At 46.4% G+C, this 72,089-nt stretch overlaps 2 protein-coding genes across 3 annotated transcripts; one reads left to right on the forward strand and one right to left on the reverse strand.

The window, feature by feature from the left end:
* Positions 1-2,517: 2,517 nt before the first annotated feature.
* Positions 2,518-26,669, reverse strand: SAMD4B (sterile alpha motif domain containing 4B). 2 transcript variants are annotated; one of them, XM_069943681.1, is made up of 13 exons: positions 26,563-26,669; positions 21,531-21,869; positions 14,911-15,366; positions 13,785-14,024; positions 11,496-11,605; positions 10,806-10,892; positions 10,308-10,605; positions 10,141-10,226; positions 9,944-10,044; positions 6,828-7,026; positions 6,622-6,745; positions 4,028-4,111; positions 2,518-3,661 (listed from the first exon to the last, which is right to left on the reverse strand). In XM_069943681.1, the coding sequence occupies exons 2-13, from the start codon at positions 21,724-21,726 to the stop codon at positions 3,633-3,635; spliced, it is 2,010 nt and encodes a 669-aa protein (XP_069799782.1). In that variant the 5' UTR covers positions 21,727-21,869; positions 26,563-26,669; the 3' UTR covers positions 2,518-3,632. The 2 variants fall into 2 exon arrangements, with proteins under 2 accessions (XP_069799782.1, XP_069799781.1); XM_069943680.1 differs by having other exon boundaries at positions 9,920-10,044.
* A 4,980-nt stretch (positions 26,670-31,649) lies between these two features.
* Positions 31,650-54,684, forward strand: GMFG (glia maturation factor gamma). Its single transcript, XM_069942618.1, has 7 exons — positions 31,650-31,750; positions 41,902-41,998; positions 42,095-42,144; positions 42,481-42,530; positions 43,060-43,142; positions 52,675-52,748; positions 54,550-54,684. The coding sequence occupies exons 1-7, from the start codon at positions 31,748-31,750 to the stop codon at positions 54,619-54,621; spliced, it is 429 nt and encodes a 142-aa protein (XP_069798719.1). The 5' UTR covers positions 31,650-31,747; the 3' UTR covers positions 54,622-54,684.
* The last annotated feature ends 17,405 nt before the right edge of the window (positions 54,685-72,089 follow it).

Genomic DNA, 72,089 nt, shown 5'->3' on the forward strand with positions numbered 1-72,089 from the left:
TCTCGTAAATCGTATTCGTGTTTGTCAGGTTCTCACTTTCCAGCCAGGAAAGCGCTCTGCAGTAAATGTACAGCGAGACAGAGCCAGGAATTGCAGATCATTCTGCATCATGCTGTAACACTATCACAAATGACATTGCTCTGGTATAAGTGTATACACAAAGATGCTAATGGGATGGAAGACTCACAGTCTCTAAAAGTAGGACACAAGATCTGCCGCTCTCTCCACTTTGTGCAGCCATGGAGTTCTAATCTGATCCTCAGTGACAAAGGTGAACGATGGAGCGTAGCGGAGCACCGCCATCATGACAACTCTGCTGCGACAGGTGCTGCGTCCCCCTTCACTGCACCGTCACGCTTTTGATCTGTCACCGTGCTCCTGGGTCTGATGTCTATGGAGCGTTAAACAAGACACCACTGCTAATGACTTGTCTAACGATTTTTGATCTTCTAACAATACAAAAGCTAAACCTAGGCTGATGTGAGGACAATGGGAGTACAGCTTGATTTTGTAACTACTGAATCTCGCTATATATATATATATATATATATATATATATACACACATATATATAATATATATATATACACACATACATACACACACATACATACATACTCATGAGTACAGATTAAGCACCCTGCACTGACATCACTTTGGCACTGATCACTGCAAAGGGTCTGTTGAATGGGCTGGAGGGGAGGATCTGTGCACTGAAGGGGGTAGTCCCAGAAAAATGTGACAAACACCTCATTTGCATATTAAATAAAGTGAAGATTTACCAAAAACAGCGCCGAGGCTAAAGGTAAGAAAATGACCTTCACACTATGTTCTGTCAGGGCCGTGGATGCTGACAACAGAGTCTTCTAACCTGCAGTTAGTTTCCCTTTAATGTGACTAAAGATCAATATAGAACAAACATATACATATATTTAGATGCTATAATTCTCATGTGAGTAAATGGCCGAGATATTATATATAGATACATATACACACACACTAATATATATATATATACACATATATACATACACTAATATATATATATATACACACTAATATATATATATATATATATATATATATATATTAGTGTGTGTATATATCTATATATAAATAAATTATATATATATATATATATATATATATATATATATATATATATATATATAATATACACACACACACACTTTTTTTTTTTTTTTTTTAAGGGAAGCACAGACTGATATATAAATAGGTACCAAGCATCTTCTAAGGCCCTGTAATATACCACCCATGCACAGACTGTATACTACGGACCAGGCCTCAGAATTCCTGGCATTATCATTCATGATGCAGATGTACCACTTACGCTATTTATAATTTTGGTTAGTGTTGGTGCAGAGATCCCAGTGGCATGGTCAATTTTACAAATAGTTGCCAGATTCCCACTATCAGCTCAGTTTTTTTCATATGAAAATAGGGCCGCTCTATGCACTGGAGACGAGCCTGATGCACAGATGTCCCCTCCCCTTAGTGGTGCAGCCAGACTTGATTCTGAAGGAGGCGTATCACCAAGGGGAGGGGATATCTGTGCACTGGGGGTGGCAAGGCCTGCCTCAAGTGCACAGAGTAGCCCTATCTGCCCTATGAAGAAACTGGCACAAATGGTGGGAACCGCACAAAAAAATTAAAAAAAAATGGACCGCGTCACTGGCAACTCTGTGTCAGCGTTTGACCAGGTGATATAAAAATAAAAATTTCATAAGCATAAGCGGTACATCCGCTTTAAAAGTGTTGTTCAGCGAAAATCTTTTTCTTTCAAATCAACTGGTGTCAGAAAGTTATATAGATTTGTAATTTACTTCTATAAAAAAATCTCAAGTCTTCCCATACTTATTAGCTGCTGTATGTCATGCAAGAAATGTTGGTTTATTTTCAGTCTGGCACAGTGCTCTCTGCTGCCATCTCTGGCCGAGAAAGGAACTCTTGTCTGTTTTCTACGAATCCCCATAGAAAACCTCTCCTGCTCTGGAGAGTTCCTGTCTCGGCCAGAGGTGGCAGCAGAGAGCACTGTGTCAGACTGAAAATAAACCAACATTTCTTGCATGACATACAGCAGCTAATAAGTATGGAAAGACTTGAGATCTTTAATAGAAGTAAATTACAAATCTATACAAACCTATCTAACTTTCTGACACCAGCTGATTTGAAGGAAAAAGATTTTCGCTGGACAACCCCTTCAAACTTCTTTCTTCTGTACTGACACAGCTGTGCCTAACAGCGTCAGCAGTTAGGAACCAGAATTGCCACCAGCAAATTCAATCAAAGATGGACGACAAAAGAGAACGCACATCAGTGACTCCCAAGCTGTGGCCCTCTAGCTGGTGTATAACTCATGCTGGAGAACCACAGGTTAGACATCACCGATATAAAATACCACGGGCAGTCTGGCTCCACATAGGACATTCAGCAGAATAGAAGAGAAGCCGCACACACCACAAACAAACAGGCCATGGCGATATTTTTAGATTTTCTTTTAATAATTTGTACTCATGGTTACCAGCCATAGTCATAACAAAAGTTATTCATAATAAAATGTATCTAAAATAACAATTTTGTCTTCTATCAGAAAAGGAGCCGTGTTTCTATGTTAGAAATAAATAGTTAGCGCTATTCTGAAAATACTTTGGAGAAGGTGGCCACAGGCAGTCTTGGCAGCGTTGCCCAGCTCTTTACCTCCACGCTCCGCGTGTGGCACGGGGGCAGCTTCAAAGTCCACCGCTGCAAGAGGAGGGAGGCAATGTGTATCGCATGAGACAGTCGCTCACAAGGATTACTCGTAAAAGTGCGGGCTGTGGACCCAAGGAGATAACAGTAGGCTGTGTCATGTATTAAAGGGTAGCACCGCCACACTCGCTCTCGGCAGATTGGCAGCATCTATTATGTCACGCTGCTCTGCCGTCTGTAATGGGTTCTATCCTTGCATGCATTAGGAGTAGTGCTGCACTATAAACACTGGGAGCATCTCACTTCCTTGCGCCAAATCATCTAGGACTGCTCTGATCTTGAATACGTCCCTCCTGCTCGATAGACAAGTGACTGCACAGAGCAGCGTCCTGTCTGACAGGTGCCAGTCCTTGTAGTGGGAACAGTCCCTGTTCCTTAGCTTAGTGTGTCTGTCTTGCAGAGGTGCCATCCCTGGAGCTCCTGGCTCCACAGCCGATAAGCAAACCTCGCCTGCCCAGCTTCTGCATGTCTTGGCAAAGTTATGCTCCTTCCTGCCGACCACAACCAGGCTCTCTGCCACTGTGACCCTTCCAAGTGCATGGTGGGTGTAAGTGTGTGCACCAGAAAAGACTCTTCATTAAGCTCCCCACATGTTACCACGTCATGGTAAACATGTATAGACAAGAAAAAAAAAAAAAGCTCCTTCCTCAACATGAACGCTTAGCGGTGCCGTGTGTATTTGGATATTAAACCAAAGTTAAAAAGTTATGATAGCTGAAACGAGTATTAGAACGCAGTGGGTGGATGATGTAGTGATGGCCTCAGGGGGTATCGTGGGAAAGCTCTGTCACTTCCCTGGCCGAGGTCACGGGAAGGTATGGAATCTGCAGTCTCTTGTAGAGAAGGGTTCAATGGGTGCGTTGTCAGATTGTCGATGTCTTGTCTGTACCCTCTGTCGGAAAAGAAAAAGCATATTTAAAATGAGTTAGGAAAAGCAATGTACAACGGCATCTCTAAGAAGCTCTAAATGCACCCAACTACCATCCCCGGGAGCCATCTTAGACACGGTGCTGAACCCCAAAGGGTCACCAGATGAGACTTCCTAAAAAGTTTAAACCAGCGGGCTCCAAACTGTAGTTCAAAACTACAACATCAGCTGCAGATTGTCAGGTCATGCTGGGGGTTGTAGTTATGATGGAAAGGTGAGAGATTACTACTTTATATCATGGAAGCTTGAAGAGCCTCAATGCTTGGGTTGAAAAATAGGGCCCACTGTAATGATACAACAAATGTGTCGTCAGGGCAAAGGTGGCCTTACCCTCGAGCGCATGCTCCGTCATACTCAGACATAAGGACTCCAGCCGGGGATTAATCTCCAGATCCGCCCCAGGAACCTGGCAATCTACAAAAAAAGGAGAAATTGAAAAATTAGAGCACAAAGACAAGATTACACTGTAAGTCCCTTTAATAACCAGCAGGTGGCGCAGGTCTCAAGTCTGCTGCTTTGTCTTTTCTATGGGTTATCAGACACCTAAACTTTGTATATGTTGCTGCCCTTATACAAAACATCTTCTTACCTTTCCGCGCTCCCCTGGTGTTCTCCTGCGGCATCTCTTGGTCCCCCAATTACCACAGCCACCCCCACTTCAGAGACGGACTGCTCTCAGCAGTGACAGCCCGCTCAGCCAATCTCGCCAGCCACGGCACTGTCCTCTCTCAGTCAGCAACAACATAATATAAAGAGTTTTTAAAGTGTCACTGTCATGTTTTTTTTTGCAGAAATAGTACAGGCAATTTGAAGAAAGTTTTTAATTGGGTTTATTAGGCAAATATGCCATTATCTGCATTCAAAAAGACTTTTCCCAGGCCCCCCCCCTCCCTCCTCTCGATCATCCACTGCTCATTATCAGGAAATCTCGACTCTTTTACATCAGTCGAGCCTTGTGTAACCTATGGAGAGGGGAGGGGGGGGGGGGAGGGAGATTAGTCACCCGCAGAGAGGATTACACAGTGGAAGCTGCATGAAAGACACTATTCAGAGGTCAGAGCTCACTTTCAGAGGAGATCGCCCGGTGATGTAGCTGTAAAATAACTCTTTGTTGTCTTGTTTTTGTGCCTCATCTCCCTCCACCCCTCCCCTCTCCATAAAAAATCATGAAGACAGGGGGGAGAGCTTCAAACTGCTTTTTCATGATAAAAATGCATTTTTCGGCTAATAAACCCAAATTACAAAGTTTCTTAAAATCACCTGTACTATTGTTTTCTGCAAAAAAATTAAATAAAAAAAAAAAATTAAACAGTGACACTTTAACCCCTTAAGGTCAAAGCCTATTTTCGTTTTTGCGCTTTTGCTTATTCCATTTTAAGTTTAAAAGTCCATAGCGCTTGCATTTTTTCACCTAGAGACTTATATGAGCGCTTATTTTTTGCGAAACCAATTGTACTTTGCAATGACAGGCATTGTTTTTCCATAACATATGCTGCGAAACCGGAAAAAAATCATTTGCGCTGTCAAATTGAAAAAAAAAAAGAATTTGTTTTGATTTCGGGGAGTTTTGCATTTACGCCGTCTGTCCTATGGTAAAACTGACTTGTTATGCATGTTCCTCAAGTCGTTACGATTACTATGATATATAACATGTATAACTTATATTGTATCGGATGGCCTGTAAAAAATTCAAACCATTGTTAACAAATATACGTTCCTTAAAATCGCTCCATTCCAAGGCTTATAGCGCTTTTATCCTTTGGTCTATGGGGCTGTGTGAGGTGTCAGTTTTTGCGCCATGATGTGTTCTTTCTATCGGTACCTTGATTGCGCATATATGACTTTTTGATCGTTTTTTATTACATTTTTTCTGGATTTGATGCGACCAAAAATGCGCAATTTTGCACATTGAAATTTTTTTGCGCTGACGCCGTTTACCGTGCGAGATCAGGAATGTGATTAATTAATAGTTCGGGCGATTACGCGCGCGGCGATACTAAATATGTTTATTTATTTATTAATTTATATTTATAAAATGGGAAAAGGGGGGTGATTTGGACTTTTATTAGGGGAGGGGATTTTTTATTAATAAAAACACTTTTTTACTTTTTTTTTTACTGTAACTAGAAGCCCCCCTGGGGGACTTGTATATAGACAGCACTGATCTCTCATAGAGATCAATGCTGTGTATATACACAGCAAAGATCGATTAGATTGGTCATTGATTACTATGGCCTGCTGCAGGCCATAGCAATCTATTGCCGAGCCGGGATCAGCGTCATTCCGACGCTGAGGCCCGGCACGGGCAGAAGAACGGATCTCCCCCCCGCGATCGCATCGCGGGGGGAGATCCGTCCCACTAGACACCAGGGACGTGAGGTCTGAAGCCTCTAAGTGCAGCTGTCAGGTTTGACAGCTGCACTTAGAGGCTTAATTAGCCGGCGCGGCAACGGGACCCGCGCCGGCTAATAGAGGCACTGCCCGGCTGCACGTGTCAGCCGGGATCAGCGCCGTTCAGAGCGGGGTCCCGGCGGGACCCCGCTCTGAACACCCTGAGCGGCACCATGACGTATCAGATACGTCATGGGTCGCTAAGGGGTTAAGTGGCGGATAACCCCTTTAATATCACTGCCCTAAAGCTTCTGTAATCCAGTGAGAGTAGGTCTTGGCTGGAAGCAAGGGACTGAGTTACCAGATAGTGAAAAGGAGCAGTGGCCATGTGGCTGCCTCTAATAGATCCAGTGATCAGAGGCGCCATGATCAGCAAGACAGGGCTAAATATATCAAGAGTGCCGATTCTTACTGCAGCGCCTTTTGTATTACCGGTATATAAAAATGTCAGTCTTACGGAACTATTAGATCAGCGCTCACTTACATAGCCTATTACAAAGTGTCCTAAGTTTGCATCCATTGCAATGACTTACCTGGAGGAAATTTGAGGATGCTCTGTGGAGAAGTGTGCACAGGTAAGGAGTGGGTGCGCTGCACGGAGCTGTGGCTCTGGCATGGCATACTGTTACTTCCTCCAGGATTGGCAAACCACAGGCTCTACAAAAAGAACACAAATCTGCATGATATCTTCTAATACTGAACAACTGGCCGTTGTGTTAAAAAAATTACAGCAACTCACTTGTCGACCCTGGCTCCCAGTGCTTTGGCTGGTAAGTGCATGTCGGGGAGAGACACCTCCAATTGACCCAGGACTCAGAACACCAATCCGGGTAGGTGGTACAGCCCTTGGGGTCATCTGAAATGGGCGCTGCCCTCTTCGTGCCAAGGATGGCCCCACAGATCCAGCTATGGGGAGGGAATTTGAAGCAAACGCCCAGCTATAAAGATAGGAACATGGGTGATTAGATGACATGTTAGAATTGTGGCGACCACACAGGAGGCTACACTATTCTGCAACTCCAAAGAAATAGTACACCCGAGTATCTGGCAAATCTCTGCCCCACAAAAACCTATGGGGAGTATAGGTCTTTGGTGTAGATATGCAAGTGCAGGTTATATATGATGTGAAGAAAGCCTGAAGTACAATGTTGGTTTGCGTCTTCAAACTTAATTTGTGCTCAGCTGCTCTATATCGCTATAGTAAAAGTTGTAATGAAGATGTTTAGAATTGGTATATATCTATATCTATATATAAATATATATATTTTTTTGTTTCTCATCTTGCCCCCAAATCGCTATAAACCCCTTTTAAAGCTGTCCTGTCCTACCTTAGAAAACCTGTGCTGCCACCTAGTGTTTAATGGCTAGTATAAACATCTTGCAAAGCATCACGTGCATGACTGCAGACTGTGTAATGATTTTAATGTCATACTTATAGTTGCCACTAGGTGGTGCTATACACACACGCACACATCCACCACATTTATCTATTGAATTATATACTGTCAGTCGCTTTCTGCTTTATAAAGAGGTTATCCAGCATTAGAAAAACATGGCCACTTTCTTCCAGAGACAGCCCCACTCTTGTCTCCAGTTCAGGTATTGTTTGCAATTAAGCTCCATTCACTTCAATAGAGCAGAGTTGCAAAGCCTGCGCCCAACCTGGAGACAAGAGCGGTGCTGTCTCTGGAAGAAAGTGGCCATATTTTTTTTAGTGTCTTTACATTTGTGTGGTTATTCTGTGGTATTTTTTATATGTATTATATTCCTAAATTGTGTAAAGTTTCATGGGGGGGGGGGGGGGGGGGGGGTGCGCTCCAGGCAGATACCTGCTGCTGGCTCACACTATCCATATGGAGTGAGTGTTAGTTTACAGATTACAGCCCTGAGCTGCTAGTAGGTTATGTTCACACAGAGACGCAGATATAGTGCAGATTTTTCAACGAGAATTTGTGGGATTTGGAAAAATATTGTCTGCACAATGTATAATAAATTCTCACACGATATGTGCAAAAACTGAAATGCAGGGAGGATTTTAAGTCCGCAGCATGTCAATCTTTGGCCCTGAAAACGCTACAGAATTTACTTCACCAATGAAGTCAAAATCCATGAATAAATCTGCAGATATTACGGATATTAGCGCAGGAGACTGTCTGAACCTGTGGAATCACTGGCGGAACTACCGCCGTAGCGGCTGCTACGGGGCCCCGCCGCATCAGGGGGCCCGTGACGCGGGCCCCTGGAGCTTACATATCCTGCAGCACCCGGCACAGGTCTGATGCGCGGCTGCCGTCTGATGTCGCGTCCTAGCCCCGGCAGCGCGCGTATCATAGAGTTCTGTGTGGGCTCGTGCTGCGGCCGCGGCCACAGGCCCACGCAGAACTCTATGATATGCGCGCTGCCGGGGCTAGGACGCGGCATCAGACGGCAGCCGCGCATCAGACGGGGTGACAGGAAAAAGGCTCGACGGGGAAGCGTGTTAGGTGAGTTTTTTTTCTTTTTTTTAAACTTGCTTTCCTCGGACCGGGGGGGGGGGGGGGGGGGGGGGGAAGAGAAGGGAGCATCTATAAGGAAGGGGGGCATCTATAAGGAAGGGGGTGGGAGAAGAGAAGGGGGCATCTATAAGAAGGGGGTGGGAGAAGAGAAGGGGGCATCTATAAGAAGGGGGTGGGAGAAGAGAAGGGGGCATCTATAAGGAAGGGGGGCATCTATAAGGAAGGGGGTGGGAGAAGAGAAGGGGGCATCTATAAGGAAGGGGGGGGGGGGGAAGAGAAGGGGGCATCTATAAGGAAGGGGGGGGGGGGAGAGGGGGACCATCTATAAGGAAGGGGGGCGGGGAGGGGGACACCATAGGGGGAGAGCAGGCCATCTATAAGGGGAGAACATAGGGGGGAGAGGGGGACAACATAGGGGGGAGAGGGGGACAACATAGGGGGAGAGGGGGATATAAACGTACAACATTGGGGGAGAGGGGAACATCTATAAGGGGACAATAAAGGGGGAAAGGAGGCCATCTATAAGGGGACAATATAGGGGAAGAGGGGGCCATCTATAGGGGGGGCAACATAGGGGACCATCTATAAGGGGGACAGCGGGGGGGGGGGGGGCAACATAAGGAAGCTATCTATAAGGAGGGGCGACAGAGAGGAGGGCCATATACTAAAATGGGATCACATAGAGTCAGCCTACCCACTAAATGTGGGTGTAAAGGGGCCAATACAGATGTGCAGTTGGTAGAGATGAGGATGGTGACAGAGTGTGGAGCCTAATATGTCTGTCTGGCAGATTCTGTGGATTCGTGGCTCGGAGAAGTTCTCATAACGGCCCTGGGCAGATGGAAAAGAAAATGAAAAGGGAAGAACTCCGATCAGAGAAGACGTCTCCTGTAAGTCACCTGATGTAACTGTACTGTAATTTATATGGTGTACAGAACCTGTGTAGAGCCGAGTGTGTTGATGGCATAGTGGTCGATCGAGAGGGGGCGGGGCGGGGGGGGGGGGGGGCCCAATCAAAAGTTTGCTATGGGGCCCAGCCATTTCTAGTTACGCCCCTGTGTGGAATCTATACTTTTTTTTTTCCTTCTACATCACAAGTGTCAAACTCGCAGCCCTCCAGCCCCTGTGAAACTACAATTGCCATCATGCCAGGACAGCCAAAGATTTGGAGGGCAACATTTGACGCCTTTGTTTTACGACAATGTGTTCTACACAGAAATCTGCCTATTTTGGTGTGCACAATGCAGAGCGCATCTGCCCAGTGGGAACATACCCGCCGTCTTCTTTATTATTCCAACCCCTTTCCTGCACCCTACGACTCCCATATACAGCCCACCTGCACCCCTTCTGTTGTCTGTACCCCTGCATTTCCAGCAATGCCTTGCGGGGAAATGTTCTGAGCAGCTTCAGGACCTGCTGTTTCCAGGACAGGATTCTTTTCTTCTGTGTCTCGGTAAATGCCTGTGTGGAAACAGACCAAGGGAATGATGGGTAAATAAGATGTATACTGGCATAGAGTCAGATAGCCACATACATGACGTTATCAGCTCTCTTTACCTCATGTGTCAGGCACTTCTCTAGTAGTTGCAGGTAACAAGTTATATTCTCCTCATCCGGCCGAGAAACCAACAGCTGTGTGCAGACTGATCAAAGAGAGAAGTGTCAGATCACATACAGGCTGTGCAGGATAACATACACAGCAATGGCCTGACAATGACACTCACCTTTACCCAGTACTCGGGTAAGTTGTCCGGGGATGTCGCCATCTGCTATAGGTGGCACAGATGTCTCTAGGTCACCAGATGGGGCACTCTGTTGCTGGAAGCCATCAGCTGTCAGACTTGAGGGCGGCTCGTTCTCATCGGAGCCCTTGCTGGCAGCATCCTGGTTGGGTCTGTGTTGGGAAGTCTGGTCGCTGCTTACCGATTCTGTCTGATTGGGGCGGTAGTATTTGATCGGCGTAATGATGATCTGCTGAAGCTCCTGAAGTGCGTTGCGTACGTTTCCTCCCTCTAGAATATCCTGTTAAAAAGAAGTCGGGGGAGGGGGGGGGGGGGTTAGCGGATTCGAGATGTCACTCAATTTTGTATTTGAAAGACTTCCAGAATCTAGCGTCTGTCTCTGGAGATCACACATGTTAGCAAGAACTTTCAGCACTGTGAGAAACAGCCAAAACTTGGTATGAATACATAATGCCAAAAACATGCATGGAGGCCACTTACCTTCTCTAGGGAACGGAGCACACTCTGCCTCTCGCGTAACTTCTGTATGCTCAGAGCAATTTTATGCCGTGCCCCTTTAGTAACATTCTGGGAGAAAGAAGGAGGAAACACACAGTGTCACAATGGATGTAGCCTGGACATCAGAAATCACCATGATGAAGGACTTTTACTTACACATGCCCTACATACATGCCATATGTTGCTGTGATGTGTACAGCAGCTAGGCCGACTGGAATAAACAGCACTAGGCTGCACTACCAGAAAAAGGCACAAATAAATATAATGGTAGGCCCGCGCAGCCACTCAGCGGCATGTCTTCTGTAATAATGGGTCTGTCATGTTGGAGGGGGCATCATAGACCAACTTAGAAACCACAAGGTGAAGAGCTAGGGACCATATGTCATCCATGGTGCTCATATGTCATGGACCCATCACTCACATCAGTCCTTGCCCACAATGGGGCAGACAACTGATCATTTCAGATACAAACAGGACAAATTTTCCAAGTCGTAAATAGACTTATCAGTATGTTATTGGAGTGTGGGAAGAGAACCCAAGTACCAGGAGGAAAGTGATGCAAAAACAAGAAAACTTTCCCTATCGGAGAGACATTTGTACAGTGGGTACAGCACATTATACTGCTCTGTACAGTATAGATACGTATGAATAAAGGACGTTTTGTCTACTTACTTGTGATTCAAGGTGCTGCTCGGTCAGCATCATCATCTCCTCGTAGCTCATCTGAGAGAACAGCGATGCATATTTGTGCAGACGTAAACTTTTTAGCCAGGTGGGAACGTCTGCAGAAAGCAAAAGTACAAATATAAAAAAAACTAAAAACTGAATAGGCTTGAAGGACTGGGGGATACAACTGTGGTAGACTAGGGTCATCAATGTAATATATGGAGGGTATATCTCCGAACTGCTGCCATGTAACATGTATCCAGCCTCAGCGGGAGAAGTGATCAGCTGTAAGATAATCCCTTTAATGGGCTACCAAGCATAGAAAATGCACAAAAAAAAAAATCCTCCAAGCTCTACCCTAAAGACTGCTCTTCCTGTCAAATCTAATTAAAAAATATGAATATATAAAAAAATGTGTCCCTTCCCTTGATAATTCTGTGACTGGCTGCAGCAGGGACCTTCCCCCTTTCTTCAATAGGACCAAGTCTGTTACAGGGGTTATTCAGCTTTGTGTAATCCATGGGAAAAAAACAGCATCATACCTGTCCTCAGATTGTATGTGGTATTAGGCTGCATTCACACGTTTGCAAATTTTGCCGCCCTACAGACAGTGAATGGCTGGCCTGGATAATTTCCCTGCCAGCGTGATGTATAAACATCATGCCCGCATCGGGGAAAGTGAATCTCAGTGGCACTGTCTCTACAGTTGATACATCACGCCAGGCGGGTTAAAAATCCAGGCCAGCCATTCACTGTCTGTAGGTCGGCAAAACTTGCAGCCTTACTATTAAGCGCCATTCGCTTTAATGGAACACAGCTACAGAACCCACACCAAAATACAAAAGTGGTGCAGTTCCTAGAAGTGGCCATGTTTTTGAAAGCCTGGATAACCCCTTTATATTATATGGGCACTGTTACAAATAAAAAAATAAAAAAATGATGTCAGACAAGCATCAAAAGTTTCGATCTGTCGGGGTATCAGTGTTTAGACAGGAGAAGAGAGGGAAGTTTGTGGGCAATATATTTCCTCCTGGTTTCGTTTTCTGTCCCATGGCCTAGATGGACTTTCAGCGTAAGTCTATGGGGTCCATCTAAGAGGTAGACACAGAGCAGGGAGAGAAGTGCAAGGCAGTGAGGTTGCCTCCCCCCTCGTTCTACTGATTGGTCAGGGTCTCAACACACAGACCCTAACCAATAAAGTTTGATGAGTATCTCTGATGTATCAAAGTTTTTATTAGTAGCAGGTACTCTTTAAAAATACCTTTCTTAGGGCCCTATTCCACCGGACGATTATCGTTAGCATAATCGTTAACGAGTAACGATCTCAAACGACCGCTATTGCGAAAGACCTGAAAACGTTCACTCATTTCCATGGAACGATAATCGTTACTTATGATCGGAATTGCGATCGTTTCTTCTTCCGTATTTCTTCGCTATTGCTTTCGTATCTATTGCGAACGACCAAACGATGTCTTATTCAATGCAAACGATTTGCGAACGTTTTGCGAACGAGCAACGATAAAAATAGGTCCAGGTCTTATAAAGCGATCAACGATTTCTCGTTCGGTCGTTAATCGTTACTGCATTTCAACCGAACGATCGTTTAGATTCGAACGATTTAACGATAATCTGAACGATAATCGTCCGGTGGAATAGGGCCCTTAGGGTCCATTTACACAGAAAGATTATCTGACAGATCTGCCAAAAAGATTTGAAGCCAAAGCCAGGAACAGACTAAACAGAGATCATGTCATAAATAAAAGCCTGAGATTTCTCCTTTTTTCAAATCCATTCCTGGCTTTGGCTTCAAATCTTTGGCATATAATCTGTCAGATAATCTTTCTGTGTAAATGGACCCTTACAGGGGAAGTCTGAAACCTGAAAGACCCCAACATTCACATTCGGGGTGTAAAAAAAAAAAAAAAAAAGGGTGCTACCATTTCTATGGCTCTCTAGCTGTAGCAAAACTACAACTTTCAGCATGGCCAGACATAGAAGTTGTAGCTTTGAAGAAGCTGGACACACACAGGTTGGGGAACACTGCCATAGAGTAAGCCCCAGTGCATGTGTTACGTCTCTTTTCTCTCCCTCCTACTATCCATCATCCAGTTCAGTGTGAAAGAGGTTAAAGCTGCGGTACATTATGGGTCCCTTCTGTAACAGGCCGCTAGTAATCACATAAGTAGTTCTCTTCATCACCACCACTTAGGTAGACGGCTGCTCAGAAACCGGTTATTAAATCAAAGCTGTAAATTAGAGAGAGTCAGCGGTGATGTCAATTCTTGGGTTTCCTACCTTTCATCCCACTCCCGTCCTCTTGAAATGTATTGCGTCCAGAGCTGGACTCCTCTGTCTGCTCACTGCCCGAAGAGGCCACGCTGCTCTGTGGGGAGAGGGGGGCATGGTCTGGGGTGAGGAACACAGAGCGCCCTGCAGCCTCCTCAGACCCTCCCCATTCGTTAGACGTCTGCTGAGAAGTGGGAATCAAGGACATGGAGCGTTTCAAGGGACTTGGGTGCATTTGGCAGGAGAGCACTGCAAAACAGAATAGAATATGTCAGGACTGGTACTGGGTGTAAGCAGTCAGACCGTGTCATTAGTGGTTTTAGCTTAACCAACGGACTGCATGAAGCGGCCAACCAGTCTCACTGACTTCTCTGGACTTAAAGGGAATCTATCAGCAGGTGAGGGCATCACATCTTCATTACCATCACAACAGAAGGGAGGCCTCTGTATCGAAGGCTCGGCCTAATAGACTGCCCGTCATTTTACCTTGCTTTGTTATTCCTTCATTCCTGCGCTCTTGAAAGAGTTAATAAACATTAATATATGTACTCAATAATAAAATTATGCAAAAAAAATGTAGATCCTGGAATGTGACGAAAAACCAATGTTTGGTGGTTAAGGGGTTAAAGGGGTACGCAGGCAAAAATCTTTTTCTTTCAAATCAACTGGTGTCAGAAAGTGATATAGATTTGTTATTTACTTCTATTTAAAATCTCAAGTCTTCCCGTACTTATCATCTCCTCTATGTCCTGCAGGAAGTGGTGTTTTCTTTGCAATCTGACACCGTGCTCTCTGCTGCCACCCCTGTCTGAGACAAGAACTGTTCAGAGCTGGAGATGTTTTCTATGGGGATTTGCTGCTGCTCTGAACAGTTCCTGACATGGACAGAGTTGGCAGCAGAGAGCACTGTGTCAGACCAGAGACAATACACCACTTCCTGCAGGACATGCAGCAGCTGATAAGTACTGGAAGGACTTGTCATTTTTAAATAGAAGTAAATTACAAACCTATAAAACTTTCTGAAACCAGTTGATTTGAAAGAATTTTTTTCCCGCCGGAATACCCCTTTAACACTAACATAAGTTATATACATTTTGCCTAATATCCTCACAGAGTACCCCCAAATAACTCCTACCTGTGCTACCACCCACATTCTGGATGGCAGAGGGCACTGAACTGGAAGAAGGGAAGGGCATAAGTCCATTTTCTCTCATTGGCTTTTCATGCCAGCTGTGCACAGACTCTCCCATGCTGGGTTCCCCTGGGGCCTGCCACTCGTCAGAACCCTGTCGCATGTGTGTGCCATGCCGGCTGTAGCCTGTTGACAGTCGCTCTTCCAGATGGTTAAGCCACAGTGCAAGAGAGTTGCGATCGTCCAGCGTGGTGGCCGGATGGATGAGTGCATAGGACAGGAGCTGTCGGCTCTCCTCGATGTACAGGTTGCTCTCGGTGGTGTAGGCTAGAACTTTTTGCAGCAGTTTCATGTACTCGCATTTTGCCTCTGTATTCCGGGGCTGCAGCAGCGGCAGATGGGACAACAGCAGGGAGATCACCTTCTCTTTAGACTCCTGGTGCCACTGACTTATCACAGCTACAGACAAGGAGAAGAAGCAAGAAGATCACTCATCAAGCTAAAGACATTTCTGAAACATTAAACGCCCGAATAAAACAACTACATTTCCTATCATATATGATATCAGCTCAGTGACATGGAGCAAACAGTACGCCTCTCAACCTGGTTAAAAATTTATAGCGGAAATTTAAAAAAAAAGAAAAAAACTTGCCCGCAACAAAGTTCCATCCTGCAAAGCTGATCTGTCATACTCTTTCTGCGTGATGTAAATCACTGTCATTAAGGTAGATATTTTTTGGTTGATTTAAAAAAATTTTTTATAATGGAAATCACTATAAAAATGGATCAAAATGTATGCACACAAATGTATCAGTTTTTTGCAAAAACGTATGAAATAGATGGATTCCAAAAGCATAGTGTGAACCCAGCCTAATGCCCCTATTCCACGAGTCGTTTGGAGGAGCAAACGAGCGCTATTAGCGCTCGTTTGCTCCTCGTTCCCCGCTCGCTGCCGCCGCTATTCAACGCGGCGTCAGCGAGCGGGTGAGTGCGGGAGGGGCGGCGGGGAGCTGCTGGGGGGGCTGCCCGGGGGATCGCTGATCGTCCGGGCAGCCCATAGGATACAGCAGCGCCTGCTGCCGATGCTCCTATTCAACGGAGCGACGGCAGCAGATCGCTGCTATATCAGTCGCTTGTTTTTCAACATGTTGAAAAACAAGCGACTGCAACGATCAGCCGACATGAACGATGTCGGCTGATCGTTGCACTCTATTCCACGGGACGAATATCGTTCGTAGCGGTCGATATCGGCCGAATACAAACGATATTGCTCCTCTAAACGACCCGTGGAATAGGGCCTTAAAGGAAAGGTTGGGGCAAACATTGTTTAGTGTCAGCTGTTACTTCTAGATGTAACATCCCCTGAAGGTGGAGATGCCAGAACTTTTGCCAGAGGATGTATAAACTCAATGGACAGACACAAACTACAGAAAAAAAAAAATGGTAGAAATCCAGCAAGTCTTGCGAAACTCTCCTGGACAAGTGTAATGTGAAGCGCCACTTCCCCGCTCACATCTCCCGTCCCCCCCGCTGTTCCTGTTTGTGCAGTCACAGAGGAGCAGCCACTGGCAGGAGCACTCTGCTTTCATTTTCTATACAGTACAGAGAGAATGGGCCCGCCTATTACAGCTCACTTATTACACTACAGTGTAGGGGACATAGTACTGTCTATGGGGAACATAAAGGGGCAATTACTGAGGAATAAATGAAACCAAGACTCCACGGTGCAGCATGTAGACATGGGGGATCTGACATGTAAAACAGGTGTGACCTAAAATAATGGTTTATTAATCATGATTTTGAGAGAATATATATAATTATTATTATATATATATATTATATATATACACACACATACACACACACACACACACCTTACTATCGCGTTTCCCCAAAAATAAGACAGTGCCTTAAAGCGAACCAATCATGCCGAAAATGCCCTTATGGTAATTAGCTGTAAGTAGTCATGGTCCTGGACGTAGCTAGGCAGAGTCCTGGGCGGTTGTGAGCGCTGTAATCACGCCCAGAGAGGCGTAATTGAAGACCAGTGTTCCTCTGACATTACCCAGGGCCTGCGTTCCACATCGGCGGCATGGCAACGTCTTTAGCACGCTCCGCAAGCACAGTACGTCAGCGTCTTCTCCTGCCGCACTTCGCATGCGCAGTGTGCTAAAGATGTCACCACGCCACCGACATGGAACGCAGGCCTCTGGGTGTGATTACAGCGCTCACAACCGCCCAGCACTCTGCCGTGACTACATACACCCACTGTGACTACTTACAGCTAAATACCATACAGCGTGGGACTTCAGAAATGTAAGATTGCGGCGTAAACAAGGAGGGCACAGAGGGTACAGGGGTATGTTTGGGAAACGTGCTGGGTGATGTACCAGCACGTTTCCTTATCATTAGAGGCATATTAGGCGTGATTGGTTCCCTTTAATTTTTTTTTTACCCCCACAAAAACAGGCACTGTGGGGGGAGATTTATCAAAGGGTGTAAAATTTAGACTGGTGCAAACTGCCCACAGAGCTGATAGCTGAGCTGTGATTGGTTGCTGTGGCCAGTCTGCACCAGTCTAAATTTTACACCCTTTGATAAATCTCCCCCTATGTCTTATTTTCGGGGGATGTCTTATTTCACTCGCCCTGGCCAGGGGGAGAGAAATAAGACATTCTCCCCTGACCTGCCCAGAATACTCACCCCGGGATGTGGGTCAGGCATGCGGCGGGACGTGCATAAAGCATGCACCAGGTTGTGCGCAGGATGTAGGGGCCATGGACCAGACTGCCTGCGGCACTGGCTTTGGAGGTCCACAAGGGGATTAGGAGAGTCCTGGGTGGCGGCGGTGGGTGGGGCCTTATTTTCAGGGGGGATGCTTTACTTTAGGCTAGAGGGTAGAGTAGTTGGGGTGTCTTATTTTAGGAGGGTGTTTTATTTTTGGGAAAACACAGTAGTAAAATACAATGATAACCCACACTATGTATTAGGAGGAGATAATAAAGTTTCACTTTTAGCCTCTAAGTGTTGAGCCACTGAAGTTTATATGACACAGAGGTCCAGCTTCCCTACAAATAGCCAGTTAAATGGTATCATGGCTAAAAATGTTAGCTAAAAATTAGCTGTCTTCTGTATGTATATGATATGAGGAGCAGGACTATATCTGCCCATTCTATCAAGTTTATGCCATTTTCCCCAAGGTTACCAACCTGCAAACTCCATCTCTGTGTCTGCTTTCCCTTTGCTCAGCTGCAGTGTGGATGCAGACTAGCCTCTGTGATGGCTCCTATACACTATATAGTCACTAAAGACAACTATCCTACTACCTCACTGTAGCAAACCGTCACAAACTCCCAGACCAGCACTGAGCAGTCTAATGTGAATCCAGCGTTTTCTCTGGCCACAAAGTCTGCACATTGCACAGGCTTTTTCTCTCCTCTTTCTGCTCACTCATCCCCTTTGGACCCTTGCCCCTCAGTAGACTAATGTGCAGCGCAAACCCATCTTATCTCTGCTTCCCTCTGCTGCAGAAGGCTCTCCCTGAAAGGCCTTTTACACGGGCCGATTAGTCTGATGGGAAACCTTTAAATTGGTTAAAGACCTAAATAACATTTAAAAGGGAAGTGTTAAACTTACATCAATGGTGGTTATTGAATATCTTGGATTAGAAAGTCATAGAAAAGTATAAAAACCACATTTATAAGGGTGAAGAATCTTCAAGACAGTGTGATAATATAAATCTTGTATCATCAAAGCTGCATCATTTAAAGGAGAAGTCTGGCGAAAATTTTTATTAAAGTGTTGTATTGCCCCCCAAAGTTATACAAATCCCCAATATTCACTTATTACAGGAAATGCTTATAAAGTGTTTTTCCCCTGCACTTACTACTGCATCAAGGCTTCACTTCCTGGATAACATGGTGATGTCACTTCCTGGATAACATGGTGATGTCACTTCCTGACTCCCAGAGCTGTACTGGCTGTGGCTGCTGGAGAGGATGATGGGAGGGGGGATGCTCAGTGTCCCTCCAGTGCCCTGTGTCCCTCAGTGTCCCCTGCCATCATCCTCTCCAGCAGCCACAGCCCGCACAGCTCTGGGAGTCGGGTCGTGACATCACCATGTTATCCAGGAAGTGACATCACCATGTTTATCCAGGAAGTGACATCACCATTATATCCAGGAAGTGAAGCCTTGATGCAGTAGTAAGTGTGGGGAAAAAAGTACTTTCCGTAATAAGTGTACATTGGGGATTTGTATAACTTTTGGGGGGGCAATACAATATTTTAATAAAAAATGTTGTCCTACTTCTTCTTTAAAGTTGACAGATTTCCTTTGATATAAACACACACCATGAAACGCTTTGTGACAAAAGGATAAGAAGGTTTCCATTCAGCAAAGCAGAAACATTCAAATCGCTGAGTGAATGGAACGACAAGTATTTTAGGAAGTTGCAAAACTTTTTCTTTATACAGAGAGATTCCTCTACTGCAGCATCAGGTCAGATTGTCACATGTTTCCTGCACAGAACAGCATTACCATGAGGAATTTCACAGGACCAGGGAACTGAGCGCATACAAACTTCTGTCATTGTACAACTATGTATCTCCACGGTACTAAACTAATAATGAGCAAACTAATGCTGCAGGTATGTTTCTAAGTGCCACCTATGTTAAAGAGGACCTGTCACCCCCCCGCGCCGGGGTGACAGGCTCCCGACCCCCAGATAGATCCCCTTATACTTACCTCATGTCGCCGAGTCCCGCTGCCGGAGCCGGTCCGCGGACGGAGATATCCCGGTGAGAAGCCGGCACGCACGCTGTGGAGATGGGTCCGGCGTCCATAGAAAATGAATGGAGCTGGACTTATCTCTGCTGCGTGCACACGGCTCCATTCATTCTCTATGGACGCCGGACCCATCTCCACAGCACGCGCGCCGGCTTCCCACCGGGATATCTCCGTCCCCGGACCGGCTCCGGCAGCGGGTCTCGGCGACATGAGGCAAGTATAAGGGGATCTATCTGGTGGTCGGGAGCCTGTCACCTCGGCACGGGGGGTTGACAGGTCTCCTTTAAAGGGGTATTCCATGGACTTTTGCCTTATCTCAATCCGCCACCAATTGGATAAAGGCCCTATTACACAAAGGGACTATCTGCCAAATACCTCCCCGTAAAAGGGTGTGTGCTCACTAAGGGTGCGTTTACACTAAGGAATCCGCACAATCCCGAGTCAATCTCCGCCCATCCAATAGACTCCATTCTACGATCAGGCAGATTCCGCCATCCGCTAAAAGAATGGACACGTCAATTCTTTGGGTGGATGGCGGAATCTGCCCGAGCATAGAATGGAGTCTATGGCACGGATGGAGAGTGAAGCGGTAGGGCGTGGGGACGAGTGGTGGAATCCGTGACAAGTTATCCACGAGAATTCCTTTGTGTACACATACCCTAAGGCTTGGTTCACACTATGTTTTTGCTATCCGTTGTTTTGCAAAAAAAACGGATGAAAAACGGATTCATGTGTGTGCATTTGATTTAATCCGTTTTTCCATTGAATTCCATTGTAAAAAACAAACAAACAAAAAAAAAAAAAACACGGATCAAAATGGAACAGTTTTCTTTAACGGACACACAAAAAAAAAAGGTTGACTACATTTTTATTATAAAGGAGTTAAATAGAAAAAAGGATCAAAACGGATACACACATGCATCTGTTTTTTGGAAAAAAGAACCAAAAAACAGATTGCCAAAACGTAGTGTGAACCCAGACAGGCAGGGATCAGCTTAAATCATACCTGTCATGATGTATGCTCAGCATGTGTCCTGAAAAACATGTTTTTGTTTCCTTGTATCCTTGCAGCCCTAGGGCGACATCTAGCTTCTCCAGCTGAGGGCAGCATTCATGTTTAGGGAGCGTTGCCGAACAGTTTGACACATCAGCTGGCCCAATCAGCATGAAATCCATTCTGGCATCGGACATTTAGATATCTATGCTCTGAACAAGGATGGCACGAAGCACTACCCTGGTGTGGTTGTATCCATGGATGCTCAAAGTTCCGACGCCAGAATGGATTTCACACCAGTTGGGTCAGCGTACGTCATGACAGGTGCACTTGTAAGAGCAAGCAAACACTTGTTTGTTGGCTCATCACGCAAGTAGATAATGTGCTGGCGACCTCAGACATAAGGGACGCGAAGAGGGTCAGTTTATTTTTTTTTCTATTTAACTGTGCCCTGACAACAGTTAGATAGAGAAAGAAAAATATGCAAAACACCCATCTAGTTAGGCTGGGTTCACACTACGTTTTTGCAATCCGTTTTGATCCTCTTTTTTATAATGGAAGTCAATGGAAAAATGAATGCACACAGTTGCATCCGTTTTCCATCTGTTTTTGCAAAAAACTGATTGCAACAACGTAGTGTGGACACAGCCACAGATGGAATAGAGTATGACAACAGGATCAGACTACAGAAAGCTTCTCTGTTACCGAGATACATAGAGACTGCAGAATTGGCACAGCCTTTCAGGTTTCAGAATTGACTTCCCAGCTCCTGTAACCTGTCCATCCCTGCTGTAAATGAAATCATGCCTCTCCTGTCACAGATAGCAGATGGGCGTCACTCACCAGCGCTGTTGGCCTCTGTTTCGAGTATGTGTATCTCAGAGCAGTCTGAAAGCGAGTGCTCCAAGCATAGCTGCAGGAATCGTGCCTGGGTCCTGGTAATCCTCTTCAGGAGAGAGAGAAGGGCCACCGTCTGCTCGCACTCGTTCCAGCCCTTGAACCACTCGGATAGCGTGCTCACCTGGTCTCGGAATTTCATTGTGCAGGTGAGAAAGTCAACAACCAAGGGGGGTGATGGCGCTCCTATGACATGGCGTACAGTCCTCCGTACAGGGGTGGCCCAGCCACGAGATGACGCATGGAGAATACAAGGTTCGCTGTGCGATAGGCAAGCCAAAACACCTGAAAAAGAAGAATGCAAAAGGTTAAAGCATCATCTAGTATGTGGCATTCAGACACAGTAAAATCTTTATGTATCCATGGTTCCCATTAAGTAACCAATATTCTAGGGCAGGGATGGGGAACCTTCAGCGTTAGCTTTGGCTGTCTAGGCATGATGGGAATTGTAGTTTTGCAACAGTTAGAGGGCGGAAAGTTCCCAATCCCTGACCTAAGGGATAAGCAGCGGATCTGATCACTAGGACTCCCCACTGGTCCCAAGAACAAAGGTCAGTTTCTCCACAAATGAATAGATGCTCAGAAACCTGCAAGTGCAAAGAAGAATTGAATACAACAGGGGTGACAAACCTGTGGCCCTCCAGCTATTGCAAGACTACAATTCCCATCATGCCTGGACACATTTTGGCTCTCTAGACACGACGGGAATGGTAGTTTTGCAACAGCTGGAGGGCCGTAAGTTTGACACCCCTGCCCTATGGAATGAATACAGCACTGGTCACACATGCACGTTGTCACTCGGTTAAGGGGACAATTGAGACCTGTTCTCTGGACCCCCACCCATCAGCTGGTCATCCCATATCCCAGGAATAGGCAGATTCCACTTTGAATAGTTCTGTTTGCTGCCCCTGTACTCCTCACACAGCTGCGGGGCCTGTGACAGGTGACAACCTTCATCTATAGAACCAGCTCCGCAGCACATGATCAGGACAAGATGCTGACGTTGGCTCCTCACAGAAAGAAAAAAGGTCACTTTAGGTTTTTCATTTTTGTAAAAACTGCAGAAAAAAAAAAAAAACTGTGTGTGGAGACTGAATTTATGTTCATGCATTTTAAGGCTCGGATTAGTGTCATTTCCAAACCTTTGTTGCATTTTGGAACATTGTCATGCACCACAGAAAGTCTTTTGGAATCTTTTTTGCTGTTCTATACAAATCTGGTCTTTTCTTACAATTTCCGAGTGCTTTAAAACATTTAAAAGGGAACCAATCACACTAAAATTGGGTATAAAGGTAAGGAAACGTGCTGGTACATCAGCCAGCACGCTTCCTAACCATCCCCCTGTCCCCCCCCCCGTCCCATGAACATTCAGCCCGCAAAGTTAGTTTAATCGTGTCCCGCACACTATGCAAATTACCATACAAGTAGTCACGGTGGGCGGGACGGCTGTTCGAGGAGTCACGGTGGGCGGGGTCTTCGTCAAGTAGTCACTGGGTCCCGGGCCGGCTCCTGCGCTGTAATCACGCCCCTCCGGGCATGTTGTAAAGCGGTGCCTGGTGCATGCGCAGTACAGTGGGTGAAGCCGCTGCTGTACTACGCCGCGCAAGCGCAGTACAGCAGCGTCTTCTCAGGCTGCGCATACGCAGCTTAGTAAAGACGTCGGCGTGGCCGACGTGCAATGCCGCCCCCCCCCCCCCCGAGTGACGTCACCAGGCGCCGCTTTACACGTCGGCCGTGCAATGCCGCCCCCCCGAGTGATGTCACCAGGCGCCGCTTTACAACACGTCCGGAGGGGCGTGATTACAGCGCAGGAGCTGGCCCAGGACCCAGTGACTACTTGACGAAGACCCCGCCCACCGTGACTACTCGAACAGCCGTCCCGCCCACCGTGACTTGTATGGTAATTTGCATAGAGCACGGGACACGATTAAACTAACTTTGCGGGCTGAATGTTAATGGGACAGGGGGGACAGGGGGATGGTTAGGAAGCGTGCTGGATGATGTACCAGCACGTTTCCTTACCTTTATGCCCAATTTTAGTGTGATTGGTTCCCTTTAAACTCAAAAGTGTACCTGTCATGACGCCTGCTGCCTGATCAGCGGCAAGTACCTGTGGTAAACCGGACGTCTGGGTCACCTTATACACCAACACGCAACAATCTAATGGGGGTCGCTGGCATTACACTCTCATTGCGTGTTGGTATTTAAAGGGACCTGAACTTCCAGCTTAAGGGTGGGTTCACACTGAGGAACTCTCGAGGAAAGTTTTCTGCTTGAAATTCTTCGCCTATTCAGCTCTGGCAGAATAGGAGAAGAATTTGAGCTGAATTTCAAGCAGAATTAAAGCCCCATTGACTCATATAGGATTCCGGTTCAGGGAAGAAAAAGAGCGCTGCAAACAGCAGACTTGTGCTGTTTGGGGGAGGCTTTCTCCGCCGGTGGTGCTGGCTGGGAGTTTTTTGGGGGGCATTTTGGGTCTGGTCATGTGGCATGGGGGTTGCATGACCTCCCTTCCCTGACTGTGCACGCCTGCGGGGGTGGTGGTCACTAACTGGCACAGTGTGGACTTAGTGTAGGGACCCATGTGTATCAGATACCTGCACACGGTACATGGGGCAGTGTGGCTTGATCAATTCATACACAAAATACTGATGATTTTTATGCAGCCGAGAGGTACTAGTATCAGCCATAGGTGTGAGGTGCAGCGCTCTTTTTCTTCCCTGATCCGTATCATATAGGATTCCTCTAGCGGAATCCGCCCAAAGAATTGACATGTCAATTCTTCAGGCGGAAAGTAGATCCGCGGCGGAATTTTCAGCGTGGATATTCTGCTGTGTGAACAAATAAGAGGAAAGCCCATTAAAGCCAATGTGCATTCACAATGTTCATTCTTTACGGGTGGAATTCTGTGCAGATTCCGCACACATTTTGACGCGGAATCCGCCTGAAAATCCACGAGAATTCCTCAGTGTGAACCCACCCTAAGGGTGCACTCACACGTACAGGATCTGCAGCAGATTTGATGGCGCAGGTTTAAAGTTGCAGATTCAATGCAAAGTAACTCTGTGCCATCAAATCTGCGCCATTAAATCTGCTGCAGATCCTGTAGGTTTGAACACACCCTAAGGGTACGTTCACACTTACCGGATCCACAGCAGATTTTATTTTAAGTGACTGTACCACCAGGCCCAGGCAGAGGCACTGGAGGCGGGCGGACCCACCCTTAGTGGGAAGAAACCCCAGCCCCTCCATGACGTCACTCCATTAGAATCAATGGAACCCTATCATAGAGGGTCACCGGTTTCCTCCCACTAAGGGTGGGTCGGCCCGCCCCCAGTGCTTCAGCCTGGGCCTGGTGGTACAGTCACTTTAAATAACTGAACACAGCATCAAATCTGCTGCGGATCCGCAGGAGGTCCGCAGCAGGTTTCATTTAAATAACTGAACACAGCATCAAATCTGCTGCGGATCCTGTAGGTGTGAACGCACCCTAAGGGTACGTTCACACTTACTGTATCCGCAGCTGATTTTCTGCTGCGGATCCACAGCAGGTTTCATTTAAATAACTGAAGACAGCATCAAATCTGCTGCGGATCCTGTAGGTGTGAACGCACCCTAAGGGCCCTATTCCACCGGACGATTATCGTTCAGATTATCGTTAAATCGTTCGAATCTAAACGATAATCGTTCGGTTGAAATGCAGTAACGATTAACGACCGAACGAGAAATCGTTGATCGCTTTATAAGACCTGGACCTATTTTTATCGTTGCTCGTTCGCAAAACGTTCGCATTGAATAAGACATCGTTCGGTCGTTCGCAATAGATACGAACGCAATAGCGAAGAAATACGGAAGAAGAAACGATCGCAAATACGATCATAAGTAACGATTATCGTTCCATGGAAATGAGTGAACGTTTTCAGGTCTTTCGCAATAGCGGTCGTTTGAGATCGTTAATCGTTAACGATTATGCTAACGATAATCGTCCGGTGGAATAGGGCCCTAACAGAGGAATTCATAGCTGATCCGACAAACAGGTACCATGCACTTAGTTTTACAGCTAGTATAATTGCAGCCATACAAATAAACTGTGTGAGAATTGTCAGGTGTCATCCCAGTGCAACACCCAATGGAAAACAAAAAGTGAAAAAAAAAAAAGGTAAAAAATTACTGTGTAATAATGTGTTACTATAGACACAAACAAGATTAAGTATTACTGCATGGTAATTTACACAATGCACAGGGTTTCTCTGGATACCCCAGGATAAACCATCAGTATGCGATTTGGTGGGGGGGTCCATCACTTTGCATTGCCTCAATCTGGTGCTTCAAAATCGCTTAAGCGTTCGATTGGGCGAATTATCGCTGCGTGTAAAGGCAGCATTAGCCCCCCTCCCCCCACATATGCATTAGGTGACAGCTGTCAGTCCCTGTCACTAGTCCCACCGCTGTACTATGGTAGTGTGAAGCTAACCAGAGAGGATAGCCTTCACCAGCTGATCAGACATGGCATATCTATAGAGAATAAATAAATAAAGCCGCTGCCAGATACCTCATGTCTGTGCCAGCTGAGACTTAGAGAACAGTAAGATGAATGGCTGGAATAGGATACTATAGATATAGGTGCTTATAAATACCTATACATGAGTATACAGACATGTGCAAACTACAATTCCCAGCATGCCCAGACAGCCGAAGGCTGTCTGGGCATGCTGGGAGTTGTAGTTTGCAACAGCTGCTTGGGAACCACATAGACTATATAGGTGCTATGTATGGTAGGGGTAGAACACATACACACAGCCTCGCTTCCCCATGTATGCCCCCCACCCAATAAACAGCCCCAGCCCGTTGCTATGGAGATGAGTAAGGGATAAGGGAGGGGGGCAACTACAAACGCCTCCTCCTCCTCCTCCTCTCCTTCTTCTTCGTCTCCTCCATAACCTTAGCCCTTCCACCCTCCTCCGAACCCCTCACTCACCGCCCGCTCAGGCCTCCGCACTCCCCCGGGGAGCCACACAGGCAAACCACCACCGCCGCCGCCGCAGCCGCCAGCACGTCGCACGTTACGTTCTGCGTGGCCGCTGACGTCACCGCGCACGCAGTGGAGCGCCGCAGAGAATCCGCCCGCGCGCCGCGATTGGCTCGCCGACCCGCGAGACACGCCCCTTCAACCACCTGATTGGTCGGAGGCGTTTTTGAATGACGGGAGAAGAACAATGCGAGGGGGCGTGGCCTGAGAGTGACTGAGAGGGAGAGAAATGTCAGGGAGCGGAGATGTGCGGTGTGTGTGATGGATGGGGCTGACACATATACCTCTGCCCTGTCATGCTGAGACATTTATCTGTATACAAAACTGGTGACAGAGAGTGACAGAGATTTATGATTCTATTTAAAAAATCTCAAATCTTCCAGCACTTATCAGCTGCTGTATGTCCTGCAGAAAGTGGTGTATTCTTTCCAGTCTGGAGAGCAGGAGAGGTTTTCCATGGGAATTTTTCTGACATGGACAGAGGTGGCAGCAGAGAGCACTGTGTCAGACTGGAAAGAATACACCACTTCCTGCAGGACATACAGCAGCTGATAAGTACTGGGAGACTTAAGATTTTTTAATAGTTAATTTGAAAGAAAAAAAAAAATTGGTGAACAAATTCTTTAATCGGTTCTGGAGACTTAGACGCCTACAAATACATATTGATGAATCAGAACGGGTTCGAGGAACGGCGACGAAAACGGTTTTAAGATCTTAAAGGGATGTTCCAAACTCTTATAGGTGGTATTACACGGGACGATTATCGTTCGAAAAATCGCTAAATCGTTTGGATTTCAACGATAATCGTTTTGTGTAATAGCAGGCAACGATTAAACGTCTAACGAGAAATCGTTGGTCGTTTAATGGAATTCGGATCTATTTTTATCATTTAATCGTTCGCAAATCGTTCGGTGTAATAAGAAGTCATAGCTGTTTATAAATGGGGGGCCGGCCGCACTTCCAGTACTTATCAGCTGCTGCATGTCCTGCAGGAAGTGGTGTTTTCTTTCCTGTCTGACACAGTGCTCTCTGCTGTCAGGATCTAACCACGGACATGCTGCTGTGGCTTTCTAGGTGTTTAAATGGCTGGTATCAGAGTTATCTCTGAAGTTGATGGTGACGGTGGGTGACGGCTGCAATAAGCCCAGTTTATACTCCTTGACGGGACATTTGACATAAATGTACATCACATGTTGGGAAGGCAATACCAGACACAGCCTGCAGACAAGAGGGGTGCTGTTTATTATAAGCTATTCACTGCAGGCTGACAAGTGATAAGGCTCATGGCGACCAGAACTGTGTGCTCTGCTGACATCTAGTGGCCAACATGAAGATTGCAATATAGTTCTTCCAGACTGCCATGAGAATGCCTGTCATTGCACCCGGTCACTGCTGTGTTCTCTATAATAGTTATGTATCCTGCCTGTGACTGCACCTGGTCACTGCTGTGTTCTCTTCTATAATAGTTATGTATCCTGCCTGTGACTGCACCCGGTCACTGCTATATTCTCTCTATAATAGTTATGTATCCTGCCTGTGACTGCACCCGGTCACTGCTGTGTTCTCTCTATAATAGTTATGTATCCTGCCTGTGACTGCACCCGGTCACTGCTATATTCTCTCTATAATAGTTATGTATCCTGCCTGTGACTGCCCCCCGGTCACTGCTGTGTTCTCTATAATAGTTATGTATCCTGCCTGTGACTGCACCCGGTCACTGCTGTGTTCTCTCCTATAATAGTTATGTATCCTGCCTGTGACTGCACCCGATCACTGCTGTGTTCTCCTCTATAATAGTTATGTATCCTGCCTGTGACTGCACCCGGTCACTGCTGTGTCCTCTATAATAGTTATGTATCCTGCCTGTGACTGCCCCCCGGTCACTGCTATATTCTCTTCTATAATAGTTATGTATCCTGCCTGTGACTGCACCCGGTCACTGCTGTGTTCTCTATAATAGTTATGTATCCTGCCTGTGACTGCACCCGGTCACTGCTGTGTTCTCTCCTATAATAGTTATGTATCCTGCCTGTGACTGCACCCGGTCACTGCTGTATTCTCCTCTATAATAGTTATGTATCCTGCCTGTGACTGCACCCGGTCACTGCTGTGTTCTCTCTATAATAGTTATGTATCCTGCCTGTGACTGCACCCGGTCACTGCTATATTCTCTTCTATAATAGTTATGTATCCTGCCTGTGACTGCACCCGGTCACTGCTGTGTTCTCTCTATAATAGTTATGTATCCTGCCTGTGACTGCACCCGGTCACTGCTGTGTTCTCTATAATAGTTATGTATCCTGCCTGTGACTGCACCCGGTCACTGCTGTGTTCTCTCTATAATAGTTATGTATCCTGCCTGTGACTGCACCCGGTCACTGCTGTGTTCTCTATAATAGTTATGTATCCTGCCTGTGACTGCACCCGGTCACTGCTGTGTTCTCCTCTATAATAGTTATGTATCCTGCCTGTGACTGCCCCCGGTCACTGCTGTGTTCTCCTCTATAATAGTTATGTATCCTGCCTGTGACTGCACCCGGTCACTGCTGTGTTCTCTCTATAATAGTTATGTATCCTGCCTGTGACTGCACCCGGTCACTGCTATATTCTCTCTATAATAGTTATGTATCCTGCCTGTGACTGCACCCGGTCACTGCTGTGTTCTCTATAATAGTTATGTATCCTGCCTGTGACTGCACCCGGTCACTGCTGTGTTCTCCTCTATAATAGTTATGTATCCTGCCTGTGACTGCACCCGGTCACTGCTGTGTTCTCCTCTATAATAGTTATGTATCCTGCCTGTGACTGCACCCGGTCACTGCTATATTCTCTCTATAATAGTTATGTATCCTGCCTGTGACTGCACCTGGTCACTGCTGTGTTCTCTATAATAGTTATGTATCCTGCCTGTGACTGCACCCGGTCACTGCTGTGTTCTCTATAATAGTTATGTATCCTCCTGCCTGTGACTGCACCCGGTCACTGCTGTGTTCTCCTCTATAATAGTTATGTATCCTGCCTGTGACTGCACCCGGTCACTGCTGTGTTCTCCTCTATAATAGTTATGTATCCTGCCTGTGACTGCCCCCGGTCACTGCTGTGTTCTGTATAATAGTTATGTATCCTGCCTGTGACTGCCCCCGGTCACTGCTGTGTTCTCTATAATAGTTATGTATCCTGCCTGTGACTGCACCCGGTCACTGCTGTGTTCTCTATAATAGTTATGTATCCTGCCTGTGACTGCCCCCGGTCACTGCTGTGTTCTCTCTATAACAGTTATGTATCCTGCCTGTGACTGCCCCCGGTCACTGCTGTGTTCTTTTCTATAGTGTACTGGGAGATTTCACTATAACCAGTCTTTACCCCCAATCACAGGCTCCTGACCTCTGGGCACCACATGTTGGAGACATAACCCACTGTCACCTTGGCCATATGACCCCCCACAGAAGCTGAGCAGTGCCCCAGTCTCCGAACAACCAGTATACAACACTACAGAGTAATTTATTCCCCAGACAACCCCCAGTCTAGCCACCATGGCAAAATTACTAAAGATACCAAAAAGACTACACCAACTTTATTAAAGGGAATGTGCCACCTACTTTTACTGATTAGCGTCAGATTTTATTCTAATCTGATCCTATTTTCTGACTGGGGGCGGCCATCTTGCTTGAGCTGTTCTCAAAACATTTAGTGAGATGCTTTACAGCAAGACTTATGGACATAGAGGACAACAGACAGACTCTGTCCCCTTTTGATTAAAGTAAAACTTCATTGAGCGTGCTCTGTGACCTTTGTAGAGGTCATTCCACAGGGAGCTGCTATTGTCTCCTCTATCTACCGGTGTCACATGACGCTGCAATACTGTACAGATCACTTTACAGCAGCCTCCTCTTATCAGCACAGACAGAGCGGGAAGTCTCAGCTTAGTTTTATCCCCAGTGCGGAGAATGAAAACCGCAGGATCTCAGGATTATTTTATAATATAGATAGAAAAATGGAAAATGATTCATTGAACATGTTACCTTGATTACGATTATTAAACAATTTATTATACCACTCCCCCTTTATAAGCCACACCTCTTTTGTAAGCCACCCCAGTCCTCGCTCAGGATTACACCCATCACCCACGCACACCGCCATGCCCCCACCCCAGACCTCGCTCAGGATTACACCCATCACCCACGCAGACCGCCATGCCCCCACCCCAGACCTCGCTCAGGATTACACCCATCACCCACGCACACCGCCATGCCCCCACCCCAGACCTCACTCAGGATTACACCCATCACCCACGCACACCGCCATGCCACCACCCCAGACCTCGCTCAGGATTACACCCATCACCCACGCACACTGCCATGCCCCCACCCCAGACCTCGCTCAGCTGAGCACCCATCACCCACCCAGACCGACCACCAGACCTCACCCAGTTGAGCACTCATCACCTGCCCAGAATGCCACCCCTCCCGGACCTCACTCAGCTGAGCACCCATCACCCGCCCAGTCCGCACCCCTTCCCCCCCCCCTCGCCTAGCAGGGCCTGTACATGATCTCTCCAGCAGGTGTGGTGATATGACGTCACACCCCCTCTATACCTCAGGGACCCATAGTGGCTACTACGGCTCCTGTTACACCCATGGGCACTCCTCATTCAAGTATATAGCTGTTTTCCAAATGTAATTGGTTGCCCTTGGTAACAGACAGCAGTTTATCCCTTGCCTGTTGTCAGACATGTGACCTAAACAGCTAGGCTCTGCCATCAAAGCTCCCATAATGCCTGGTAACAGGAAACCAGCATTAGCTTTGGGTGTGAACAGAGAAGAAAACAACTGAAGAAAAATAAAGCAAAGTTATTTAAATATTTTGCGTAACCGTTTTAATTATTTTTTTTTTTTAAGAAAAGTTTTCCTTCAAGTCTTTTTTTCCCCCCACGTTAGCAAAAACTACAAAGCTTATGTCCTGAGTGATAACAGGATGTGGTGAGGGAAGATGTGCTGTGTGCAGAGCTGAGAGAGTGCTGCACTGTGCAACCCCCCAGCCCTCCTCCGCCTGCCCCCCACATCCTGCTGTCATCCAGGTCAGGGGGACAAAACCAGCAGACAGGAACCAGGCCACAGGGGAGACGCCCAGCAGGATGGTAAGATGCCTCTCTAGCTGCTCTGCTGCCTGACAGGGTACTCTGTGTGACATAGTGCAGCCCCTTATAGAGACCCTGTGTACTATGCAGTGTTGTGTCTGCTGTCACTGACATCCCCTGTGCCTGCCATGCAGGCTGTAGTGTACCTGTCAGCGTCTTCCGTAATACATCTTGGGGAATTGTTATTAAAGCAAAAGTCTAATCTACTTTGCATAGCCGGAGATAGTTTCCTAATAATCTAATGGTGTGTAGTAAGTGCGGCTATGAAAGAGTCCTGTGTGATACTATAGGTCCATATATGTATATACTGAGCAGTGATATGAGTGATCCCTATAGTATATGTATATACTGAGCAGTGATATGAGTGATCCCTATAGTATATGTATATACTGAGCAGTGATATGAGTGATCCCTATAGTATATGTATATACTGAACAGTGATATGAGTGATCCCTATAGTATATGTATATACTGAGCAGTGATATGAGTGATCCCTATAGTATATGTATATACTGAACAGTGATATGGGTGATCCCTATAGTATATGTATATACTGAGCAGTGATATGAGTGATCCCTATAGTATATGTATATACTGAACAGTGATATGAGTGATCCCTATAGTATATGTATATACTGAGCAGTGATATGAGTGATCCCTATAGTATATGTATATACTGAGCAGTGATATAGGTGATCCCTATAGTATATGTATAAACTGAGCAGTGATATGAGTGATCCCTATAGTATATGTATATACTGAGCAGTGATATGAGTGATCCCTATAGTATATGTATATACTGAACAGTGATATGAGTGATCCCTATAGTATATGTATATACTGAACAGTGATATGAGTGATCCCTATAGTATATGTATATACTGAGCAGTGATATGAGTGATCCCTAAAGTATATGTATATACTGAACAGTGATATGAGTGATCCCTATAGTATATGTATATACTGAGCAGTGATATAGGTGATCCCTATAGTATATGTATAAACTGAGCAGTGATATGGGTGATCCCTATAGTATATGTATATACTGAGCAGTGATATGGGTGATCCCTATAGTATATCTATATACTGAGCAGTGATATGAGTGATCCCTATAGTATATGTATATACTGAACAGTGATATGAGTGATCCCTATAGTATATGTATATACTGAGCAGTGATATGGGTGATCCCTATAGTATATGTATATACTGAGCAGTGATATGAGTGATCCCTATAGTATATGTATATACTGAACAGTGATATGAGTGATCCCTATAGTATATGTATATACTGAGCAGTGATATGAGTGATCCCTATAGTATATGTATATACTGAGCAGTGATATAGGTGATCCCTATAGTATATGTATATACTGAGCAGTGATATGAGTGATCCCTATAGTATATGTATATACTGAGCAGTGATATGAGTGATCCCTATAGTATATGTATATACTGAACAGTGATATGAGTGATCCCTATAGTATATGTATATACTGAGCAGTGATATGAGTGATCCCTATAGTATATGTATATACTGAAGTTCAGTATATACATATACTATAGGGATCACTCATATCACTGCTCAGTATATACATATACTATAGGGATCACTCATATCACTGTTCAGTAACTGAACAGTGATATGAGTGATCCCTATAGTATATGTATATACTGAGCAGTGATATGAGTGATCCCTATAGTATATGTATATACTGAACAGTGATATGAGTGATCCCTATAGTATATGTATATACTGAGCAGTGATATGAGTGATCCCTATAGTATATGTATATACTGAGCAGTGATATGGGTGATCCCTATAATATATGTATATACTGAGCAGTGATATGGGTGATCCCTATAGTATATGTATATACTGAGCAGTTATGTGAATGATCCCGATCTCATATGTAATATTTAAAGGAGAAGTTCGGCGAAAATTTTATTATAGTATTGTATTGCCCCCCCCCCCCCAAAAGTTATACAAATCACCAATATACACTTTTTACGGGAAATGCTCATAAAGGGCTTTTTTCCCTGCACTTACTACTGCATCAAGGCTTCATTCCTGGATAACATGGTGATGTCACTTCCTGGATAACATGGTGATGTCACTTCCTAGATAACATGGTGATGTCACGACCCGACTCCTAGGGCTGTGCGGGTTGTGGCTGCTGGAGAGGATGATGGCAGGGGGACACTGAGGGACACAGGGCACTGGAGAGACACAGAGCATCCCTCTGCCATCATCCTCTCCAGCAGCCACAGCCCACACAGCTCTGGGAGTCGGGTTGTGACATCCCCATGTTATCCAGGAAGTGACATCACCATGTTATCCAGGAAGTGACATCACCATTTTATCCAGGAAGTGAAGCCTTGATGCAGTAGTAAGTGCAGGGGAAAAAAGCACTTTACAAGCATTTCCCGTAATAAGTGCATGTTGGGGATTTGTTCAACTTTTGGGGGGCAATACAATACTTTAACAAAAATTTTCACCAGACTTCTCCTTTAAAGGGGAACTCCAGGTAGAGGTTAAAAAGATGAAACTTCTGCAGAAGCATAGCACATTACTTACCTAACTATTCCAGTTTTGAAACTACCAAAAATCCATTTGTTGGGGGGGGGGGGGGGGGGGGGGGGGTTGTTCTGTATTGTGTTTCTGTACTTCCTAGTTGAGCAATTCCCAGAATGCAGTACTGGTTCCAGAATGCAATGCTTTCCCTTAGCTGTTCCTCACAGTGGCAGAGAAGTTGCAGCAGCTGCTTCTGGCTGGTCAGAGATGGTGAATCACTCAGGGGATTGGGGGATCCAGCCAAGCCTCCTGTGACATCACGCCCTGCCCTCTGTCTGCATCATCAGCCTGTGCTCAGCAAACACACACAATGTGAGGCAGAGCCATGGAAGATTTGTCTCCTAAGGGGGATAGCAGAAGAAGCAGGAGACAATGTGGATTTGGTACAGAGGCCATTTTTGTTCACTTCCTGGATTTCTATCAGCTACCAGTGTGGCAGAACCGTACAGATACAGTAATACATTATATAGACACACACATATATATATATATATATATATATATATATATATATATATATATATATATAACTTTTAATGTACTTTTAATAGAAAACTATTTTTCCTTATGTGGAGTTCCCCTTTATAGCACAGACACATTAGTGACTGCCCAAGTTTTCATGCTGTCAGCCATAATACCTTCCTCAGTGACCATGTGTCTCCCATACTGGCCTGTGACCATTCATGGCTGTGATTGGTGAGCTGCATGTATGTACCTGTACAGTATGTTATTGCTGTCAACCTTTAAGCAAAAAAAAAAAAAAAGAAAAACCACTCAGGCTGTCTCTGTTTATGATCAGTGCTGGGTTGGTGGGGGGATAGGAGTGCTGTTATTTTCTATATAGAAACCTTCACACTAAGAGCAAGTACGCTGGAGATGCTCCGTAGTGGGATTGTGTGTATGAAATTTGTAGCATATAACAGTACCAGCCAAGTAGACAGTATACCTCTATACCGTATACCTGTCAGTAATGGTCATACAGTCACCAAATAGCATCAAGCATGCTTAACAAAGACAATGGGTCGAGATGTTGCTGTGATTTCCTTGGATATGGAATAAATTTGAAGATTTTTTATTGAATTTTTGGTCATTTAGACTCCTCTACTATTTATGTTGCATTGGTCAGTACTTGGATAACTGATATCCTCACCGCTAACAGTCAATTTCTGGACCTGGTTCCACGGTGCTGTTTGATTCCAGAAAAGTTTTGTCTGATGACATGTCAAAAGTTATAAAACATGAACAGAGTAGTTACTCCCTAATAGTGCCCCCTACAGTAGTTACTCCTTGATATTGTCCCCCCACAGTAGTTACTCCCTAATAGTGCCCCCTACAGTAGTTACTCCCTGATATTGTCCCCCCCCAGTAGTTACTCCCTAATAGTGCCCCCTACAGTAGTTACTCCTTGATAGTGTCCCTATACAGTAGTTACTCCCTGATATTGTCCCCCACAGTAGTTACTCCCTGATATTGTCCCCTCACAGTAGTTACTCCCTGATAGTGTCCCCATACAGTAGTTACTTTCTTATATTGTCCCCTCACAGTAGTTACTCCCTGATAGTGCCCCCACACAGTAGTTTCTGCCTGATAGTATCCCCATACAGTTGTTATTCCCTGACAGTGCCTCCACACAGTAGTTACTCTATGATAGTGCCCTACACAGTAGGTACTGCCTGATAGTGTCCCTATACAGTTGTCATTCCCTGACAGTGCCTCCACACAGTAGCTACTCTATGATAGTGCCCTACACAGTAGTTACTCTGTGATAGTGTCCCCATACAGTTTTCATTCCCTAACAGTGCCTCCACACAATAGTTACTCTGTGATAATGGTTTACACAGTAGTTACTCCGTGATAGTGTTTTCATACAGTTGTCATTCCCTGACAGTGCCCCTACACAGTAGTTACTCTATGATGGTTCCCTACACAGTAGTTACTCCCTGATAGTGTCCCCATACAGTTGTTATTTCCTGACAGTGCCCCCACACAGTAGTTACTCCCTAATAGTGTCCCCATACAGTTGTTATTCCCTGACAGTGCCTCCACACAGTAGTTACTCCCTAATAGTGCCCCCAACAGTAGTTACTCCCTAATAGTGTCCCCATACAGTTATTATTCCCTGACAGTGCCTCCACACAGTAGTTACTCTATGATAGTGCCTTACACAGTAGTTACTCCTTGACAGGGCACAGGCAGCATGATCATACTACAGGATGCGCCACTTGCATCCCTAGATTCCTGGAGCAGGGGCTGCTGCAGAATACTGGTGGGCCCTGGACAGCCACACTAAATGCCCATATCACAACCCGTCACTAGAACATTGAGATGAATGATCCCTATGTTATATTTTGCTGATTAATTATATCATATATCTGTATTTATCTCTGTTTTTCTGATTGGATGAACTAGGGAGAAAATTGCAAATGGATTCATACAACTTGTATTGGACTGTAACTACAGGAGACTTTATGAGCAAAAACACTAAAAAAAAACCTTAACGGGCAAAGGATCTGACTTCCTGTAGTGCAAAGTGATGTAATCTTTTCTATTTCTAATGTGTGGTTGTGGATTGCACATCGGGCTAATGCAACCTGTTGTCCTGCTAGTTTATGGGCCAGTAATCCTTACAGGACGATGCAGGAGAGGTTTTCTATGGGGATTTTCTGCTGCTCTGGACAGAGGTGGCAGCAGAGAGCACTGTGTCAGACTGGAAAGAATACAACACTTCCTGCAGGACATACAGCAGCTGATAAGTACTGGAAGATTTGAGATTATTAAATAGAAGTAAATTGCAAATTTATTTACCCTGTCTGAAACCAGTTGATTTGAAAGAAAAAAGTTTCGACTTTAAATGTAAAAAAAGGAATTTTTGGCGATATCCTTTCTGATTTTCCCCTTTACTATTTATATTTTAAAATAATCCAGAATTCTTGCAGAAGGAAACTTTTCAGCAGTCTCCTTATTGTCACAGACAGTGAAAGCTGACACCAGTATATAGATAACAAGGGATCAGACTCTTCAGAATAGGTGATAATCACAGCTCCTCACCCTCTCTGCACAGGTCATTGAGCGTGCCTAGAAAACTCTTCTATAGAAGTGGATAACTAATGTCTCCTTATCATCACAGACAGGATTACACTAAAAGCTGATACCAGTATGAAGATAACAAGAGATCAGGCCCTTCACAACATGTGATAGTGACAGCTCCTCCCCTTCTCTGCACAGGTCACAGAGTGTGCCTAGAGAACTCTCCTATAGAAGAGAATGACTAATGTCTCCCATGCCTATGCGGCTGATGTAAAGCATACTTCTAATTGCTGTTAACAGACTAGTGCAGAAGTATGGCTGCCCCTAATAATCTACAAAATAAATAAAAAACAGAAAATAGAAAGCGATAAGAAAAAACATGTTTCCGTATCTGGCTTTGATCACTAACTAAAAAAATCTAGGTGACACCTTCCCTTTAATGTGACATGGATCCTTTAAGGCTTATAGTGAAAGACATATGGCTAGATTCTAGCACTTTGATAGAGTGGAGCTGGTGCTAATTTGCAAACGGGAAGCAATGTTCCCCCAGCCGCATCTAAGCGATACGTCTCACTGTTGGCTTGTAATTCGATAATGATATCTAGGACGCCTGGCGGTTTAGAATACAGACTGAGAATCTGCCAGGCCTAACGTTATAATTACTGTAAGCACTTAGTACATAAACAGATACAAATTATCACAACTGATTGGAATATGGTAATGAGGCCCGGGCACCAGGTATGGCGCCGCATACTAAGTGCCGCACACATCTATACTTATTATCCTGGACATGATGTATGGCTCCGGATAGCACTGCCTTTTGGCCAAGTCACCATGATCTGCATTGGCATGATTATGTATTGCTTTTGCAAATGTCTCCAATGTATTATAGTCACAGTGGTGCATGATGGGTAAAGCTGCGGCTTCAAAACAACATATAGACAAGTGCGCAGTCATAACGCATTAATAAAGCATGAAAGAGAATCTGGAGAATGCATGAAATTTAATGGCTCGTTCTCCTCGCTCATTTCCGCTGTGCGATTCCCCCCTCTTATTGCAGCCATTGTCAGAATTGAGCAATGCTGCCACCTAGTGGAGTTATACTAGAACAACACCTTGTTTCCTGCATTGCACTTTCATCTCTTGGACTGTGATATTGTAATGCTGCCCGAGATGTGCTGGCAGATCCTGAAGTTCTTGGAGGGATCTGCCAACAATTTAGCTTGGCCAATATAGGAATGTACAACTTGTTCTTATAGTGGCCAAGCTATGCTCTCCTCAGATGATCTTTCTTCTTTTCAGACATCAGCATTATAATGCTGTATACCGCAGCTCTGGTCCCTGTCCGCTTCCTGGTTGGAGAGAGGATCAGGGATGTGATGCATCAGACCTGCGCAGCCAGTCATTGGCAGAGGCAGAACCGCGCTACGGTCGCTGACTGGCTGGAATGTCACGTCCCAGGTCCTCTCTCTAACCAGGAAGCGGACGGGGACTGGAGCTGTTGTATATGGGCACCAGCGCCGGAGCCAGGGAAGTAAGTGCACAATTCTCCTTAATGGTGCTGATGTGGGGGGTAGCTCTCCTTAAAGGGAAACTATCAGCAGGTTTGTGTATATGAACTTGCTGATAGTTCCCAGGAGCCGCTTTCCTCCTCTTCCTGCGCAACTCTTCTGATCTGTATAAGTCCCGCAGTTTTTGAGAAATTAAATTGTGTAAAAATATGCAAATTAGCTATATTGGAGCACTGGGGGCGTTCCTTGGCCCCCCCAAAGCACTATTCGACTCAATGGTTCCGATGCTCAAGCCTACTTATGGATAAACAGGCAGGCTGGAATATGTATTAGTAGGTGTGAGCATCGGAGGCGGCCTACCAAATGGTGCTCTGGGGGGCAAAGGAACGCCCCCAATGCTCCAATGGAGCTAATTTGCATATTTATGTACAATTTAGTTTCTCAAAAACTGAAGGACTTATATGGATCAGAAGAGTGGCGCGGGAAGGGGGGTAAGCGGCGCCCCAAGAACGCGCTCATAGTTTCCCTTTAATGCAATGTTTAAAAACTTCATATAAATAAGTGACTGCCCTGAAAGTCCCTGGATTTCTGCATTGATTAACAATACAATGTGATCTGATTGTTATCGGAAGTTACAATTATACACAAACAATGTAACTAAACAATTAAACAGCTAGTTGTACTTACTATTCAGGTCATTTATGAAGCACAATAAGTAAACAACCACAGTGCAGGGAGGAAAATATGAAGTGAACCCTTTAGAATCACTCAGAACTCTACTCTAATAAAATCTGATGTGATTTTTATCCAAGTCGCCAGTGTAGACAAACAAACACAATCTAAGTAAACAACTAGCACAGAGTCTGACCAATCCTGTCTTAGTGAGTACACTGAGTAAACATCCATAGGGCAGCACTGTATGATTTTAGTTTAATTACATTGTCTTTGTCCATATCATTTAGAAATCAAAGCAGAATTACGGGTAACTGCAAATGGTTGGCTAACTTTTTCTTGTACCTTTACGGCCGTTGCTATTATATAATAAAGAGGAAATAGACTTGTAAACATTACTCTAAATCCTTATTATAGACCAGTTTATGTAGCTGTTGAAAGTGTTAGATGTGGAGATGAACTTGATGACACTTCCCCTCGCTGTGACTTAGCAGTTCCGCTACTTGTGATGCTGTTTTAGCAGCCGATTTACAGATACGTGACTTTCAGAATTATTTAAAGAGACAGTGTGTGTTTAACACCTCACGCCTCAAGTTGTCAACAATAACACATGGTGGAGCAGCATCTGTCTTATAAAACAGCCTATTCCTGGCACTGTTAGACTCCGGCATAAGTCACCTTGCTGTTTACTGTGTCCTTGTAACATAAAAAACAACAATAAGCTGCCATGCTATATGTAAGTGGTCGTCTGCTCTGGAAATCCCTAAGTTAGAATGATCTCCATGATCACATTATCATAGGGGGAGATTTATCAAACTGGTGTAAAGTAGAATTGTCTCAGTTGCCCCTAGCAACCTATCAGATTCCAACTTTCATTCCTCACATATTCTTTGAAAAATGAAAGGTGGAATCTGATTGGTTGCTAGGGGCAACTTAGACAATTTTACTTTACACCAGTTTGATAAATCTCCCCCGTAGTAGTGTCTTCCAGCTGGGATCAGTGATCAGCTGCAATCTGTGGGGAAACCAATTTCCCAACAGCGCCACCACAGGGGGAATAAAGCATTACAGAGTGCTTATTAAAGGGTTATTCCCCTCAGGTAAAATACATGCTGAATCACCCCCCCCTGCTGGAGACTAAGAATTTGGTCCATACTTGTTATTACCTTTTCAGTCTCCTTACGCCAGTTCTGTGGCTGCTGCTTTCTGCTGAAGCAGGGACATTTTAATACACAGGTGGGCTCGGCGCAAAGACCTCAAGGGTGAGCTCCCCTCTCAGGTCAATGATCAGCGGCAGGGGTCACACAACATCCCATATATATATCTGTGACCACCAATATGGCCGCCACTGCGACTCGTCACATAGCTTCCCCAGAAACCTGAATGACAAATGGCGATGATACATCCCAATGAGGATCATCAAGAAATGAGGGATTTAGGAAAGCTGGGTATGTGATACTGGGTGTAACCCAGCTTTTCCAGGTGTGGATATGGATGATGCTGAACGGTAACATTAATACTTTCCCCTTCCCCATCCATCATACTAAACAGAGCTGAGGGCTGTAGTCACCTAGCTTGCTCAGCAGTCCTGAAAGGTAGCCCTCAATTGTATTGCTGCTAAACTAATGCAACAATAATGCCGTGGGCGGCTGGGCAAAAGTGTCAATGTGACTTGAAGTAGTGGGCCCGGTGCAAATGCACCATCTGCCCCTTGGTTAAGTGGTACTGTGCTGAAGACACAGAAAACTCTGTGTGAGCTGTTCTCTCCATCTCCTCCTCCCTTCTAACCTAAACAGCTCCCTAGTTGGCTGTCTGTCTCTGCACTCTGTGATGCCGGGAGAGTTAATCTACAGTCAAGTTGCTGATGACCTTACTGTAAGTTTTCCTCCCTGCATTACAGAGATCAGAGACAGTCAGTTAGGGACCTGTTTACATGAGCCGTCACAGACGGGATGGGGGAGAAGGGGGAGATGGAGTGAACAGCTCATACACAGAATTGGGGAGATTTATTAAACATGGAGTAAAGTGGAACTAGCTCAGTTGCCCCTAGCAACCAATCAGATTCCACCTTTCATTCCTCACAGACTCTTTGGAAAATGAAAGGTGGAATCTGATAGGTTGCTAGGGGCAACTGAGCCAGTTTCACTTTACACCATGTTTGATAAATCTCCCCCAATGTCTTTAGCAGAAAGCAGCAGCTCAGAACTGGGAGAAGGAGACTGAAAAGGTAATTACAAGTATGGAAGGAATTGTTAGTCTCCAGCAGGGGGGATGATTCAACATCAATCTAAGCACAAAGGAACTGAAATTTGTTGAACCAAAGGGATTAGTCTTGTTGTTCTTATTTGTTGTTGTTGTGATTACAGTCAGACTCTCTGGTGGTGTGTGACGTGGATCCTGATCTCAGGGAGAGGCTGAGAAAGTTTCGTTTCAGGAAGGAGACCAATAATGCCGCCATCCTGAGTGAGTGATCGGCTGTGAGTAAGGAGACGTATTAGATGTTCCTTAGAGCCTGTTTCCGAGATGTACGACAACTCATCTTTATTGTTTCTTTCTTAGTCAAAATTGACAAGGAGAAACAGCTGGTGGTGTTGGAGGAGGAGTATGAGGTAAGTCATCCAAAAATGGTTTTCCCTGCAGTAATACATCATATCCCCACCCATGTCAACAAGAATGGTCTATTTCAGCTACTGAGCATGTGTGACCACCTACACTGGACACATGAGGTGGACGTTCAGAGAGGGAATATAAAAAAAACACTGGGGCGCTATGACGCACATGTAATGGCAGTAACCGCACACAGAGGCTTTATTAAAGAATTGTTATAATTTTCTTGATCTAACAGAATAAATTAATATTAAACTATTCCATTAACCCTATGATGCCAGTGAAAACTGTGACAACTAAATTAGTTACGTAAAATAGAATGCATGTTTGTGTTTCAGGATATTTCCCCCGATGATCTACAGAATGAACTGCCGGAACGTCAGCCTCGATATCCTTGTATATTTGAAAAGAGATACTCTTGACCTCTGCTGACATCTTTGTATTCTCTATGAGGTAACAATTCTGGAACATGTTCCCTTATAGCTGTGTGATGTGCTTTTCCTTTGTTATTCTTATTAGAAATTTGTGACTAAATAGCCAACTGGGTGTTATTAGTTGTGGGCGTGTCCTTACACTGTCTGGCACTATGAGCTCTAATTGGGTAGTCTCAGACAGTGTAGGGACACGCCCCCTACTGGAAACACCCAGTTGGCTGGCTTTTTGTTAAACATTTCTAGTCAGAATGATAGAGGAACGGCACATCACACCGCTATAAGAGAAGATGTTCCAAAATTGTCACTTCATGGGGAATACAAGGATTTACTAAACCAGACTGGTCAGATGAGACTTGTCTTTAAATTAGGGACAATTTAGAACACACCTGAATCTACAATCTAATCAACTTTAGCATCTTCTCTCTCTCTCTCTCTCTATATATATATATTAGTCAGTGATTGATATCCTTAACTTAAGGCCACATTCCTGGTGTACAGTTATAAGTACCAGCACGATGATGGACGTGTCTCTTACCCGCTGTGTATGATATTCTCCAGCCCAGTAGGTGGGTAAACAACAACAATGTTAATGCTATGTTGGAAATGTTATCAGGGGATCAACCTTAAATTAATCCTGGATGGTTATTAATCCTGGAGGTCGGGAGCCACACTTGGTATAGCCTAACCAACTGTTGTGTTGTCATGTTTGTACCACTAACATATGTGTTAAAGTGGTTGTCTGGGATTTTTTCACTACAGCTCATCCTGCCGGGGCTGTGGGTGACATGTGAGTAATGTATACTTACCTGTCCCGCTCCCTTGCAGCTGCCAGGTCTGTGGCTTCTTGTTCTCAGCCGCTGACAGTGTTTTTTTTTTTTAATATCCGGTGACGTCCTCCTCACTCCAGAAATGTCCGGGCAGCATAGATTCTATACTGTCTATGCTGACTGACCGTTTATGGAGGGAGCAGGACGTTACCGGATGTTTACAAAACACAGCGGCGGGAAACAGGTGTCCTGGGAAACGGGACAGGTAAGTATACATTATTCACATGTCCCCCGCAGCCCTAGGATGAGCTGTAGTGAAAAATTCCCGGACAACCTCTTCAATATTCAGTCATTTTCTTGCATAGAGAAAAGCTTGAAACATTAATGAGCAAATTAAGGGATTGTAAGGGAACCCGGCTGGAACACAGGGAGAGACAGTGTGAGCTCTAGTGCTAGGCCCCTCAAGACTGTCCCTGCCTTCTTGCTAGCCGGACCCTTGGTGGTCAGCAACAACTGGGTAATGGTCCCCATGGTGGGTAAGTGAAAAACAGAATGAGACATGACATGGGGAAAACTGATCTCCCTGCCGTAGCCCTGACCCTCCTAACTTACTCACGAAAGAACCCCCCGCACCTCCAACCAACCCCTCCCTCAATGAAACACGTTACACCTGTTTCTTTGGAAAATATATGGCCACAGCAGCCAATGTTTATTAACATAAATAACATAAAAACATGAACAATCAATCCAACATAACATATCAACATAATATGCTATCTAACTAATCATCCCAAAACAGGAAGAAGGGGGTCCTTGAGGCTAAGAATCCTACGTGTACGAACCGGCCATCCTCCTCTTCTTATGTTCTCCGCCCCCAGCCGGTTACCTCAGGCTCAAGGGCCCTCCGTTCCTCAATCACCACTGGCCGATTCCTTCCCAACTCCACCAACTACTCCCCGGGACACCACCCAGACAGGAGCCCATACCCCTCACCATTATCCGTGAGCCACCTGTTAAAGTGGGGGTGCATTTCTTATTATGTGCTCCCCCCATAATAGTAACCAACCCCAAGGACCCCCTACCCCGCCAACCCAGCTGCTATGACAAACAACCCTTCCCAACCCCCGAATGCAACCGTAAACCCCAAACAACCTTAGGGAGGGAGGGTGGGACTCTTTGGCTGCCTGCTCCACCTGTGGCTGCACGTGTTGAACAGATGAGGGGTTTTATACCCCCTCCCCTGCTCAACCGCCCCCACTCCCCCTCCCTCTTCCTTCCTCCTGCCCCCTTACTTTTTAACCCCTTCCCGACAGTTTCCCTGTCATGCCGGCCTCCCTCCAACTCCGTCTTCGTCCGGCCTCTCTTGACATGGGGAAAACTGATCTTCCTGCCGTAGCCCTGACCCTCCTAACTCACTCACGAAAGAACCCCCCGCACCTCCAACCAACCCCTCCCTCAATGAAACACGTTACACCTGTTTCTTTGGAAAATATATGGCCACAGCAGCCAATGTTTATTAACATAAATAACATAAAAACATGAACAATCAATCCAACATAACATATCAACATAATATGCTATCTAACTAATCATCCCAAAACAGGAAGAAGGGGGTCCTTGAGGCTAAGAATCCTACGTGTACGAACCGGCCATCCTCCTCTTCTTATGTTCTCCGCCCCCAGCCGGTTACCTCAGGCTCAAGGGCCCTCCGTTCCTCAATCACCACTGGCCGATTCCTTCCCAACTCCACCAACTACTCCCCGGGACACCACCCAGACAGGAGCCCATACCCCTCACCATTATCCGTGAGCCACCTGTTAAAGTGGGGGTGCATTTCTTATTATGTGCTCCCCCCATAATAGTAACCAACCCCAAGGACCCCCTACCCCGCCACCGCGAGCACACTTGACACCTTAAGTGTGCAAGCCCCTCCACAAACCAATAGCCCTTTCAATGCCCTCTTGCAGCCCTAGCGCCCACAAGTCCATGCCAATGGCGTTCAGATGTACGCCATCCCCCAGCCAATAATTACCCGTACTATTCTCCAGGTCCCGGTGGCGCACCGCCACCCCTCCATTACGAGCCACAAACGCAGCCACCGCCCTATTGACCTTCACCCGAGCGCGATTGAGGCGCTCCACCGACCTCGCCACCTGCCACGACTTCCGGGGAACTATGTCCGACCATACAACCAGCACATCCGGGAATGTTCGCCAAAGCCGCAGCAAGTCGTACCGAATATCCTTGACCAATTCCCGAAAGGGGCGTCGCCCCAGGTCGTTACCCCCTAAATGGACCACCAACACATCCGGCGGTCTATCAAGCCGAGCAAATTTATGCAAATCAGGGAGGAGCCGATTCCACACCATGCCACCTACCCCTAGCCACCGCAACACTACCTCCGACCTGGAGAATCCCAGCTGTCGCCCCTCCGGACGAACCGCAGCCCGCTGTGCCCCCCGACTGACATACGAATGCCCCATAATCCACACCAATCGGGGGCCGGCACCTAAAGATCCGAGAAAAACAAAACAAACAAGAGAGGGAGAAACCGTTAAATACCACTACACAGTCCACCGCCACAACTGCAATCCCCCCCCCCCCCCAATAGCCCTCACCACCAAAACCTGCTCAACCGGTGCCGCCCCCCCCCCCCCCGTTTTCCCCCGACCACCTCACATCAAATGAGGCCGAACATAGGACCGATAGCGCCCCGACTCCCAGCGCCCTATGCGCCGCACCACTTCTACCCCCAAGCCCCTACCAGCCGCCTCCGTGGCCGCCCCAATTCGGAAGGAATGCGGGGCAAAAGCTGAGCTATCCAACCCCAGAGCCTCCAATCCACGCCGAAAAATCGCCGTGAACTGATACCGCGACAAAAACGACCCATCACCATGCCGCAATAGAGGGCCCGCCTGAGTCCCCCTGAACACCAGGAAACGCTCCAGACACAGCACCGGGCACATAACCGCCCCACGAACTTCTTTCAACTGCACATCTCGCCCCCTACCCTCCTGATCCGTCTTGGACCGGCGCAAGCGAAAAACCACCCCTTCTCATTCCTGCCGTACATCTTCCCGCAACAAACCCCCAGCCCGCTTGGCCGACGGGGACACCAGCTCCCCTACCCTCAAGGCCCCAAAAAACGCCCACGAATACGCCAACCGAAACAACGCCACTTCCGACTCTGAGCTACATAAACCAACCAAAGCATCGCCCAAACGTTCCAACAATCCAAACGACACCGGCCTCCTCGTATCAGGCCGCACCTTACCCCTCCTAAACCCTTTCAAGGCCTGACGGACCATAAAATCCTTCGTAGAATCTTGATGCCCCCTCAACTTGAAGCCAAAAGCCAGAGCCGCCACAAAGCGATTCACCCGAGACACTGACCAGCCAGCCGCTGAAGCACAACCCAACCAGGCCAGCAGTGCCAGCACCCGGTCCCCATCCGTCTGCACTACGCCCCATCCTCTCTCCCACTCCGTCCACTCCTCCCATGCTGCTGAATATGCCGACCATGTGTTCCTAGCCAGGGAAGCCCGTACCAGCTCCCCCGCCGACCTCAAACCAACCGCCAGAGATGTTGCGGGCAGGCGATCCCTTCCGCGGCGGCCTCTGGAACCAACGACCGGAAACGCTCCCACTCCTGGCGAGAAAGAGAATCGGCCACTGAGTTATTGATTCCCGGCACATGAACCGCCACCACCCACGAATTGAGAGCTAAACAGCGCAGCACCAAATGCCGAAGCAGCCGCACCACCGGGGGAGAAGAAGCCGAACCTGAGTTAATCGCCGAGACCACCGCCATATTGTCGCAATGAATGCGTACCTTCCTGTCCCGAAACTTGTCCCCCCAAACCACCACTGCCACCACTATGGGGAACAACTCCAGAAGAGCCAGATTCCGCACCAACCCCGACTCGTGCCACACCCGAGGCCATTCCCCTGCGCACCACTGTCCCTGGCAATAGGCCCCGTAACCGACACTCCCCGCCGCATCCGTATAGAGCTCCCAGTCGAAGCTGTCCACCACGGGCGCCATGACCAACGATCTCCCGTTGTAGGTCTCCAAAAAGGAGGCCCACACCGCCAGATCCTCCTTCAGGTCACTTGTCAGCCTGACGAAGTGCCGAGGCGAACGAACCCCTGCCGTCGCCCCCGCCAAACGCCTGCAAAACACCCTCCCCATGGGCATTATTCTACAGGCAAAATTCAATTTCACAAGCAATGACTGGAGAGCCTGCAACTGGATCTTTTTTGCCCCCCGAGCCCTGTCCACCTCCCGTTTTAGCGCCACCAGCTTGTCCTCAGGCAACCTGGACTCCATCCGGACGGAATCAATCGTGATTCCAAGGAACTTGAGAACAGTCGCCGGCCCCTCCGTTTTGTCCAGCGCCAACGGAACCCCAAAATGGCCCGAAAGCCACTCCATGGTTCCCAACAAGGTACGGCAAATGGGCGACCCGGGCGGACCCAAGAACAGGAAACCATCAAGATAGTGAATAACTGAACTTACGCCCGCCAGGTCCCGAACCGCCCACTCCAAGAAAGAGCTAAAAGCCTCAAAATAGGCACAAGATAGAGAGCACCCCATGTGGAGGCACCGGTCGATAAAGAACGAGCCATCCCAGTGGCAACCCAGCAGCCTCATGCTTTCCGGGCGTACGGGGAGAAGGCGAAAAGCGGATTCAATGTCCGTCTTTGCCATCAAAGCACCCGTCCCATACGAACGCACCCACGCCACCGCCGCGTCAAATGAGGTGTAAACGACCGAACACAGTTCCGGATCAATGCCGGCGTTGACTGAGAGACCCTGCGGATGCGAGAGGTGATGAATGAGCCGAAACTTATTCGGCTCTTTCTTGGGGACAACCCCCAACGGGGACACCACCAAATCCGGGAGGGGAGAGGCAGAAAAAAGCCCAGCCATCCTGCCCAGAGCTACCTCCTTGGCCAATTTCTCCGACACCACGCCGGGGAACTGATAAGCCGACCGGAGGTTACGGAGCGAAAAGGGGACCGCATGGGGAGGGGAGGGGATGACAAAACCTGTGGCGAAACCCTCAGTGAGCAGAGCCGCTTTGGCCCTGTCCGGGTAACGTTCTAGAAAGGGGCGCATCGCGCCCACCTTCACCGGAGTCTCCCCCCGAGCCAAAACCGCCGGCTCCCCGACCCTTACCCTTCCTATAGCACCGAGCCGTTCCGTGAGAGGTGCCCCCGCAAGACCCGCACGCGTGCTTGAACTTGCAGGCCGTTCCGTACTTGCATTGACCGTCGTTGAACTGCCAACACAACCCGGCCTTGCCCCCCCCACCGTGAGAGCCTTGGCCTGCGGAAAAGGACTGGCCGGAAGACCCGGCCCCCCCTGGAAAGGACTGGCCAAGCCTGGCCGGCCCCATGACCCGCAGCCATAGCCCAATGTCCTTCTGATCCCACTTTATGCTGGGACGAACCGCCTTCCGTTGCCGAAACTGCTCGTCCTACCGGAGCCACGACTGTCCGCCGTAGACCCGGTATGCCTCCCCGATAGAATCCAGGTAACAAAAAAGGCCCAAGCAATTATCGGGCGCCTTTTCGCCTATGACACTGGCCAAAATGGCAAACGCTTGCAGCCAGTTCGAGAACGTTTGCGGGATGAGGCGCCACCGGCGCTTCTCCTCCTCCTCCCTCTTGAGCTCGAATCGCTTCCCCTTGTCCAAGTTGAACTTCTCGAGCGGGAGCAGGGAGAAAATCTCCACGTACTCGTCCCGCCAGATCCGTTCCCGAAGTTCCTGTTTTAAATGCGCCCCTAAAGGCCCCTCAAAACATACATAAACCTCCCCTCGAGCCCTATCATCCAGCCGAACCCAGTCCACCTCTTTATCCTTTTCCGTCTGCACCGCAGCCGCAACTCTACTTGCCCCAGCCCCCGCCGACCCCGGCGCTGCGGGCGCCGCACCAACCTAGGCCGCCACCGGGGACGTCCCCACACCAGCTGCACCCCCCGCCACCAACTGACGCAAACCCTCCAAGAACTCCTGCCAGCCTGCCCCCGGGCCTACCCCGTGCCCCCCAACACACCCTGCCTGAGCACTGAACCCCCCTTCACCCCCGACCCCCCTGGCCACCCCACTAAGCCCAGACACAGAAGAAAACACAGAGAACAACTCACCAGGCTGCCCGGGAGCTGTGGGCCCGACAGCCGGAGGGTCCAGATCCAGACGCTGGGGGACTGCCGCGGAAGCAGGGCCCGGACTCTCCACCAAGCCCCGACTGGGCACCGGACTCACACTGGAGGCAGGATCAACGCCAAGGGAGGCAGAGGCAGGAGCCCGCAGGCCCCCCCCCCCGCTAAGGCACCGCTGGAAGGCCGGGAAACTGCAGACCGCAAAGGATTACTGGGACGGCCGCCGCTGATGACGTCATCACTCCTGCGCCCGGGCGCCGGCTGCGGCCGGCGCGAAGCCCCACGTGACCTCTGCTGCCGACCAGGGAAACTGCCCGGCACCCCGACCGGAACATCGCCGGGGGAGCCGGCCGACACCGGAGCCAACTGCCGACTGGCCGCAGGGAGGGGGGCCGGAGCCCCGGACCTCCTCCTCCCCCGGTCCGCTGAGCCCGACCGCGCTGGCGGATTCCCCTCAGACCGGGACACCCGACCTGAGGATGTAGGAAGGGGAACCCGGCCTGGAGGGTCCCCGGAGGGGCTCCTGCGCCGTCGCCGAGCCCGAGGAGGGGAGCCAGGACTTAGCCGGACAGGGGGCCGAGCACGCCGGGAGCTGCGCTGCCGCTGTGGGGGGGGGGGGGGGGGGGGGGGGCAGGTGACTCTACCTCAGGGAACAGCTCCGCCGACGTGCCCGCCGATTCTGGGGAGGCCTCCCCCGACATGCCAGGGCCGTCCGACCTGGGGGAGAGGCCCGAAGCAGGAGCAGCAGCCGGGACCTCTAGAATGGAGTGTACCTGGCTGTCCAGCCAGGCCCGGTCCTCCACCGTCGCCGCCACCTCTCTCAGCCGCCGCAGCAGCTCGTCCACCGTCAATGCCATGGTAAGTGGACCGTCTCGCTCGTGCCTGACTCCTCACACTCTTTGGCTGCCTGCTCTACCTGTGGCTGCACGTGTTGAACAGAGGAGGGGTTTTATACCCCCTCCCCTGCTCAACCGCCCCCACTCCCCCTCCCTCTTCCTTCCTCCTGCCCCCTTACTTTTTAACCCCTTCCCGACAGTTTCCCTGTCATGCCGGCCTCCCTCCAACTCCGTCTTCGTCCGGCCTCTCTTGACAGATAAACACATAAAAAAATAGTCAGGCTGATACGGGTCAAACTGGAGATAGCAGAATGGTACAAGAACAGCAGAAAAAACAGGTCAGAAAGGTAGACGAAGAGGTCAGAATTTCATATACATATACAACCTATCCAGTTTAGATGTACGGACCCCAAAGATTAGTAGAACAGGGATCCTGCTCCCAGCAGGGCTCCTTACTACATGACTACAATAAAGATGAGTTTTGATGGAGCCCCATAGACATGCTCCATAGTCCTGCAGTGAGGAGGGAGAGGGGACGCCCGACTTTTGTGATCAGATGGGATCCCATAATACAGCCCCAGGCATCTTATTTTTATTACTTGTGGCCTGACTCCTGACTGCCATTGCTCCTGTTTGGGGGAGTTAGCGCTGCAGTAATTCTCATCTATGTGCCCTTTCAGCTTTCACAACCGCAATAGTACAAATAATAAGATTTTAGCAGCAATCTGGGAAAACAATTTCATTTTACTGCCGAATAACTTAGTGGAACGCGCTGATTCTTTATGAATGATTAATGATTTATCAAGTGCTGAAATCTCCCATAGAGCCGCACAATACCATCAGTACTACATAAAGGATAATGGTGACGGTGACATGTCTACAAACAGGACATGCTGCAAAGATCAGCAAAAACAATAATAGTAATATTAATCGTATGATAAGCTCCAATATAGAGATTCATGGAGGAAAGTCCATTTTGAATTGTATTTTTAGGTGGGCACAAAGTCTACAAAAAAGATTTTAAAGGAGTACTCTGGAGAAAAAAACTAGAGTTAGAAAGTTATACAGATTTGTATTTTACTTCTATTGAAAAATCTCAAGTCTTCCAGTACTTATCCGCTGCTGGATGTCCTGCAGGAAGTGGTGTATTCTTTCCAGTCTGACACAATTCACTCTGCTGCCACCTCTGTCCATGTCAGGAACTGTCCAGGATTAGCAGCAAATCCCCATAGAAAACCTCTCCTGCTCTGGACAGAGGAGGCAGCAGAGAGCACTGTGTCATTCTGGAAAGAATCCACCATTTTGTGCAGGACATACAACAGGTGATAAGTACTGGAACACTTGAAATTTAAAATAGAAATAAATTATATATCTATATAACATTTACAGCTAATTGAAAGAAAACATTTTTCTCTGGAGTACCCCTTTAAGGGAAGAAAGAGCGACGGGGAGAAATTCACTTAGCTTAGTGCTTCGCTTAGCTGGTTCTACTTGTTCTTGGAGATATGAACACCCAGATTTCCAATTAGTTAAAAAAAAATTCTTAAATGAGAGTTTACACAGAGGGGGGCTTTTATGAAAGGTACGACAGAGTGCAGATTTGCCCCTTTTCCCTGGCATAAGCCTCCCGTACGCCCAACTCGCCCGATGGGTGGGCTGGCGGAGCTTGGGGGTGTGTGATAAGGCAGGGAGGAGGCGTGGCCTCCTCCCACGCCTCATTTATCATGATTTACGCCTGCTCGCAGACGTAAATCATGATGCAAATCTACACCTGCTGGAAGCAGGTGTAGATTTGGTACGCCGGGTGCAGATTCATGAGTCCGGCTGGCCAGATTCACTAAGAGGCATACGCCTCTTAGTGAATCCTGCTGTGGAAAAAGGGGCGGGGCTTAATATAAGACCGGCGTACTTGTACGCCGGTCTTTGTAAATCCCCCCCAGAAAGATTATCTGACAGATTATCTGCCAAATATTTGAAGCCAAAGCCAGGAACAGACTATAAACAGAGATCAGGTCATAAAGGAAAGCCTGAGATTTCTCCTCTTTTCAAATCCATTCCTGGCTTTGGCTTCAAATCTTTGGCAGATAATCTGTCAGATTATCTCTCTATGTAAATGGACCCCAACACTTTAGTTAGACTCTTGACTAAGGTCCCTATTACACTTTAGCTTTGGCTGTCCAGGCATGATGGGAAATGTAGTTTTGCAACAGCTGGAGGGCCGAAGGTTCCCCATCCCTGCTTTATACTGTAGCTTATAAGAAGATTATATAAAACAATTTAGCCATTGTTTTCTATGTCCCATTGATAACATATGTATCATGTGCAGGATGTAAACCGGAGCAGCAAATGATGTACGCTGGAAGCAAGAACAGACTGGTACAGATTGCTGAGCTCACCAAGGTAAGAGGGCAGTAGGAATGGACGCCCTGTAGATGCATAGGAAGGGACATGAACATGGAGGTTGGGGAGACACTGCGGCACAGAAGAGAAGATACGACTCTCTGCACTTCTTACCCAGTTTAGACTCTAGTGCTCCAAGTACTATTGCTTACATTTTCCACCATCGGCTTTGGCTGTCCGGGTATGATGGGAATTGTAGTTTTGCAACAGTTGGAGGTTTCTCACCCCTGTATTAGGAGATTTACAGGGGGACCTAGCATGTCTCTGCATTACATAGACAGATTTTAGCAGGCACCATGCAATACTTCATTTTTCCTGTGGTGGCACTACATAAATTTGAATTCAATCACAGATCACAGCTAATTGTTGGGGGTGCCAGCTGTAGAATATTGTGAGTTTAGTGTCATCTAGGCTGCCACTGGGGGACTGGGAAGCAAATGGGAAGGACACGGACAGTTAGCCCTAGACTTGCCCCACCCAGCTGTCCCTGCCTACTCGCCTCAAGAAAGCCCTGTGGGAAACTTGGCAATGTTCCCTAACCTGCGTCTGGGGTGTAAACCATAAGATGAAGACAAGACAAACAAACACCAAGGAATGGTCATATGGGCCGGGGTCAAACCTAACAGACAACACAGTACAGAGTCAGAATCCAAAAGTGTAGTCAGAGGTACAAGAGCCGAGATCAGAATAACCAGGTATAGAGATACAGATATATACATACAGGGTTAGCTTAGCACGCTCATGTAAGACTAATAGCCAGCGTAGATTACAAAACAAACACTATGGGAGGTCAGGGACCAGGTCCAGCACGCGCCTGGACCAGGCACCCAGAACACAAACTGACAACGCACAGGGTGAGTGGAAATCACATAACAAAACAAAGGTTAACTGTTTAATGACCAAAGGCAACTCAGCAGAGAAGAGATGGGTGTAGTAGAAAATCAATTACCAGCGCAGAAAGAATTTTCAGACTGGTCCAGATAAAACATATAATTCAAGTAGTTAATTATGGCCAAGAATGCAGTCTCAGCTGTATACTGCGAGCCAAGGTCCAAACAGCCACGGGCGTGACATTTAGTGTATTTTGCAGAGATTCTTTAATATAAAAAATGCCTGGTTGAATATAAATACTATAAAGAATGATGTATCACTTACATTGTTCTGTGCAGCTGTTCCAGAGATATCCTCCTGAATAACCTGGGCAATAAGTGGTACTCTCCATTATGTGCATGAGCCCAGTAGTCCTGGATATTCATGAGAAGCAGAAAACTCCACCCGCCAGCTGCTGATTGGCAGTTATATATCCATTCTGTCTATAGGCAGTCAATTAGCAGCTGGAGGAGGGGGGTGGCAAGAATCCTATTCTCCTGCATATTAGGAGAACGGCTGAACTGAATGATACACCGATCTGTTCAGGATTTCTGTCACTATTTTATGCTGTCCTCATTTAAGGCTACATAAACCTAGTGACAGATTCCCTTTTAAGAGGTCAATTGTAATTTATGGGATAACTTGGCTGTAGGTATGCATTTTCTCTGCAGCGCCACCCCTGGAGGAAATAAGAAATACACAATGTCCAACATTTGAATAGATTGTTAGTGTAATACAGGACAGGACGGGTCTTCAAGAGTGGGAGACGCTCTGTGTGATCGCTCTCTACTCAGTATAGGGTATATGAACATGGGTTTTCTCACCCAGTCAGTCTCATATTGTACATGATTCATTTGGGGTGTAAATGCCCTTTAAGGTGTATACGCAATAACCTGACATCTTGTTTCTCCTACACTGTGACCTTGTGCAGGTGTTTGAGATCAGGGCCACCAGTGACCTGACAGAAGAATGGCTGAAGGAGCGGCTGGCTTTTTTCCGCTGAGGTTGACCTTAATTTTCATTTATCGACTTGGACCACAAATCGTTTTTTTTTTTTTTTTTTTTTTTTACTAATAAACATCTCTTATGTGCCTGTGTATTGATGTGTCTCTGCTGTACGGAGGGAAAAAGGTTCTGGAGAGTTCAGGAAACGGTCGAGACACAAACATGAAGGATCAATCTGGTCTCATCATACGGAGGAATATTGGATTGTCTGAGGCATTGTGATGCTGAGGCCGCACTTGACTCTTGTACATAACTCCAGGCTCCTTTTCCAGTGAGTGGCACAATGTCTCCGGGCTCGAGTGGCCCTTAATCAGGAGAAGGATTGTTTATAGGTTCCTGCAGATCAATCTGGAATGAGGTTGTTATGTGGAGACAAGTGCGGCCCAGTGTCAGAATCCGGACATCTGTGTGCTCACATACGTATTGGTATTCTAAGGAGTCAATACTTTTAATTACAGCTAAATTAGTGCTGACTATCTTATTTATCTCTCATAGTTATCCATCCTGTATCTGTCTATCTATCTATCTATCTATCTCCGATCTATCTATCTATCTATCTATCTATCTATCTATCTATCTATCTATCTATCTATCTATCTATCTATCTATCTATCGGTCCGCAGTCCATGTTGTTCTATGGTTTGTTACCTTTGTTATCCAGGAGGAGACACAGTATAACTAAGAGACAGTGATTGATAACTTTTTATTACTCAGTAACTTTTTGATTCAAGCCCAGTGTTGAGTGAATGCAATGCAGCGATCAGATCTGATTAGTGCTGAATGAAACATGAAGCTTTTCTATGGGAATCCTTGTTTTCTGTTACATAAGAGCAGCCATTTCACAGGATAACATCTTCTTCTCTTATAAGGAAGGTGAAAAGATCATCCTCCTCCATACGGAAGAGGCGTAAGTGCTCACTATATAATCCCATAAGTATTCTCCGCTATTAACGGGACGGAAGGGAATAATTCAAGAAATGAGATCTGTGCATAGAGTGAAATGTATGTTACAATTATGTGCAGGTCCCACTGGAAATAAAACCAACAAGCCGGCGAACACTGCGAGGCCTTTTATTGAAATTTGTTTGGCGTTCTTGTTGCCTAATTACGTTCATTAGAACATGAATCAGTAAAACACACAGAGATCTGAAGCAAAGCAAAGACGCTCTAAGTTAAAAATGTCTCCAGAATATCTGCAAAGTGAGATTATGGCTGCTATAGGCTGCGGTCTGGGGAAGGGGCAGCATGGCTATCACCTCGTGGGCTCCATTATACAGGGCCGGCCGGGCTACTGTCATACTGGTCAGCTGGGAAGTTTTGCATCACCATCTTAAAGCGACTCTGTACCCACAATCTGTCCCCCCCCAAACCAACAAACCTTCGGATAGCTGCTTTTAATCCAAGATCTGTCCCGGGGTCCGTTTGGCAGGTGATGCAATTATTGTCCTAAAAAAACACTTTTAAACTTGCAGCCCTTGCCAAACAGGAGTATCTGTGCCCTAACTTGGCTGACACAGGTGAGGAATAGGAGGCAATCTGCCTGGAGCATTCCTAATGATGAGGAGGGCGGGGAGAAGGGACAGAGAGGTTGTGCCAGCCTAATGCATACACAATCTAGGCCACGTCCGTTGGGCACGGGGCTGCCAGTTTAAAAGTTGTTTTTTAGAACAACTGCCGAACAGACCCCAGGACAGATCTTGGATTAAAAGCGGCTATCTGAAGGTACAAGTGGTTGGGGGGGGGGGGTCAGATTGTGGGTACAGAGTCACTTTAAATCCCTCACACTTGCCCATTGCACTTTAAGAATTGCGGGGAAGGAAAATCATCAGCGTGCACTTTCCCCATGGGCGTCCATTAGATCTGTGGTTAGGGAACACTGATAGCAAAGGTGTCCTCATCTCCTGGCCCGTGGGCATTGGCATAGCTATAGTGGATGCAGAAGTATCATAATAGGAGCTAGGAACAGAGCTGGGCTGTTTGCCAGCAGTGCACACGTACGCCATGATATGCCTGACCAATTACAGCACAGCACATACTCATCCCTGCTATTGCCGTGGCCTGGGGTGCTGTGTGATGTTAAACAGCAGGTGGGTTCTTTCTGGTTCACTTGTCAAGATGGCCAAGAGTGGTGATACCCACGTCCGGACACACTGGCACAAGGTGTAGGTGCGGGTGCGGCGACATAAAATAAGTCCAGCACTTAATGAAAGGTGACTTTACTGGAAAAAAAACCCAGTGCAATACAGACATAATAAATAATACTCTTGACAGGTGCAGGTTACTTTAGAGCAGTGCAGAAAGTTGAGCTGGTTAAGGGTGCGTTCACATCTACAGGATCCGCAGCAGATCCGCAGCAGATTTGATGGTGCAGATTTGATGCTGTGTTTTTAGTTATTTAAATTAAATCTGCTGCGGATACGCAGCAGAAAATACGCTGCGGATCCGGTAAGTGTGAACGTAAGGAGTAGGGACCATCTTGGGGGCCTTGTCCAATGCAGTACTTTACTCTAATGGGATTAGTGTAGAAGATAGTGTAGTAGTAGAATACTAGTGCTCATGTATAGATAACTTTGTATCTGACCGCCTTCTACCCAACCAGATCAGAGAGTGCCGGGTTGGGTAATACGAGCCACAGGCCTTTACAACTTGGTGTAGCAGGCTTTCCAGGATAGCCGTGTGTAGTCAGTAGAATACTTCAGCTCTCAGCAACCTTGTTCTACTGGGGATCAGTTCCTTGACTCCAGTAACTGCCCGGAAAATTACGGAGAAGGATCCCTGGCGTGGACAAGTGTACTCTAGAGGACGGTTATCCCTCCTGTAAGTTTAGCACTGTATACTGTAGTGTCAGTCTCTCGTAAAAATAACTCAAGAGCTCTGGCCTAAGCTGGGCCCACTTAGGGTGGTATTACACGGGACAATTTTTCGGCTATCATTACTTATGGTCATTCTTGCGCTCGTCCTTTCCTGGCTGATAGACAAGGGAGCGACCAAACAACCTGTTATCACACCGAATGATGTTCCAACGATTTGTGAACAATCAATGATGAAAATAGGTCCAGATTATATCAAACGATCAACGATTTATGGTGGTCATTTAATCATTGCCTGCTATTACACGAAATGATTATTGTTTAAATCCGAACGATCTAATGATTTTTTGAACGATAATCGCCCCCTGTAATACGGCCTTTACTCACTGCAGCAGGAACTCTTGGCTATAGTTTGTTTCCCATACACTGAACTGTCGGAACTGACTAGGTCAGAATCCCTAAAAGCAGGAAACCCCTATCACATATAAGGTCATGTGACAGGAAGAGAAGAGTAGTAAGAGAGTGTAGTGTAGAGTGTCTGCACCTGTGATTGGTCAGCATACAACAGTTAAAGAAGATGTACCACCAGGTACATCCTCTCTAACCTAAACCCACTGATCGAAGAGCGACGGCACGGGGGAGCCGATGCCGCGGTCCGTTTTTCGGACCGAGGCCCGGTTCCCGTACACGGCGCCGTTCTATGCAACGGAATCGGCCGTTGCTCAAGCACTGGAGGCCGGCCGGGCTGCCCCCAGTGGGAGGGAATTCCCTCCCCTGTATGACGCGGCTCCGTTACAATGAATGGAACCGCGTCATACAGGGGAGGAAACAGAAAGTGCAACTGAACAGACTGACACAGTTCTGGGGGGGATGAATAATGCTGTACCCTACTATAGATGACATCTGTGGGGAGGAGGGGGTTACAAAACAAAAGCAGCCCTATTTAAAATGGGCACTATCATTTGAATCAAGGGTACGCTTTAAGCTCTGAACTGCTGATGCTGACCAGCTACACAAAGGACAGCTGCCCAGAACTTTATGGCTGGTTAGAGATATAATGGATGCGGTGACTTACCTTTCAGGCACAGTGTGGATCCTCGGGAGGAGGCAGAAAGGCTTACTGATTGCAGAGTAACAGTCCAGTCTTGCACATAGCATTACGGAACAATAGTGACTGAAGAAAATATAGAGACTGGCTGAGAGAATAAGGGCCTTGTGTAAGCTCCTTTAGCTGGGGATTTTGTTGACATAACTCTTGTTTCTTGCTGTCTCCTTTGAAACATGCCTCCTGCTTCTTGCAGTGTTTCTTTTGAGACATACCTCCTGCTTCTTGCAGTGTTTGAAAAGAAAAAAATAGTCCCTCAGCAATGGCCCTGCTGTTCCCGGTGTGGTCAAGGTGATCCCTTTGTGGCTTCTTTCCCCCTGGTGCTCCCTAGCACTGCATAGTGGTCCTAGGCAAGAATCTGTGTTTTCTTGCCTAGATCCCTGTCAGAGGACCTGACCAAAGCCAGGTCCTGGCTTGGCTTCTCCAGAGACTTGTTTGTTTGCTTTCTCTCACACTGAATACCACGCTAGAACTGACTGACTCAACCCACTAGGAACTAGGTCTTAATCTCAGGGATCTAACTAAACCTGGCTGTGATTGGTGGGGCTGTGTGTGTGCAGAGAAGAGAGTGAAAAGATAGGTTAGAGGAAGGAGGGAAAGCACCTGCACCTGTGAGTAGACAAAAGGCAACATGTGGCATAGAATAATTAACCCCTGGAAGACTTCAGCTGTGCAAAAGAAAAGTTACACAAAACACAATAGTTACACCTAGTGGGAAAAATGCAAAGTACAGCAGACACCTCATCCCACTTGTGTGAGCCCGAGAGAGTTACCTTACTCAGGTGCGACAGAACTTAGGGGCCCTTACCTGGTCACTAAAGATGAATAAATAACATCAATGTATAACAATATATAAATATATAACAATGACAACATTTCTTTAGGGCAGGAGGTGGGAAGCACATTTTCTTCTTGGCATGTGTGGTGCAACTGAAATAGACCCACCTCCCAGGCTAACTATCCCCCAGGCCACCTTCCCCCTAACTATCCTCCTGCCTCCTACATGACTGGGATCACAGAGCCAAGTTCTGAACTTTCTTAAAGGACTAGACCCTTAATCAGAGGTACCTGCAATACCAGCAAATTAATATACAGGAGCACAGAGGGTGTGATGGATGTTACACTGCAGTACTCGGCCACTTCTGTGATACTGCTCGGGTGTAGGTGTATACAGGTGTGGTGTTGATACCTGATTCAGCCGGTTTGCTGTCCCCAACCTCTGGGAGTGTTGAGGGTCACTTGGGCACTTGTCACTGTAACCTGGAGTGGTAGCAGACCTACCTGGGATATTGGTACCGTCACTCACATAAAGGGGAAAAATAACCCAAGTGTTCGGTGGTGTGCGTGGGTGCAGGTGCGTACAGATTTGACAGCGTTCTGCGCGTTGAGTCAAAATAGAATACTTTACTAAATTAGGCTTGAGATGAACAGTACACGTGATACAACAGTACAAATCTTGGTTCAGCAAACGCTGTGGCTGACAGTGAGGTAGAACAGAAGAGGAAGAGGAGAGGAGTTGCCAGTAAAGCCCTGCACAATGTAGTATATGTGCTCTACCAGAACAAGGGTGTAGAAAGAAGAGATAAGGGATACTCATACTTACGGATGCCTAGTCATGGCTCTGTACCGCCTATGCCTCCTAGTTGCGAGATACCCATCGTAGGTGCATAATACGAGCACTAGTTGTTGGTTATCTGGGTGTAGAAGGTTGCAGAGACCTCCCAGTCATCCTGGGCTGCACAGTAGGATACGTAGACCTTTTCCCTGGTAGCTTTGTCCTACTGGGGCTGGTCCCTTTTGCTTCAGGAGACTGCCCTGCATGTTTTAGAAGAATTCCTGGTGTGGGCTAGGGTCATCCTAGGTAGCTTCTCTCCGCTACACTTAGCACTGCATACTGTATAGTAGGATAACGTTGTAACAAGCTAGTGTCTTACACATCTGTCTTTCTAGACCTCCAACAACTTACTCCTCGTTCCCTGTCAGGGGTCCTGGCAAAGCCAAGCCCTGGCTTAAATTCTGCAGGAACTTGTTTGAGTTTCATCCTCTCACACTGAATCCTAGTTAGAGACTTCCTCCACCGAGACTAACTCCTCCTACAGGGGTAAAAAAGATAGGATAGGTTAGAAAGAACAAGCACCTATGACTGCTCAGCACACAAACATGTGGTATACAACAATTAACCCTTGACTTCAGCTGTGCATAGAAGACACAAAAAAAGTGGTGACACTGAGTGGGGAAAACAAGGCACTACATCTCCCACTTGCTAACCTGAAGGAATGACTTACTCAGGTGCTCTAGACACCACCCGTGGTGGGACACCACAAGGGGGCTAAAAGCTATATGGGGGACACAGAGGAGTCTAATTAGTATGTGACAAAGATTCCTTTATTGGTCAATAAACCTCTGCATCCAAGATTCATATATGGCTAAAGGACCAATCCTGATAAAGGACAGACAATCCCCGGGGCATTTGGTGGGTGAATATGATCGCCACTTTGAATATCTCTGGTTTCACAGTTTCTTGCCCGTGTCCTGTACGCTGTGCTTAGCTTCTAAACTGCCACTTGGAGTCCTTGAAGAGTCACAAAATAAACCGCTCACATTAGAAAGGACATTAAACTCGGGAATAAAAGCCGGAAAATAAATTCCCAGTTGAGGTCTTTAAGAATTGAGAGGCACGGACAAAACAGTCCAGGATAAGCCTTTCAAGAAGATGGATTACACAAGCACAGGCCTTATGGGATCCCTGCTATAGAGCAGACAATTTTATCTGCAGTGTAGAGCGGCGATAAGAAGCCAATGTTCCTCTATTCGGCTATTCAGCCCTGTGCCGCTCTCCTATTACCTGCTTCATCAATAATCTCTAGCCTTCCTCTTCCTCTCACTTCCTAATCCATCCCATACCTCACCTGCCTCATTCCCTCACTTCACCCTCCATTGTATTTGTAACCAATGGGGAGGTTATAGGGCGGTAATAACAGATGGGGTCCTAACATCATGGGGGTCTATAGTCTGGCCAGTCACCAGAGGAAGCAGAAGGCGCCACAATGAATTCCAATGACACAATACTGGAATACAGGTGTTGCACTGCAGATAAACAATGTTGGCAAAAAAGCAGAACAATTTTCAATATACAAAATCTTATGCAATGCAGCTCAATTCCAGAAGAACTCTCTCTACAGTGCCACCTAGTGGAGGTAGCTTCCCTTACAATCAATGGCTAACTTAATTAGCCCTAAAGTGTCCCCGTTGTTATAACTTTCAAAATGTAAATCAACAGTATATGTGATATAAAGCGAGTTTGCAATTTTCATTCATTATGTTTTTTGTTGCTGTTATCATGCTGTAATACAAAGCTGTACTTACCAGATATCCAGGTCCGGTCTCCTAAAGCTTTTTTGTCTTGTGCTGGATGAAGAAAAAAGACTAAACACATGAATTCCGGCCAGTACAGAGAGTCACTGCTTAATGTGTCCATCAGTCACATGACTTCCTTCTCTGTGAGAAAGACTGCACTTTCTGGGGGACCCTTAAGAACGTTACGCCAGAGGTGTACGCCAGGGGGAAGGTGCAGATTCGCCCCTTCTCCCTGGCGTACGCCTCCCGTGCACCCCGGTCGCCCAATGGGCGGGTTGGCGGAGCTTGTGGGGGCGTGATGAGAAGGGAGAGGCGTGGCCTCCTCCTGCGACTTATTTATCATGATTTACGCCTGCTTGCTGGCGCAAATCATGACGCAAAACATTCACACCTGCTTTGGTGCGCTGGGAGCAGATTCGTGCGCCCGGCCGGATTCACTAACAGGCGTACGCCTCTTAGTGTATCCTGCCGGGGAAAAGTGGACGGGGCTTCATATAAGACCGGCGTACAAGTAAAGTACTTAGTAAATCCCCCCCCCCCTCTGTGTTTAGATTCTCTGAAAAAAATAAAAGTTCACAACACAGGATGTGCTGTGTTTTCCATGATAACTAAAAAAAAAATAATGATAAAATTTAGCTCTCTACCATCGAGAGGCAAGAACCCAGTACATGGAGCAAACCAGCAGCAGCTGCAGCAGTAGCAATAGCTTTACAAAGGGTCAAAAGATGTTTTTTTACGCCGATTAAGGCCAGGAGTGGGCCGGCAACTATTCAGGGAGCCACCCGTGACTAGTCATGGCTCTCTACCTGTCAGCGCATGGTGTTGGGATGATTGACAGTCAGAGAGGCTACTAAAGCTTGTACTTTTTTAAATTGTACAGGCATTTCTTAAAATGTATTGTATGAGTGTGGTGTCCCACTAACAGGTGCCCTAGGCACCTGTTGCAAAGTTCTCACTTCAGGTTAAGTGGTGATGAAGGTAGTATTCTATAGTTTCACCACTAGATGTCAGTGTTCTTTATACACCTCTGTTCTTATTTGCACAGCTAAAGTTAACAATGGGTTAATGTTACTGTTAGACCATGTGTTTTGTGCTAGGCTATAGGAGGTGCTTTCTCTTCTTCGGCCTATCCCTGCTCTCCACACACACACAACCTTAGTTAGTTAGCTCCGTATGCAAAGAAGTCAGTTGGGTTCAGTCCAGTGAAGTTGAGCCTGAGACACGTGTAGAGAGAAGAAGCTAGAGACAACCAGTTCTCTCAGTACTTCTACTCTATCTACTATGCAGTGCTAAGCACTTTAAGGGAGAAGAGTCTAGTAACATTGTAGCCCACACCGTGAACCAGTCTAAAAAGAGCAGGGCAGTATCTTGATACAGAAGAGGAACTAGCCTGGATAGGACAAAGCTACCAAGGAAGGTCTATGTATCCTATCTCAGTGCAGGTAACTGGGACACCCCCGGAAGCTTAGATTCACCCAGATAACCACGGCTGGGGCACCCTATTAGGATGGGTCACTCAACACTGTAGGGCACAAGGTGGTCAGACACAGTCTATACACAGGTACAAGTAAACTTCTCACTCTACATAGTATTCTCTATGTTCTGGCAAAGTACAGTGCTACATTGGGTTAAGACTCCCTCAGCAAACTCTTCTTCTGTACTTTACTTTTAACTCTTCAAGCACCGCTGCAACTACCTCTCTACTCTACTTCTTCAAGCATCTCCTCAAGCACAACCAAGTAAAGTGCTAACGTCTGTGTAAAGATTTATCTATTTTACAAAAGTGTATTGTACTACTAAGAGACTGTACAGTAAAGTTGTTCTATTTTTGATATCACTGGGACTCAGTCATCCTTTCCTCCCCACCAGCACCTATATACAACACCTTGGGTTACTTTTCCCCTTTCTGTGGGTGGCGATACCGATAGTCCAGGTGGGTCAATTACCACTCAGGACTACCGTGACAGGAGCCCAAGGGACCCATCACAGCTCGGCAGGTCACCGACCATTTTGGGGAAGTACAGCCAGCCACAACACAATGCAGGTACCAACACCACACCTGTGTGCTGGACTAACACTGGCGTCTTGGCAATACCATCACAGGCTGAGCTTTACAGAACAACTAATAACATCTACCAATCAGGTACAAACGCCCACCACATGAGCAATATAGCACAAAGTCAGGAAGGTCGGCACTACAAACCCACATGGCAGACAGGCTCCGCTGGAGGTGAGCAATATATCAGCAATATAGACTCACTAATTCCCCATGTCCTGCTTAGTTTTATAACCTGTTGCCCTTGGTTACGGCCCGCCAGGCATCTACTTTCTTGGGTCACTCAGGCCCAGTTCAATCCCAGTTTCCTGATATGTCCCATTAGTACTGGCAGTTGGTTTTCAGTTGACATGCAAGCAAGGGGGATTGTGGGAAAGTGTCTGTACTGTTGCATGGCAACTGCAGGGTCACAGTTTACAGAGGAAATCAGATGTATAGGAAAGAAAAAGGATTGGGTGATGTAAGCTTATATATATATATATATATATATATATATATATATATATATATATATATATATGTGGTATACCTCCTAGGGGATATATACGTTGTTTTATTCTGGTCCACGCTGCAGGGAGGGAGGTCGTAACTAGTCATTTGGGCCGTAACTAGTCACAGCTCCTGTCCTGTATTTCGCCTAGAAGGACGGCACGCCAAGTATGTTAAAGGGGTTGTCCAGCAAAAATCTTTTACATTCAAATCGACTGGTGTCAGGAAGTTATATTGATTTGTAATTTACTTCTATTAAAAAATCTCAAGCCTTCCCATACTTATTAGCTGCTGTATGTCATGCAGGAAGTTTTTTCTTTTCAGTCTGACACAGCGCTCTCTGCTGACATCTCTGGCCGAGACAGGAACTGTCCAGAGCAGGAGAGGTTTTCTATGGGGATTCATAGAAAACCGAGACAGAGTTCCTGTCTTGGCCAGAGATGTCAGCAGAGAGCACTGTGTCAGACTGAAAACAAAACAACATTTCCTGCAGAACAAACAGCAGCTAATAAGTATAGGAAGACTTGAGATTTTTTTAATAGAAGTAAATTACAAATCTATATAACTTTCTGATCTCAGTTGATTTGAAAGAAAAAGATTTTCGCTATATAACCGCTTTAAGGAAACAGCAGATCAGCCTATTCAGGTGAATTGGGCTGGACGTGGAGGAATTCATTGTGCCATTACAGTGGTGACTGGCCGGACTATGGACCCCATGATGGTTGGACCCTACAGTCTTCCTATGGCTTTCTATGACCACATTCAGCAGCAATTTTATGCCACAAAAGTTGCCCTGTAGCCCTAGTGCGATGCCCTGGCCCCTGGGGGCCACTTCCGCAGTGCTGGTGTTATGAGCGGGCAATGACCGGTGCAGCCGCAGGGGTTATACTTGTCACGGTATAGGCCTGAGGGCGGCACAGCTGTAGGGCCGGTCTGTGGAATCTGCGGGTGATGATGGGCATGCGATTCTTCGCTGCACCTAGTCAGGGCACCAGTTAGTGGACACCAATGCCAGGGTTCAGTAACAGCGGTTTTATTATAGATGAGGTAACTAGTAGCAACAGTCTCTCCGGATGCAACCGGGTATATAGCAGGCTTTGACAAATAAGGCAGGAGTGGTGCTGCATAGGCTGTGAGAATACGTGCCGGATGATGGGAGTAGGAGTATGAGAGAAATAGCGTTGCTGGGTGGATTAGCTTGAGAATAATACTTGCTGTGAATCCTTGTAGCGATGAGGAGAGATAACGGAATGACACCCAGATGAGAGAGAAGACTCCGGACTTGAATATAGCAGAGCACTCGATCCACACTTCTAGTGGTGAAGTGGGAGCTGCAAAGAAGAAGCCCAACTCCTCTGAGGCAGGAGAGGGACGACACACATCCTCCTTGCTTGGAAGCAGGGGGAAGACTCACTTGTTAGGAGGAAGTGGGAGGTCACATGGTTGCTCCTGGCCAGAGCTAGTCGGCCATTGGAGGAACCATGGTTACAGGGCACTGGCATGCTCACGTGATCAACAGCCTTGCATACCACTGTACAATGTAATAATACACAGGAATACATGAGAATACACATGAGAATGCACATTACCAGAGAATACTAGGGGAAAACCAGCAGCAGTTGCAGTGCAAACACTTACCAGAACAGGCATCGACACAGCAAGAGAAATGGCCATAATAGGAGTAGTAGTCTGCATGTTCTGGGACACTGCACTAGCCTTAGGTGTCCCTAGACCCCTAAAGCCCCTATTACAGGGGGCGAGAGAGAGAGGAGGAAACAAGCGCTGTCAGTGCTCGCTTGTTCCTCGTTCCCGGCTCGCTGGCGGCGCTATTACATGCGTTGGCAGCAAGCAGGTAAGAGCCGGATGGGCCGCGGGGAGCTGCTGGGGGCTGCTTGGGGGGATCGTCCAGGCAGCCCATGGCAGATAGCAGCGGTCTGCTGACGCCGTTCCTGTTCCACGGAGTGGCGGCAACAGATCGTTGCCATTTTAGGGTACTATTACACGGAACGATATTCGGCCAAATCAGCCAGATTTGGCTGATTATCGCTCCGTGTAATAAAGACAACGATCAGCCGATGATCGTTGTCATCGGCCGATCGTTGATATAGGTTAGGGTACTATTACATCAAGCGATTTTTTTGACGACTAACGATTAACGATCTCAAACGACCGATATGGAAAACGACCTGAAATCGTTTGCCCAATTACACGGAACGATGATCGTTCTTGCGTCCGTTTTGTCGTTGCTATTGCGTACGTTTCAGCTGTGACTTCTTATTACACCGAACGATGTGCGAACGATTTGCGAACGATCAAACGATAAAAATAGGTTTGAATTCTATCAAACGACCAACGATTTCTCGTTGGTCAATTAATCGTTGTCTGCTATTACACGAAATGATTATCGTTTAAATCCAAACGATTTAACGATCTTTTTAACGATAATTGTTCCGTGTAATACCACCCTTAGGACCTATAATTGTCGGGCGCCGGCCATGCGTGCGTGGCCGGCGACTGACGATCTACATTACCTATCCACGCTCCAGGGCTCCTGCAGTCCGCTTCTCCCCGGGTCCCGCACGCTCTAGCTTCAGAGCGGCCTGTGATTGGCTGAGTGGCCTTTCAGCTGTCAGTCTGCTCTGAAGCTAGAGCGCGCGAGACCCGGGGAGAAGCGGACCGCAGCAGCAGCCCTGGAGCGTGGATAGGTAATGTATACCATCTAAGCAAGGGCTGCAAGGACATCGGTAACAATGTCCTTGCAGCCCTTGTTAAACGATTATCTGGCCGTGTAATAGGCCCAGTTTACAGTTGTTATCGGGCCCTTATCAGCCCATCTAATAGTACCCTTATTTGTTTGTCTTTCAACCTGTAGAAAGACAATGACAGACAATGATCAGCCGACATCGTTCATGTAGGCTGAGCGTTGTTTTCTATTACACAAGGCGATTATCGGCCATAACAGATGATAATCGCTTTCTGTAATAGGGTCTTAAGAGTTGGTGCAACCTATATTACTAAACGTTCGGTAAGTTCACTCATGAATACCTATAGACAAACTCAGAACTCTTGGAGAGCACCCTCCATGGTTTGAGCATATGAAAACCCACAAATGTGAAGTTCTTCCCTCTCACCACTAGATGGCAGTACTGCCTGATTTTTGGAGCTTCTTTTGCAGCGGCTGTAGCTCCTATAATAATATGCTGCCTGTGTGTTTGCTTGTCTGAAAATACGGCTTTTCCATAGAGTGTGTTGTTTGATTATATGTTAATAACCACACTCCTTCACCATTCCATGAAGAATGAGAAACAGTCTGGACAGGTTTTTTTTTTTTTTTTATTAACTTTCTTGTTTTTTTTCCCTGTTAATTGGAAAAGCAATTTACATGGAGAGAAATGTGTCAGTTTGGAGCCCGCATCCTCCATCGGAATGTAAATTGTTATAACACATTCATCTCATTACTCACAGAGTCATCCTCTCCCGGTCATCCCTTTATATATTCCATGTCAGGTGTCACAAGGAGAACAATGGCGACTCTATATAATTTGCTTATGTTTAGGAAAGTGCGCAACAATCATTCTGGTGCTATATACAGCAGCACAGAGGATTTAAGGGATTATTCTTTATTTTTGCAATTTTTTTTGTTGCTACAATAAAAAAAATAAATCTATTTTGTAAATACATTTAATTAATTGATCACTTACTGTCTTCAGCAAAAAAAAAAAAAAAAAAGGACTTATCAGCTGCTGTATGTCCTGCAGGAAGTAATATTATTTCCAGTCTGGAGAGCAGGAGATGTTTTCTGTGAGGATTTGCTACAGCTCTGGACAGTTCCTGACATGGACAGAGGTGGCAGCAGAGAGCACTATGTCAGATTGGAGTGAATACACCACTTCCTGCAGGACATACAGCAGCTGATAAGTACTGGAAGACTGGAGATTTTTTAATAGAAGTAAATTACAAATCTTTGGCACTTTCTGGTACCAACTGATTTGAAAGAATTTTTTTGTTTTTTTTTGCTGAACTACCCCTTTAACCCTTTAAGGACATGGCCCATTTTCGTTTTTACGTTTTCGGTTTTTCCTCCTTGTGTTTAAAAGGTCATAGCACTTGCATTTTTCCACCTAGAAACCCACATGACCCCTTATTTTTTGCGTCACTAATTGTACTTTGCAATTACAGGCTGAATTTTTGCATAAAGTACACTGCGAAACCAGAAAAAAATTCGAAGTGTGGTGAAATTGAAAAAAAAAACGCATTTCTTTTATTTGGGGGAAATGTGTTTTTACGCCATTCACCCTGGGGTAAAACTGACTTGTTATGCATGTTCCTCAAGTCGTTACGATTAAAACGATATGTAACATGTATAACTTATATTGTATCTGATGGCCGGTAAAAAATTCAAACCGTTGTTAACCAATATACGTTCCTTAAAATCGCTCCATTCCCAGGCTTATAGCACTTTTATCCTTTGGTCTATGGGGCTGTGCGAGGTGTCATTTTTTTGCGCCATGATGTGATCTTTCTATCGGTACCTTGATTGCCCATATACGTCTTTTTGATCGCTTTTTATTACATTTTTTCTGGATTTGATGCGACCAAAAATGCGCAATTTTGCACTTTGGGATTTTTTTGCGCTGACGCCGTTTACCGTACGAGATCAGGAATGTGATTAATTAATAGTTCGGGCGATTACGCACGCGGCGATAGCAAACATGTTTATTTATTTGTTTACTTTTATTTAAAACCTGGGAAAAGGGGGGTGATTCAGACTTTTATTAGGGGAGGGGGCTTTTTACTATTAACAACACTTTTTTTTTTTTTTTTACACATATACTAGAAGCCCCCCTGGGGGACTTCTAGTATATACACTTTGATCTCTCATTGAGATCTCTGAAGCATAGATATGCTGCAGAGATCCATGAGATCGGCACTCGTTTGCTTTCGGCTGCTGCAGCCGAAAACGAACGAGTGCCGAGTCGAGGACGGCGCCATCTTGGACGCGTCCCCGGCCGGCATCAGTAACGGAGATCGCTCCTCCGGGACAAGGTCCCGGAGGAGCGATCTCCCCCACTAGACACCAGGGAAAGGTTGCCTCCGGTAATCGGAGGCAGCTGTCAACTTTGACAGCTGCCTCCGATTAGCTAATTAGCGGGCACGGCGATCAGACCGTGCCCGCTAATAGCGGCGGTCCCGGGCTACACGCGGCACCCGGGATCGCGGCACTTCAAAGCGGGGCCGCCGCGCGGCCCCGCTTTGAAGTGCAAGTGAGGACATAGGACGTACCGGTACGTCCTATGTCCTTAAGAGGTTAAAGGAGAAGTCCGGCGAACATTTTGTATTAAAGTATTGTATTGCCCCCCAAAAGTTATACAAATCCCCAATATACACTTATTACAGGAAATGCTTATAAAGTGCTTTTTTCCCTGCACTTCCTACTGCATCAAGGCTTCACTTCCTGGATAACATGGTGATGTCACTTCCTGGATAACACGGTGATGTCACTTCCTGGATAACATGGTGATGTCACTTCCTGGATAACATGGTGATGTCACTTCCTGGATAACATGGTGATGTCACTACCTGGATAACATGGTGATGTCACTTCCTGGATAACATGGTGATGTCACTTCCTGGATAACATGGTGATGTCACGACCCGACTCCCAGAGCTGTGCAGCTGTGGCTGCTGGAGAGGATGATGGCTGAGGGACACTGAGGGACACAGGGCACTGGAGGGACACTGAGCATCCCCCTGCCATCCTCCTCTCCAGCAGCCACAGCCCGCACAGCTCTGGGAGTCGGGGCGTGACATCTCCATGTTATCCAGGAAGTGACATCACCATGTTATCCAGGAAGTGATATCACCATGTTATCCAGGAAGTGACATCACCATGTTATCCAGGAAGTGACATCACCATGTTATCCAGGAAGTGAAGCCTTGATGCAGTAGTAAGTGCAGGGAAAAAAAACACTTCATAAGCATTTTCTGTAATAAGTGTATATTGGGGATTTGTATAACTTTTGGGGGCAATACATTACTTTAATAACATTTTTTGCTAGACTTCTCCTTTAAGTAAAACGGAATGGATGTTTGTTTTTCAGGATATTTTCTCTGTAAGAATCTACAGAATGAGCTGCCGGAATGTCAGCCTTGTTATCCTTGTATATTTGGAAACAATTACAAACAGTTACAGTTACAATCTCAAGTCTTCCAGTACTTATCAGCTGCTGTATATCCTGCAGGAAGTGGTGTATTCTCTCCAGTCTGACACAGTGCTCTCTGCTGCCACCTCTGTCCATGTCAGGAACTGTACAGAGCAGTAGCAAATTCCCATAGTAAACCTCTCCTGCTCTTCAGACTGGAAAGAATACACCAATTTCTGCAGGACATACAGCAGCTGGTAAATACTGGAAGACTTGTGATTTTTTAAAACATGTAAATTACAAATCTTGGGTACGTTTGGTACCAGTTTATTTGAAAGATTTTTTTTATCTTTTACAATAGAGATAAGCTAAAATCCGACAATTTATTGAGGATCTGTGAATCTGTTTCATATTCGGATTTTGATTTTGAAGTAGCCTGTGATTGCCTATGTAAAGTATTTACAAGAACACGGACACCTGTCAAAAGCAAGAGTCCCCGCTCCTCTACAACACATTGAGGGGTGAGCAAGATGCAGAATATCCAGTCCAGCAAATGTGAATGGAAGCTGCAATGCATACAGCATCACCGCTTACCTCTAGGCTACTTAGTGGGAGATTTATTCAACATGGAGTAAAATAGAACTGGCTCAGTTGCCCCTAGCAACCAATCAGATTCCACCTTTCATTTTCCAAAGAGTCTGTGAGGAATGAAAGGTGTAATCTGATTGGTTGCTAGGGGCAACTGAGCCAGTTTCACTTTACACCATGTTTGATAAATCTCCCACTTAGTGTTTAGGAGCAGGAATGAAACGAATCACTAAAAGTTCAGATTCTAATTCATTGGATTTGTTTTTGTAAAATTTTGACCAAGTCCGATTCTCCAGCCAACAGCTATAATGCAGACTTATGTGTCTTCATGGTTACAAACCTTAATTCTGCAGACATACTGGATCAAAGAGGGAAGAGATAAAGGAGAATATCTGACTACACAGTCTTTGTTTGTAGTCTGTAACCATGGAGACACATAGGTCAGCATACATGTTGTATACAAAAAAAATATAAAAGACACATATGAGTTTGCGGGTTTTGTTTTTTGTTACGTCTGTGATGCTCATAGATTACATTCACATCCGTCCATGTTTCTAGTTGTGTTCACAATTGATTTGTTTGTTGCTGTTTTAGGAGCTATACTTGCTGTCAGTGAATGGAGATATTTTAGTAGACCTAAAAGTTCTCATATCAGAAATGTTCTTTTAGTTGTAGCCATTCCTGGTAATTCCTTTTGAGGATGATGTTCACACACAGATAAAAGCAAAATACTACAGTAAAAAAGGTATAAAAGCAAAATACTACAGTAAAAAAGGTATAAAACACAGCCGTATTTTGAATTGAGTAATGTGCTACATATAAGGGGTACTACTGAGGGGGAAAAAGTGTTTTTCAAATCAACTGGTGTCAGAAAGTTATATAGATTTTTACTGTACTTCTATTTAAAAACTCAAGTCT

Source organism: Dendropsophus ebraccatus, chromosome 10 (genome assembly GCF_027789765.1).
Source record: "Dendropsophus ebraccatus isolate aDenEbr1 chromosome 10, aDenEbr1.pat, whole genome shotgun sequence".
Lineage (NCBI taxonomy): Eukaryota > Metazoa > Chordata > Amphibia > Anura > Hylidae > Dendropsophus > Dendropsophus ebraccatus.

Coding starts and splice junctions, on each gene's coding strand:
- SAMD4B (XM_069943680.1), bottom strand. CDS start 21,726: ATGAAATTCCGAGACCAGGTGAGCACGCTATCCGAGTGGTTCAAGGGC. Junction 15,367..21,530: donor AACAGAGGCCAACAGCGCTG/GTGAGTGACGCC, acceptor CCTTGTCTGTAG/CTGTGATAAGTCAGTGGCAC. Junction 6,746..6,827: donor CTGGGAGCCAGGGTCGACAA/GTGAGTTGCTGT, acceptor TTCTTTTTGTAG/AGCCTGTGGTTTGCCAATCC.
- GMFG (XM_069942618.1), top strand. Junction 42,145..42,480: donor TGTTGGAGGAGGAGTATGAG/GTAAGTCATCCA, acceptor TTTGTGTTTCAG/GATATTTCCCCCGATGATCT. Junction 52,749..54,549: donor AGATTGCTGAGCTCACCAAG/GTAAGAGGGCAG, acceptor GACCTTGTGCAG/GTGTTTGAGATCAGGGCCAC.